We start from the raw sequence: 72,089 nt of genomic DNA, 5'->3' as shown, positions 1-72,089 counted from the left end.
TTCCAGAATCAGTCACTGTTCAGCCTTTTCAGATTGCTTTTTGTCCTTTACTACCATGGATGTATATTTTCTTCACTTCCTTTTCATGTTTGATCTTTATATAAAGTGCCAAGTAATAATCCATTGATGTGCTAATTATAAACTAAATAGCTACTTATATACTCAAAGGCATCTTGGATGTGTCTAGGTTTTGGACACTATAAATAGTTAGTTATCTGAGTGTATGCTTTTGTGCAGATGTGGTCTGTAAATCAGAGTGCACAGGAGGAAGACTGCTAAATATTATATAAGTTGTTAAGTTTTGTATAAAGCTGCCAAATTGTCTTCTCAAGTGGCCACTCCATTCTGGATTCCCATCAGCAAAGGATGAGACCTCCTCTAGTTCCTCATACTCAAGACTATCTTCTATTGTCAGTGTGTTGGAGACTGTCTATTATGAAAGCATGTAATTGTATATCATTTTAATTTAGAATGTGTTGATAGTGTGATTTTGAAATTTTTTCATATGCTTACTTGAGTTTGTATATCTTTTTAAAAACTATTTTAAAGTTATGTGTATGTGTGGATCTAAGTTTATGTATGTGCACCATGTATGTGCAGGTGCTAATGGAGGCCAGAAGTAGGCATTGGGTCCCCTGGAACCGGAATTACATGCAGTTGTGAGAAACCCAACATGGGTACTGGAATTTGAACTCAAATCCTCTGCAATGGCACTTCTTAGCTGATGATACATCCCTCCAACTTCAGAGCTTGTGCATCTTATTTAGTAGGGGTGATGTGCCTGTTCTAGTCTTTTGTTTCTTACTGAGAGGGTGGTAATTTTCTTATTGCTAATTTGTGTCTCTCTGTGTGTATGTATGCAGGTATATGCATGTGTGTGTGCAGTTATATTTGTGTGTGTGTGTGTGTGTGTGTGTGTGTGTGCAGGTATATGCATGTGGGGTGTGCCACATGTGTGTATGCATGCATATGGAGGGCAGAGAATGACCTTGACTGTTGTTCCACAATTGGAATTTGCCTTGTTTTTAAAGTTAAGAAAGTAGGTTAAGGTACTTGGCTACCGAGTCACAGATTCATCCATCTCTGTTAAGCACTGATTACCCAAAATGTGTGCCACTATGGCCCCACCTGCTAAAATGTGTGTTATGGGGAGCAGAACTGAGGACCTCATGATTGTAAGACCACCAGTCTTCCTGAGTACTCCTCAGTCTTATTGGAATGGCTACCATTCCACTTGACCTATTCTTTCTGTCACTGCCTAACTTACTGAAGTCCAAATCTCCTGATTAAACAGTTATATTATTTCAGTGTAATGGGACTACTAATTATTTTTATTTAAGATCAGAAGGGCTGTTTAACTACCATGTTTTTTTGATTACTAGTTTCATAGACTTTTCTTTTTTTTTTTTTTTTTTTTTTTTTTTTGGTTTTTCGAGACAGGGTTTCTCTGTGGTTTTGTAGCCTGTCCTGGAACTAGCTCTTGTAGACCAGGCTGGTCTCGAACTCACAGAGATCCGCCTGCCTCTGCCTCCCGAGTGCTGGGATTAAAGGCGTGCGCCACCACCGCCCGGCTCATAGACTTTTCTATGTTGCTCAATCATTCTCTTTTACACACACATACACACACACACACACACACACACACAGAGAGAGAGAGAGAGAGCAGAGAGAGAGAGAGAGAGAGAGAGAGAGAGAGAGAGAGAGAGAGACTATGTTATATGTAAACCCAAGTTTATAGTTGAGGAGTTGAACTGGAAGAGAGTGAAGGGGAAAAGGCAAATTTGATGTACATGGAAGCAAAATCTAGGAAAATGTCAGCATTTACTGTCTCATCCATCACTCAAAATGTGTAAGCATGTTAAGGCTATCTATTTAGCCATAATACAGAAAAATAATTTTGAACCTAATACATCTTTACTGTGATCACTTAAAAAAAATTCTGGGAGGAAGGAGTTTGAGTGTAAGAATGGAGTGAAACTTGGCAACCTCTTGTTATAATTTTCTTATGATTAATTTAGTCAAGGACATCTAGGTGGATGGAGGCAAGGGCAGTCCATGGCAATAGTTGTTGAAACAGAGTTCATTTGGTGTTAATTTTTATCTATAGGGAATAACACAAATATCGGCCAAGGTTTATCTGTTTATCTTTCTTACTATCATCTATATATGATCTATATATTTTATCTATTGATCTATCTATCATCTATCTACCATCTATCTAGCTACCTATCTATCTGTCTGTCTGTCTGTCTATCATCTATCTATCTATCTATCTATCTATCTATCTATCTATCTATCATCTACCATCTACTACCTAACTGTCTTTTTGTCTGTATTCAGAATTTCCAATCTGGGAACTCCATCCACGCTGAGATAAAATTATATATTCTGGAGAAAATTAAAACAGGATGGTCATAAGGACTCTCTTTGATATGAACCTGCGATAAAACTCCATTAGTCACCTCAACCATAAACTCCATTGTGTAGCAAACAATACCTCCATGCATGCAGTGATGTCACTTCCAGAGATGAAGAGAAAGTCATCAAGGTCCCTTATTTTTCCCTTGCAGAACTTTCATTTATTGATGAAGACTTCTCAAAGAAATGGATCGCCTTAAAGCATTTACCAAATACCGCCTCACCAGATAACCAGGAAAGAGTGCTCTTCAGAGAGAAGACTAATCTTCACCATGACCAGCCAGGATTTCAGCTGTTTTTCTGGGGCATCTGAAAGGGGAACTGGGAGGCTTTATTTGCATCACTCTATACAAAGTGAAGTGCTTGTCCTCCTCTTCTTCCTCCTCCTCTCCTCTCTCTCCAAAGAGAAAGCTATTGAAGTTTTAGTTGTGTAAATCCTTAAGTTTAAATCCACACACAAATGAATAAATGTTAGGCTGTTCTCTTGCTAACCTGTCTGTCCTATAGAGAAACTAGTGTAATCCTTTATGGTCGGTAGGACAGGAGTCACCTCTTTTCCATTTCAAATGCTTTTGTGTGTCCTACAATTACTGTCTGTTCAGAGTCAAGGCTCGATAATTCTCCTTGATGCACCAACACCTTTTTGCATCTGAAAAAAGGCTATGATATTTAGTCTATCAAGCGGTTGTTTGGAATTACACAGGTTTTTAATAATTGCAAATTTGCAATTGTAGGAAAATATACTCTTTCATACCATAGAGTTAGCTTTTCTCGCCATGGGTTTGAAATTCTCCAGAAGCAGAACAAAAGGAGGTGAGAAGTCTGGCAAGAGCTAATAGGTAATGGAGACGCATGTCAGACACCACAGTAAGTTGGTTTACTCATTTCTTCAGGATATATTATTACTTCTCAGAGCTGCTGGGGAACAGCCTATGCAAATGTAACTTGTAGCTATAGGGAAGTCTGCTTTTATCCACTGACATCAAGAATATGGTCAGCAAGGATCTGAGAAGCCAGGGCCTGATGACAAAACTGGCCTTTGCAGGCAGCCACCTCCTCTGTAAGTCATCTGGATACTTCTCAGAGTCAGGCAGAAAAAATAATGTCCTTCTATATTTTCACTGACTTCCTCTTCCCTTGGGAATTCTTCCTCTTCTTTGTAGTCCTCGGCCATTAGTGACTCTCATGGATATCTGGAGAATAGCAATGCAGACAGATGTACCAATGCAGACAGATGTACCAATGCAGATAGATGATGCCCTTGTAAAGGTATAGGCACTTTTGTGAGAGAGCTGACAGTAGGAAAGGCAACACAACTGTTGGAAGTTAACAGAACTATTCACCAACAATTTTCTCCACTTGGCACTCAAGAAATGCAACCACCCAAAGATCCTTAAGTCAAAATCGAACAAATGAATAAAAATTCCAGATGCTAAAACACACCAAGGCCTCATCTTCTTAATTAGACATTGCTTCAGGAAGGAAGCCATTTTGCTTCCTGGAACCCAACATCAGCCAAGTGGACCTGGCACTTTGGCAGCAATCAATACTATGCTGAGTCTTGCTGATTGTAAACAAAGATTGTAAAATTTAAATGTAAGTGACACAGAGAAAAGCTGCCTACCTGTTGTCATGAATCAATAAAATTGTACATTATTTAAAATCTCTATGGTGAGTGCCATAGTAGAGTTGGATTTTTTCCAGATTTCTCCAAATGTATACCCAACATTACATGTCCAGTCTAGCTGATGCAAAACACTTCAGGAGAATGGAACTAAACCTAATAAAACAATTTGCTTTATATTTAGATATTGCCCTAGCCCCCCCCATTTTAGAATGCTTATAATATCTCTTATTTCTTTTGAGAATATTAACCCCTTGTTTTTTGTTTGTTGGATTCCAGATTATAAATTATATCTTTTTCTTAGTTTTTAAAAAGTTATCAGACATACCATTGTATATTCAGTGTAAACCAGAAATTTCTGCCTAATTTTCTGCCAAAGGCCACTGAATAATAGACTTCTGATTTCTGTTGATTATTAAATTGCTTCCAGGATAGATCAAAAATGTAAGCAATTGACCCTTAATGTCAATCATAAAAATTGAGTACAAAATTTGGGGGCAGTTTTATTGTTTGCAGTGTATTTCTGGCAGTGTAATAATAAGCAGTCTGGCTGTTTTATGGATTTTTCTCTCTCCTGAGCAAGCTTTAAAGGAGGCTTGGGAAGACTACATTGGTTTATTGAGTGTATGAAACCCGCCTTCTACTCTTACTTTATTTTGCTAGTAGGAATTCTTTGAGTTTATATATTTGAATAAGATTTTGAAACTGGGAGTTTTTTTTAGCGATATTGAGTGTGTCTTTCTTATCTAACATGCCGTAAGTCAGATAGAAATGAATGGGAATACTTTATTTTCAAAGATCATCCTCTTTCTAATTATATTCCATATCATAAGAAATGCAAAATTGTGTGAATATTATTTATACAAATTAAAAATTCATCATGAAAGGATTACAGATATAACTTGAAAGCTGCTCGCTGGACCATGAAATGTGTAAGTATTTATGCTGCTGTTTTCCCTTCACAAGCAATTGTTCACCATAGTTTTGCCAAGGAGTACTTAGCGAGCATCCTGGCACTAGTCACCACGCTGTATTTAGTAAGGGCAATTGATGCTTCTTCCACAGGTCCTGGACTTAAGACACAACCCCATCATAGAACACTGGAAAGGTTTCCTATGTAATGCCACCTCTCTGAATAAATCTGAAATATTTTGGATGCCAATTTCTGGTCTTTTTAACTTTTTGAAAAATTAATGAAGAAAATCCTCCCTCAGTCAAGGTTCTTTGCTAAATATGTAGCCAGCAGCCACCCACATAACAATTAAATATCATCAAAACAGAAGAAACTGGCATTTGCACAGAATATATTTTGCTATTTTCATGAGATGCGGCCAAACAAATGGGAGCTTTTCGAGAACATAGCTGACAATGTCACCAATGTCAACTCTACTCCTACATTCTTCTATACCAGATTTTAAAAGTCACATACACTGTAGGCAACAGTTTAGTACTGTATGCCATATAGAAAGGCTACCAAAGTGAGCTAAGCATTTTTGAAAATAAATACTTTAATGAAGGTTAATACTGAAAAAAACCCACAGGTGAGAGCTATAAATAACAAAATGAATGTTAAATAGCCAAGAAATAAAGTGAAAAAAATTAACTACAAGAAGCTTAGACTATCATATCATACTACAATTGAACTACATTATTATTAACATATGGCATGAAGCAGAAGTCTTATAAGATATATTGTCCTGATAGAGGTGAGTTATACACTGTTCTCTCTATGAAATGCAATGGTAGAATGATAGGCAGATGATTCAATAGATAAGCACTTGCCTTGCGAGCACCAGAGCATGTTCTGTCCTCAGCTCTCATAGGAAGAGCTGGGCAGGTACCAATGAGAAGGGATGACTCGGATGACGGCTCTCAGAGGTGGAGACAGAAAGTCTCAACCAGTCCAGCCTGATTGGCAAGCCCCAAGCCACTAAGAGATTATGACTCAAAAAAACAAGGTGGATAGTGCCTGGTGAATGACCCTTCCGGTTGACTTCTAGCCTCCATGTGCAGTTGCAGAGATATGTACTCACACACATAAACATGCACACATACAAACACACGCACCATCCCAATACCAGTTCCCAGAGGCTATTATAGCAGATTACTATAGACACTGTAATACGAGACATCATTTCCAGGGTCATGGAATCTGGGTAGCTGACATTTGAATGACAGGATGAAACCTAGCATTTCTTATTTTAAAATTTATTTTATATCCCCCCCTCTCTCTGTGTGTGTGTGCATGTGTGTGTGTGTGTGTGTGTGTGTGTGTGTGAGCATATTAGTACATGCACATCTACTGTGAAGATTCTAGTGATCAAGCTCACTCGTCAGGCTGGGCATCTAGTACTTGTTGAGCCTTCTCCTCAGTCCACATCTGCTTTCTTTTCAGGATTTCTAATTAATGCTTTTTAAGTTGGTTAATGATACCCTCATTATTGTGGCTAAGGAAAGCATAAGCAAGCCTTATAAACATAATGACAACATATATTCCTAGTGCCTCTGAGTGCAAACTTTGTACTGGTGCGTTGGTTGGTTGAGGGATGTGGGTATGATATTAGGAAACATTGTAAATCCATCAATCATAAGTAGCAGTGAAATACAGGGTACACATGGAAAAGTCAATTCAAACATTTAAGAAACCAAAACATGAGACCTGATGTCATTCCAAGAAAATGAAAGAAGGCAACCCAACGTGGCCAGAAGTTAACCTGGAAGCACTGGCTATAGCCTACATAATGAAGACCTTGACAGTCAAGTTATGGGGTCTCAGTTTGATCTGAGAGCAAGAACGGGCTAAGAATTGCTTCAAGCAGAATGATTAGGATTCTCTGTTAAATGCTTGTTGGGGCTCAGTGAAGACAATGGGATAGGCATAGGGGAAGATCACTGCAACAAGGCTACTTCAGGGGCTGCAGACTACATAAGTAGTAAAGTGACAGAGAGGAGTGGACACATTTGAGAGTGGATAACATTATGCTGGGGCAGAGAATACGGAAGCAGAAAATGGAGGAGGAATAATAGCAACGAAGTCCTTAGATGCAACTGTGTCAACAGGAAAGTTGGACGGATGAAGAGCAGACTTCAGAGAGGAAGGGTGTTAGCTTATTTCTTACTGAGTGGGACTGGCCTGAGGCCATTCAAGCACAGATGCTTAGGAAGCCCATGACTGCAGAAGCCTGTGAGGGATCCCGGTTTCTGAGGATGGGATTACATGAGAAACTCACTTCAGATCAGGTCAAAGAAAAGCTCAGTGTAGAATTTTCAGGGATAATAATACACAGGATTAGAAAGGAACACAAGGAAGTGTGAAGAAGACGCAGAATAAATCAATGGAGGGGAGTAGGAAGGAAGAAAAGTCTGCATGGATGAGAGAGGCAAGTGGAGTCACCAACATCACCAGTATCTAATCCTGCAGGGTGCTCAGCAGGTGGGCTGGGAAGACTCATGGGACTCAGTAGTGGGAAGGCTGCTGGAGAGAACAGGACCAGGGTGTGATGGAGCCTGACTGTGATAAATCGGGCAAAGGCAACTAGAGAGTAATTTAAGTTACAATAGTTTTACATTTTTATCCAGACCATAACAATCAAATATGTAAATCTTGAGTAAGTCATTGCCTACTTCTTTTAGAATCTGTCCTCATTTTTTTCCTTCATTGAACTTATTTTTCCTTCTACATGGTGTGTGTGTGCACGCGTGCACATGTGTACGTAGGTCATAAATTGATGAGTGATGACTTCCTTGGTCTCTCTTCACTTTTCTTCCTGAGAAAGAGTCTTCTGCTGCAGCTGGAATTGGCTCATTTGGCTAGTCTAGCTGGACAACCCAGCCTGCCCAGAGAACCCCTCTGTCTGCCTTCCTTGTTCTGGAACTAGGGTTAAGAGTGAGGCTGTTACAACAGGATGGAATTATAGGTGGTGCCAACACATCCTGGTTTTTAAGTGATTGCTGGGGAACCAACCTCAGGCCACCTCTCTACAGTAGTCTTGGATGACAGCTATTTCTGATTGGTTAAAAGAACAGAATCTGCAGTTGACCTTGGCAGAAAAAATGGAATCCCTTTTCTTAAAAGCTAGTCCAGTTGGGCCTGTCAATTTACCTGGCCAAAAGATCACAGCCAAGAAAGGCTGGTTCAATTTAAGCCATGCTATAGAGATGAGAATAAGTTACCCTTTTAAAGGGACAGTGTACTTTTCCTTCTCAGAAACCCTGCCCTTGGTGCAGTTTGTACTTTGTGCTTGCAGAGTCTCTGCCATGTGGATGAGCGTGGCCTTCCCTTTCCTCCTTCTGAAAAAAAAATCTCCTTTTCCTTTCTTTCCAACACTAACAAGAGCCTACATCAGTGGTTCTCAATCTTCCTAATGCCATGACCTTTTAATACAGTTCCTCCGGTTTATGGTGACCCCCAAACATAAAATTATTTTATTTCTTCTTCATAACTGTAATTTTGTTGCCATTATGGATCATAACATAAATGTTTGTGTTATCCAATGGTCTTGAGTGATCCCTGTGAAAGGGTCATTTGACCCACAAGGGGTCATAACCCACAGACTGAGAACTGCTGGCCTCCATGTTTTCCCAGACTGTCTGGGGGCTTTCTCACTCGTTTGCTCTGAGGCTGCCTGCCCTCCACCACTTTCTGTCATATGGCAGCATACGAGCCGCATGGGTTTCCTCCTCCTCCTTCTCTTCCTCCTCCAGACAGCTGCCTATATTTACAGCTTGCCTGCCCTAGAGTGTTTCTTCTGAGCACCAATGAAATTGTCCTTGAGCTTCCTCTGCGTCCGTTCTGAAATTGTTTTTAATGAAAACAATAACTTTTGGCAGGACCCTGATTTACCTGCTGACATGTGGCAACCCCAATGTGGCTCCCAGGGTTTCCAGTGACAAGGCTTCCATAGAATGTGCTTTATCCACTGAGCCATCTTCCCAGCCACTGACCTGGAGTTTTTAAAGGGACACCTCCTGTGTTCCCCCTTGGGGAGCTGCTATAAAGGAGCAGGCACACAGGGAAGCAAGTGTTTATAGCCCAGTCTGCCTCACTCAATAAGACATGCAGCTAAGAGGTTAGGAAATGCCAGGTAAGAGACTGGTGATCCGCTGGCTTCAAAATAAAATTTACTTCTATATATAAAGTAAAATAAAACTTTCAGTGCTCTGTGACTGGGGAAAAATAACAGACAGAAAACATCTTTAAAATTAAACTTAAATATGTTTTGATCATATTCTTCCCCTCCCCCAAGTCTTTCTAGATCATCCTCCTTCTCCCTACTCATGAAAATTTAAGTTCTTTCTAAAAAAATCAAATATGTAATATAACAAAAATACCCCTCAAACAATTAAAAATAAAATAACAATGGAAAGTTAAATACACACACAGATGCAAACATGTAAAACACTAAACTGTCACCAAATAAAGGCACACAAAAAAACCTGTATGGTGTTGATATACCTACTGTCACTCCATTGGGAAAAATTGCCTATCTCTTTCCCAGAAGGTATAGATCATATTCATTCATTCATGTAAAAAATAACAAAATAAAATAAGATAAAATAAAAACTATCACATCAACATTGTTCAAGATAAACCAATGAGAAAAAAAAAAAGCCCAAGAGCAATCCTAAGAATCAGAGAACACTTGCTCACACCCAGGAATCCCATCAAAACACTAAAATGGAGTCCATAATAAATACACAGAAGCCTGGTGCAGACATGTGCAGGCTCTGTGCATGCTGATTCAGTCTCTGTGAGTTCATATGAGCTTTGTTCATGTTCATTTAGAGGGCCTTGTTTTATTGATGGCCTCCGTTCCCTCTGGTTCCTCTTCCCCAGGGTTCGCTGACCTCTGATTGGAGGGATTTTATGGAGACATCCCATTTAGGGATAAGTTTTCCAAGGTTTTCCATTCTATGTGTAATGTCTGACTGTAGGTCTCTATATTTGTTTCCATCTGTTGTAAGAAGAGGCTTGTCTGATGATGGTTGAAGAAGGCACCGAACTACAAGTATAGCAGAATGACATTAAGGGTAATTTCACTAACTTCAGTTCTCTTTTTCTTTCTTTAGATCAGTATTTAGTTTTATACTAGGACCCTGGGAAATTTAGTTTCTGGTTCTTGTTTGTCCAAGCAATGGTAGGTATGGGTCTTATCTCTTGGAGTGAGTCTTAAGTCAAATCAATTATTGGTTGGTTACTCCCACGAGCCTTGTGCAACAATTGCTCTAACATATCTTGCAGGTGGACTACAATTATAGACCACAGGCTGGTTTGCTGTTTACCTTTTCCCTTTAGGTACCATCAAGAGTACCTTCCTGTTCCAAAGATGCTAGAACACAGGGATGAAAGCTTTATGTAGGCATTGGCTTGACTTCTTCATAGTCAATGAGCTGTGTAGGTGTTGTCAGCAATGGGGCCTTGCTGTTGGTTTCTGGAGAACAACCTTTTGTCTTGGCAACAGAATAGTCTTAAACTCATTGGCACAGGAAAAGACTTCTTGAAGAGAACATCATTAGCACAGGCACTAAGATCAGCAATTAATAAACAGGACCTCATGAAACTGCAAAGGTTTTGTAAGGCAAAGAACACTGTCATTTGGATAAAGTGGCAGCAACCTACAAAATAGGAAAAGATCGATTTTAACCAACTACACATCTGTTAGAAGGCTAATATCCAAAATACATAAAGGATCAAACAAACCAGATATAAAGAAAACAAATAACCCAATTAAAAATGGACTACAGATCTAAAGAGAGAATTCTCAATAGAGAAAAATCAAATGGCTGAGAAACATTTGCAGAATTGTTCAACATGCTTAACCATGAGGGAAATACAAATCAAAAGTACTTTGAGATTCCATCTCACATCTATCAGAATGGCTAAGATCAATAATACAAGCGACAGTTCATGCTGACCAAGATGTGGAGTAAAGAGACACTCATCTATTTTTGGTAGGAATACAAACTCATACAGTCACAATGGAAGTCAGTGTGGTAATTCCTCAGGAAGATGTGAATTTATCTACCTCAAAACCCAGCTGTATCATCACTCTTGGGCATATACCCAAGTGAGGCTACATCCTACTGCATTGACACTTGATCAATTATGTTCATTGCTACTCTATTCATAATAGCCAGAAATGAGACACAACCTTGATATCTGACAGAGTTAAGGGTTTTATTGCTGCAACAAGAAAACTGTGACCAAAAAGCAAGTAAGGGAGAGGAGGGTTGATTTGGCTTACACTTCTATATCACTGTGCATCATTGAAGGAAGTCAGGATAGGAACCCAAACAAAACAAGAACCTAGAGGCAGGAGATGATGCATAAGTCATGGAAGGGAGCTAATTACCAGCTTGCTCATCCTGACTTGCTCAGCCTTTCTTGTCTTTTGTATAGAATCCAGTACCACCAGCTCAGAGATAGAAGCACCCATAATGGACTCTGCCCTCACCAAACAATCACTAATTAAGAAAATGCCTTACAGTTTGTTGATGGAGGGAGTGGGTCTGCTTTTCATCCTGGCCACCCTGACTAGCTTACACCCAAAATAATCACACAGAAACTGTATTCATTTAAACACTGCCTGGCCCATTATCTCTAGCCTCTTATTTGCTAACTCTCACATCTTGATTTAAAGGTTCATGGCTTGCCAGGAAAGATTCAGGATGTCTGACCTGGCAGTTTCATGGCGGCGCTCTCTCTGCCCTTCTTCGCAGCATTCAGTTATGTCTACTCTGCCTACCTAAGTGCTGCCCTATCAAAAGGCCAAGGCAGTTTCTTTATTCAACCAATGAAAGCAACACATAGACAGAAGGACCTTCTACAGCAACAGCTGGATTTTATGGAGGCATTTTCTCAATTTAGCCTCTCTCATTTGTGTTAAGTTAACATAAGACTAGTCCAAGCACAATGTCCCTAAACATAAGGAATGGATGAAAAAAATATGGTACATTTACACAATGGAGTATTACTCAGCCATTAAGAAAAGAACATCATGAAGTTTGCAGGCAAATGGATGGAACTAGGAAAAAAATCATCCTGAGTGAGGCATCTGAGACCCAGAAAGATAATTCTTGTGTGTGTTTGCTTATATGTAGATATTAGATGCTGAGTCAATGATAACCAACTTACAGTCCATAGAACCACAGAGGGTAGATAAAGAGCAAGGGACTAAAATAGATAGATCACTTTAGGAGACAGAAATAAAACAGCTATGAATGGATGGGGGTGGAACTGGAGGGTCAAGTATAGGGAAGAAGGGAAGCACAGGGAGATACAGTTAAAATTAAGGGTCATTTGAGGGATAGTATGGAAAGCCAATACAATAGAAACTTCCTAAAACATATCCATATATGAAAGTGAACCAGCAAATAATGTGGGCAACAGAGTCCCAACTGTCTGTCTCTTTTCACCAAAGGAAGCTTGCAGTACTAGGATTGGGTTACAGCTAATTAAACATTTTTAAGGTTTCTGTGGCCTAGAATCGCAGTAACTTTTTCTCTGAGTAGATACATTGTCTGATAGAAAACGGAAACCATTATTATCCATATTGAAGTATCTTTCTGCTAGGCTGCTTACCGAGATTTTTATCTGAATATATTCCAGACACTAGGGGAAATAAATATTTTTTTAGAGGCTTCTTGGAAATTAAGGGGAAATTAAGCAGGGAAGAATGCAGGAGTGGAAGAACGGAGGGAAAGAAAAATAGGGGAGAGAATAGAGAGAGGAGAAAAGGAGGGAGGAGAGAGAAAAAAGAAATAAATAGAAAGGAGGAGAGGGAAGGGAGGGAGGAAGGCAGAATGAGAAGAGGAGAAGTGGGGAGGAGGAAGAGAGGGGCGGAGGAGTGAACACCTTCTGGCGCAGGTTTGTTATTCACTGGCTCTGCGAAGCTGAGCCTTTCCATTGCTTCTCTGTACAAAGAAGCTTCTGGGACCAGATGATGCTCTGGTATTTGGAAGAGGATTTAATTTTTATTAGGAAAATTAGAGTTTGGACTAGGTGGAATTACAGGCTGAATCAATACTCCCTACAGAACTTAACTTGTCCACTGCCATGAATAATTTAGTCAGTGAGGTCTCTGCACTCATACTCACAGTCCACGCTAATGATTTAGTAATTATTTTAAACGATTTCAATGATCTGTTGACTACATTGTTGGCATACCAATAAACAAAGACAGACTGTGCAGTGCCTGTGTCTCAGACTTACATCTTACCACTGTGCTTCTGAATGGAAACAAATGCACGGAAACCAACATCGCTGTGTGTATTTTACCAGAATTACCACTGAGCATATGAAGTGTCTTACAGAATCCTAATTTGGATTGTAGTGAACAGAGGAAAAGATAATTATGTGACATAAGGAATTGCGGAGTTGCTAGAATTTTAGAGCATATGTAATTCATTCATGTATAGACACTCTCAGTGTCATGAATAGATTATAGCAGTTAAGGAAACGAACTGCAATCTTGCAAAATTATAAATAAATCCCCAGACCTATTGCTAAATGAAAAAAAACACAAGTTGTAAATGTATTTATGCAGATAGATATTTTGCGTATGAGACTATGGATGTGAAAAATGATACACGCTTGAATTAACAGCTATAGACACAAAGGCAAGCATACAGGGATGAACATCCAGTTCAGGATGTTACTGTCTCAATGTCAAAGAGCATGTGAGGACTGGCAGTAAGATTCAGTGGGGTCTACGGGTGTTGATCAGCTGTCTGAGGTCACAATCAGGCTGAACGTCGAGGACTCAAGTTTCAGAGACTTCTTTCCTTAAAATCTTTTAGGTATACAAAGAAGTTTCCCCAAATTCACCAGCATAGAAAACTCTGAAAGACCAAGTTTAGTGATTCATTTTAGCTGTGCTCCTTTGAGACAAGAGTCTCACTCTGTTGCCTAAGATGCCCTAGAACTGTTTATGCATCCAGGTTGGCCTTGAACTTAAGGCCATTCTCCTGCTTCATCCTTTCCAAATGACAGGACCACAAGTATGAGCCACTTACAGCCCCATTTGAATTTTCATTCTCCTTTCCCATATCAATAATTTAGCTTTTGTTAAAAATAAAATTTTAAAAATGGAAAAATAAGCCTTTCTAAGTATTATATTCTAAATTTTGTTATTTTTTATTTATATCAAATTCCTAGGTTATTTTTTCTTTAATTTTATAATTTTACTTTTTTTTTTTTTTGGTTTTTCGAGACAGGGTTTCTCTGTGGTTTTGGAGCCTGTCCTGGAACTAGCTCTTGTAGACCAGGCTGGTCTCGAACTCACAGAGATCCGCCTGCCTCTGCCTCCCGAGTGCTGGGATTAAAGGAGTGCGCCACCACCGCCTGGCAATTTTACTTTTTCTTAATTAAAATGTGCATATTTTGAGGGTACAGTGCAGTGTTTATACAAATATGATACACATATATACATATATATATATACATATATACACACACTGACTGACAGAATCAGTATTTCTCTAACTTTATGTCTTTACATTCATGCCCATTAATATTTTCTCTTAGAGATTTTTTTAACATTTATTTTAATGTTCGATCCATTTTGCCACTGATGGGAAAAATTTCTTCTTTCTATGGTAGAGAAATACTGCTTGTGCATGTATTCCATACTTTCTTTGGATGACACCTTTCTGATCACAGTGGGAACATTTTGATGGTCCACCACACAGCAAGCACTTTCATTTGTGAAAGACGCAGAGGCAAGCACCAGCCTCACTTCCCCCCGTAGGTAGTGGAGCCCTTGTTGGGCATGGATTCACTCATCCATTAATATTTCCTGTATATCAGTACCAAGTACCCTGCTTCTGTATTGTGTTGAATAGGCAGCACCTTGAAGTCTGTGGTATAAGGAGAATGAAAAGCATTGATGGGAGACTCTTCAGTGTCATTTCTTGTTTTTTTTTTATTTTATTTTTAATCTGTCATCAATATGTCCATGATGAGGCCCCTTGGAAATCAGTGGCTCCTCTCAGGAATGATGACAGCTTACTAAGCATGAGAAAAGTGTTTTAAAAGAGCAGAGACACTTTAAGACCTTGGAAGACATAGACCTAAAACACAAGCACCACCCCCACCTCAAGCCCAGTGTCTTTAGCTGTTCTGGTCTCCAGGATAGAAATAATCACGCAATTTTTGACTTTTACATCACATAATTTAGACACTGAGACCCACAATCCAGGTCTTCAAATGAAAGTCCCAAGAAGGGACAACATTTATTGGCCATGCCTGGTCTGTCCTCTCATTCCCTGGACTGTGTCCATCCAGTGGTCAACAGTGCATTGGGAACAATGACAGATGCTGGGCCAAAGGACCATATGATGGGTTACTTTGCAATATGGCGGTTTCTGGTGCATCTCAGAAGGTATTATCAGAGATGAGGAGAGGCCTGCCATGGAGATGGAAGCACAGAGCCAGGCTGCCACAGAAGGGGGAGTGCTGAGCTGAAGGAAGGCCACCACTGCACGCGTGCATTCCCAACGCAGGGGCAGCAAATGAATCCGCTGCACCACTAAATTCCTAAGGATCTTTTAAAAGGTATGAACAGTGCTTATACGAAGATGAAACAGATGTTTTTTTTTTTTTTTTGCCAGATTCCGACAAAATTAGAACCAAAAGTTAACTAAGGAGGAGGCCACATACCTGCGAGTCGCAGAGAAGTAATGTCTGACTGACTTGCCAGATGTTCCATAATCAATCCTCCCTGGTCTACATGTGCCCTCCAAGCCTCGTGAGGCCTCAAAATGACACACTTCCGTGACAAAGTTCATCTCTGATATGTTTTTAAGACTGCAATAATTCCAGTAGGGAGCTCTAAATAAAGCACTTGCACAGAAACACTCCTCCCCTGAGCAGGAGCCAACTGCCTCTAATCTCCATGGCTAAAGGACTGTAGATCTAAGCAGTTTACACCCATTTCCCCTCTCACCAGGAAAAACTTCACTTTGCCTGGACCTTCATGAGTTGCACATTTCGCCATGGAATCACACCCTGAACCTTGCAGGTTCACTTTGTTACTCATTGGAAAGTCCCTATAGACTTGGTTTAATGAAGCGTTTTCCTGTTATGAAGATGGCTGTTGAACATTAATCAGCCTCGAAAGGCTTGAAACTACTTGAAAGTGAGGGCTCTTTCATTTCCAGCAAACGAAGCAAAAGGAGGAAACATCACTCAGTCACATGGGAGACTTAGGACACAGCACACAAGGCCATCAAATTACCCAGCCCTGGGTGATTGAGAATTCATATTCCATTTGAAAGATGAAATTGGTGCATGGCAAGGGAAGGCAACAGGTAGATGCGTCACCAAGTACAAGGCCTCCTCCTTTGGAAAGCCTGTATGTTATCAGAAAACATGATCATATATAAGCACACACACACACACACACACACACACACTGATACAATCACCATGAACTGAATTTCCGAACAGAATAGGTATGGGAGAGGAAAGTTCACGAACACATACTTTAGGATGTATAGTTACACTCAAGCTGCACACTACACTAGAGTCTAATGGAAAACTCAGTCATGCAAACAGCTAAGGAACTGTGTTCTAGGAAGAGGAGAAAAGGAGCAGAGGACAGAATAGCCCTGGATGAGCAAGCATGGCAGTGTCCAGGTGAAGACAGCAGGGGTGAGCATCTATTTGATTTTTAAAAAGTTGGCCACACTAAACTAAATCGGGGAAACAATTTAAATGAGAGACTTTTTTTTTTTTTAACAAAAAGCAACTTTAGTCCCAGAAACGATGATTGACAATAAATCCGATGCCCTTCCATGACGACATCGGCTTTGCTATGGTTCTGGCGTACAAAGAGAAAGACATACTGGGGGAGGGGGAGGGAAATGGGAGGCAGTGGAAGGGAGGAGGCAGAAATCTTTAATAAATAAATAAAAATAAAAAATAATTAATAATTAATATAACAGATGAAAGCAGCAGAAATAAGTAAGACAGAATTGCTGGCTAAAATGCAATATGATTTTTGGTTTAATTTTTTGTAATAAAATACAGAAAAAAACAGAGAAGCAAATATAAAAAAACATTCTCTGACCTGGTAGAGGCACATAATCCAAACCATTTGTTCAATAAACAAATCTTCATAAAAAGATTTCACAGCACCATTCTCAGGATAGGCAGGTTAATTTTGGAGGCAAAAACCACACTCTTTCATCAGAGAGACTCGGGAGAAATGATATCAATCCAATCTAGAAGGAAACCTTTGGAGGCTAAAACTAAGAGAAAAAGTTTGAAAGAGAAAGCAGACTCTCCAGAGTTCACAGGAAGAGACTGTGAAAACCCAAATCGGCTTCCAAAGAAAAACAGCGAGGTGATCGTCTTCTGCCTCATGTGTCGGAGGGTTGTCTTTTGCTTTCATACTGAAAAACTCAAGAGAAATAACTTGAAATTGGTGTCTTTTGAGCTTTGGGAAAGAAAATGTCTCCATCTTTCTTTGTTTATCTTGATATGGGACATAGGATATGAACAGGACTTGACATACAGAAAACTATATCACCAGCGTCCCACAGAAACAGACAGCAAGCATTGTTTTCTTTTGAAATAGTCTTTCACTATATAGTTCAGACTAGTTTTGGACTCATTATGTACGTAAGGCCAACATCAAACTTAAAGTCCTACTGCCTGAGCCTCCCGAGTGCTGGGATTATTAGGCCTGTAGTACCATGTCTGAAAGTGACAGTAAGTTTTGATGAGGTGAGACTGTAACTATTTGCTCCGTTAGTGTCATAGTTAGTTTTTGTCAACTTGAAACAAACCTCAACACACTTGGGAAGAGGGACTCTCGTCTGAATAACTGTCTCCACCAGGCTGGCTGGGGTGGTGTGGTATGTCTATGGAACAGTTATAGTTTACCAATTAATAATTGATGGGAGTTGACTCTTCATGATGGACCTAAACCTTTATTAAAACCCTTTCCCCCTTTTCTTTTCCACAGAAGGCAAGCTAAACCAGTTAGTTTGTTAGTTTACCTCCTTCCTTAGGTAAGGTTGCTGGGGCTAACTGACGACCTCATACATATTTAACATAGGCTGTCATCACTCTAAATCTAAATCTAAATCTAGCCTAGGCAAGAATTTAGTTATATGAATCTTTTGTAGATATTTATTATAACATATTATAATATTTTTGATATATATATATATATATATATATATATATAATTGATGTTGGGTTTTAATAATGCTAACTCCTAAACTAAGTACAGATATTAATATTTGTTTGGTGAAAATAAAAAAAAACTGGTAGAAGGCTGAGAAAATACGTATATTTAAAGATATAAAATCAGAATTAGTATCTTTATAATATACATATTAAAAAAAGCATCATGCAGGAGCTAAAATGATTGGTCTTGAATATAAATGCTTAGAGGAGGTTTACAAAGGCGTTCATAATTGATGTCTTAGGAAATTCAATTTGAAAAGGTTGAAACTAAGCTTCATAGTGGAATATTTGAGAAAACTAAATAATGAAAGTTGTCTGGTGAGATTCCACTTAGGTTCACCTATTTTGAATTTACAATATATGTGTGACCACTTCAGTACTTGACAGTGAATCTCATCCATGTGTGTCTTAGGCAAGCTGCACACTTGTACTGTAAAAGGAACATGGACAGAAGTTATTATTTCTGAGAATACCCGGATCATCTCTTTAAAGAAGTTATTATTTCTGAGAGTACCTGCATCATCTCTTTCACGAAATGCTTTAAACATCTGAGGCTTCGCGCTCTATGTGAAAGGTCATACTGTGTGACAGAAGGGTCAGAGATTTGGGAAGAGGGAGGCATTACAGGTCAGGGTCCCAGTTCCTACTAACTAATACAGGGAACTCATGAAGGACACTGTCACAAACCAATGGATGTTTCAGGAGTGTGGAACATGGTCCCTAGCGACACTGAAACAAGTCCAAGGGAACCTTTGGCTAGGGTACTGGAAAACCAACATACACGTTCTTTATTCCCCTCCATGGCAAGGCAGTGGAGCACCTGCCACACAGTAGGCTCTGTGCTATTGGAAGGGTGTGCTGGAGAAATTAGTCAGGGTGATTGATCTGCAGAGTGATCGAAGAAAACGAAGTTAGAGCTGAGCTCTGAAGGTAAGGCGTGGGGTGTAGGACACAGGTCTGGGTTCTGAAGCTCTGAGCATGGAGCCAGCAAGGGGATTGGTCTGGTAGATTTACCAAACTCATGGCTTCCACAGATGAGGAAGTTCAAGTCTAGACAGCTAGAAGTAGTGAGGAATTTTTCTTTCCTGGTGGAGAATCTTTAGACGTATTCTCTTGGTCCCAACTTATTATTTTGTCCTGTAATGGAGGGCCCTTTTGCTGTTTGTCACAATAGATTGTTCTTGTATACCAATGTGTTGGCTAGGCACACTGGACCACTTTTTCCTCGTATTATCTATGAGGTTTAGCATCCTCAAGAAAAGGGATTATCCCCCTGGGTCACTGTAATAGCCTTGCATTTACCACATTGTGTGGCACCTGCGGTTGTGAGGTCCTCAGGACATACTGCTGACCGAAGTAACACCTGACCTCAGGGGTGACTTCTGGAGGCTGGAGATGTGGCCAAACCATGATCCTCCCTGCAAACCATCCTGTCATTCCCTTTCCAAATTTCACATAAGCAGCCAGACTGGCCTGACATTGAATAGATTCTACCAGCCATTCCCAGAGCCAGGACTGAGGATTTTATTTTTACATTCTACGTTTTTTTTCTTAATCAGTTAAGGTACAATGTTGGGTAGCATCCAATCTCCTGAGCTGTAACTGAGTTAGAACACTCAGAACAGGTTAGTCTGTGGATGCCTGGCTTCATTGCCCTAAGGATAACAGGCTGCAGCTATGAACTGCTGCTTCCTGGCACCGTGCTGGGTGCCTTGCAAACACTGGTTTCTCTCAGCTTCACTAAGACCTTCTAAGCAGGTTTCTCATTTTCCTATAAAGGTAGGGTCTTATTGGAATGGCATCTCATCCTATGGCCTCATTATTCCCTAATTAATTTTTTCCAGCAGTTCTTCTGAACAGCATAGATTAAGTTTTTATCCACTTTATTACTAACTCTGTGGAAAATGCTATCCCCATTTTATAGGTGACAAAACTGAGTCTCAGAAAAGCTAAGAAATATGCTCAGGTCACGGCTAAAGAGAAGGGCATAAGTCAGGCAGCTGAACTCCTCAAAACCTTTCTGAATGGAAAATGTGTGCTTTTAACTGCAAAAAAGGTTTAAAAATAAATTCATAATAACACCAGCAAAACACACAAATGAATGTTTTAAATTAGATATTAAAAATGAGGCTGTGAGAATGGCTGAGTGGATAAAACATTTGCTGAAGATGGAGCTTGAAGATGGAGGTGAGATTCCCGGAACCCACATAAAAAGCCAAGTGGAATGGTGGCTGAAACCGTAATCCCAGCATTTGGGAGGTGGAGTAGGGATGCTTTTGGCAAGCTGGCTAACCAGACTAGCCAATCCAGGAACTACAGGGTCAGCGAGAATGCTGCCAGCCATAGAAGAAGACATCTGTGTTCTATCCCTGGCCTTCACAGGCATACACACACCACGCACATGAACCTACACATACACTTGTACCCACATACACAAGAACGTGTCTATGCACCCACATGCACACTACACAACCTTCACAGACACTTTTACCTACATACATGTAAACATGCATATGAACACACATGTACACTACATACACCTTCACAGACACTGTAAGCACATATACGTGAACATGTATATGCACATCGCACATGCACACTACACACACCTTCACAGACACTTGTACATATATACATGTGAACATATATATGCACACACGTACACTACATACACCTTCACAAACACAAGAATGTGTCTATGCACACAAATGCACACTACACAACCTTTACAGACACTTGTACCTACATACATGTAATCATGCATATGCACGCACATGCACACTACATACACATATAGACATGCAAATTAAATGTTTGAAGGAAGGAAAACAAGGGCACGATAAGACTGTCTATCATATGAGACAAGTTTTCATTTCTCTGTCACCCGACTTCCCCTTCATTTCTAGAAGACTATCCAACATGTCAGAGTATTTGAAAAAGATTTAGTTTGAGATTCTAGAGTATTTTATCTCATTAGGAAAAACACCCAGGAAAATCAAGGAAGTATAGAAATCTGTCTATAGTTTCCATTTCAAATGCCTCAAGCAAACGTGTGAAGAGAAGCTGGGCATTCTCTGATAAAATTGAAGTGCAAATGAGGCCCAAGCATATGCATTCCTAAACACCTGCTTCACCTGTGAAGAGCTTCAACAGCTGGGGCCAGCTCCTCCTGTAAGGTGTGTGTGTGAGTGTGTGTGTGAGAGAGAGACAGAGACACAGAAACAATGACAGAAAGAGAGATTTAAGTGTCCAAAAGACAGATAGTTTTTCAAGTTTTGTTTTATCAAAGCATGTATTTAGATTTTTTAGGTTTAAAAATGATTGCATTTAAAATATCTGATGTCCCCAATGTTATTTAACATGGATACCAAATATGTAGGTACCTACCCATGTAGAAAGCTACATACTATATGGGGACAGCTTCAGCATGAAAACACCACCCCACAAGGTGAATATTTTAGTGTGTAGCAGAGTTCAGGAATATATGCCTTCCATGTTGCTGCATTTACTGGTGTCTAGGACTCTGAAGCATTTTACAGATGTGGTGCACTGTTCACACATGCACCTGATTACTCCAGCACTGCTGAAGGATAACAGGACTGGTGTATGGGTCGCACTTTGGGAACGCATTGTTTCTACCTCACTTTGTCTGCTAACTGGGGCAACAGGAATCCACCCTTTCACAAAAGTATCCTGCTTTTGTGATAATCAGGCATAATCAGGGTACAGGCCTAGGCTTTCCCTCCATACAAATGCTTTAAAACAAGAGCTTTTGGATAAGTGGTTCATCTTCTGAAGCCTCGCTTCCCTTCTACAATAACCCATCTACTCAGATATTAGGAGGACTGGAGAAAGTTTGTATCAACATATGACGCTTTTTAAGCTCTCAACTAAATAAAGGCTATGGGCACATGTTGTGACATGCACTTTAATTTTTAATTTTTAATTAATTAGTGTGTGTGTGTGTGTGTGTGTATACGCAGACACATATGCCATAACATGTATGTGGAGGTCAGAAAATAATGCTGTAGAGTTGGTTCTCTCCTTCCATCTTTATGTGGGTTCTGGGCATTGAATACAGGTCCCTGGCTCTGAGATATATTTTGTTTGTACGTTGTTGCCACATGACTGTCTCTTAGTACATCTTGTTCTTTCCGACAGACTAAGCTAATTTATGTCATACAGTAATCTCTCTAAATGAATATATTTCCTTTATTACTAGAGACTGGTGAAGCTCTCCACAAGTTGTAGGCAGTCATGATGTTTGCAGGTCGATAAGAACGATATCTTCTTAAGTTTTCCTCCTTTGCTGCATTCCAGTCCACAGAGCTCCAATCTCGGCTTGCATTCAGTACCCACCTCGGGAGGCCTCCTCATGTAAGGAAACTGACACCGGGAACTAGTTTTCAAAGAGATTCGCTTACATATTTTATCACATGTGGCTTCATTAGATATTATACATGTGCAGAATTATTCAGTAATATGATATCTCACAGTCATAGTTTTTACAACCCAGAGGATAAAGGATATGTGCTGGGTATATATCATAGACTCTAGAAACAATCATAAACAACCTCTTGTTTATATCCACCGCACAAATTAAACAGATCTAAACTGTTGGCAAAGGTAAAGCGAGGAAGGTATTTAAAATGGAAATAACTTTTAAACTTGTCACCCTGGTTACTCCATGCTGCTGTTCAGTGTTGCTTAGCAGATGTTTCAAGGGCTTTTTTTTATAGAATATTTTTAAATAGGTCACAAATGAAAACAAGAAATCTCTTTGCTTTTACTTCATTTTTCTTAACAGTCAGAAAACAAAGTTCATTTTTCCCAAAGGAGAGAAGTGAATTTCATTAACATTTATACATTTCTGAGATGTTCTCTAACATTTCCCTTAATAATATCATTTTAATTATAAATACAGCACTTTTTAACAGTCACTGAATGCCTTCTTGGTAGAGGCATTTTAAACTGAATGAAGAATATACAAGATGAACTTATACATGATCTATGAACCAGATATGGCCTGTCATCTCTTTTTGTAAAGTTTTATTGAAACAAGGGCTCATCTATTTGTTCACTTAGTATCAGTGGTCACTGTTTTCATATATTGTCAGTGTAAAACAGTTATGATAGAAGTATTATGGCCTGCTAAGTCAAAACCTGCTTGCTATTAGGGCTTTGTAAGAAGTTGTTTCAACCTCCACTTAGCAGCAAATGTATGAAGAATTTTCATGTTGATACTGAGGATAAACATAAAAATTAGGAAAGATCCCCATATATTTTCCTCCTATTTAGGCTTGGTGCCAATTGGTGGGCAGATCAGAGAGGGAATAAGTTCTAAACTCCTATGGGCAGTTCGTGAAAAAGACACTGATGCTGCACTAACAAAACCAGGAGGGGCCCCTTTGAAATGACACAAACTGCAGAATAAGCACAAAGCAAAGGGCCATTGGACTGTAAAATATTTAAAATATTTACTCCTTTTCAGAACCGGGCATTTGAGTTGTGGATGTTGGAAAGTTTCTGGCTTACCATATAACTGTCACTACCACCACATACTTAAAAACAAGTTCCCATTGTGGTTCTCATTCAAAGGGAGATCATAGGTCTGCACATTACCTGTGTGCTGTTCTTCAATCCAGACTTGCAAATACATGAAGAGCAGCAGCCCTGCTGCCCCAAACAGCAGGACAGAAAGGAAGACTTGTTTGGGGTTCATGACCACTTCAGACGGATGTGTTTCTCTTCATGTCCGAATTCAAAGGCTGCATGATTTATTTCTCCATGAAGATTCAGTATTTTCTTGATCTCTTAGGGCATATTCCTCAAAGTGACCTAGAATTCCAAACAATTCACATTGTAAGTGTCTGGATTTATGCTCAAATATGACAAAAAAAGTAAGCATATGAACAGCACTGAAGTCTCATATATGTGATAATGCACGGAAAGACGATTCTGTATTAAATACTCCTAGGAAGGAACATGGTATCCGATCTGTGGAATATTGTACACTCTTGTCCCACCCATAATAAAACACAGCTTAACACTGAATCATTAGAAAAGTTTGGCCGGATTTAAGCAGTTTCATGTTATAAAAGGTCAAGGTTTGGGTTGCTTCAACATAATGGTAGGGGGCAAAAAGAAAACAGAATGGATTGTGGAAGTGTGGAGAATGAGGTTTAGGATGTGCTTGTAGGGTTTGGAGGAAACCCTTCAAATCACTAGTATCTGAGGACAGCGGGATGCAGGAACCACTTGGGAGAAAAGGATGCAGTATCCTCAGGTATCCACTCCCCTCCTCTCAGATACTTTAGGCATCGCTAGGCTATTCACCCTTTACCCCAACACTGTGCAAATGTCATGTGGATGCCTACAGCACTCTACTATCCAGGGAACTACAGGGGAAATGGCTTCAGGCTCTGCATTAATGGAATTGTTTGTTTTTTAATATTTTGATATGTAGTTGGTGGAATCTGTGGATGAAGTCTGTACACGCACAGTACAGATGCTTGTTTTTGCCAAGTATTTTCAATCACACATTTGATAAATCTGTAGATAAGGAAGACTGACTTTATATAAAATTCAAAACTGGAAAGTTTAATCTAGCATTTCTCATTTAAACAAAATAACATATTTATAAAATTTAAATGGTGAATTAACAGTCTTTGTGGGGCACAAAAAATAGAAAATGCCTAGTTCTAAAAGTCTCCTCCCACAAGAACATAATTAATGAAATCTACCAGAGAGCGTAAAAGTTCACCTTGGCAATGAAAGATTACTTAAATATGAAACAAAAGAAAACCAATTCAAATCAGCTTTTTCTTTGAACAAACTTTTTAAATTTAGTCTTGATTTTATATTATATCATACCCTCTTCTGAGGATCTAAATGAAATGTGAACATTCTCCTTAGAAAAAGATAAACACTCATAAGAGCTGCCATCAGATGCTGGAGTTTGTGTGACTTCCTTGAAACTCAAGTGGGGACCATGGCTACCACTGAACCAGACCAGCAGCATGGGACCTCGGCTGGTGAACAGCCTGGCAGTCAGTCTATGATATCCAGAGAGCCTTGATGGACACACACCACATTTTCTCTCTGGAAGAGTTGCATGAATGCTTCTTTAGTGTGAAGATATTGTATATACAGCTGTGTCTATAACTCATCTCTTATTCCAAATATGACTCAGATCTTTGAGGAGAATACTGATGTGTCTTCGTTAGTTTTGTTGCTGTGACAAAACACCCCAGCAAAAAGTGACTTGGTGGGGAAGCATTTATTTCATCTTACATCTGACAGTCTGCTCCTGATGGAAGCCAGGATAGGAGCCTGAGGAGGGATCTGGAGGCAGGGGCTGAAGGAGACACTGCTGAGGACTGGTGCTTCCTGGCTTGCTTTCCTTGGTGCCTTGCTCACCTTGCATTCTTTTTCCCACCATTCTGCATTTTTTATTAAAATACCATCACATCATTTCACCATTCCCTTTCCTAAGCCCAACTCCCTCCATGCCTCCCTCAATTCCTGGCCTCTTTTTCTTTGTTATTATTACATATTTATATGCATGAATATTTAAATATAGGCTTCCGAGCCCATCTATCCTTTTAGTCATTTGGAAGTGCGCCTTTTAATCCTGCTGCAGTCACACAGTTGTGGGGTAAATTCCCAGCATTCCTTTTCCTTGGCAACAATGAGACCATGAACATTGACTGGCACCTTCCCAGCACCCTGCTGTCAGCCTCTGAAGCTATCTTTCTACTTTCTAGTTCCTTCGCTAAATGGAATCAACAGTAACTAGTTGTTTTTGTTAAAGATTTACATATTTTTATTTTGTGTGTGCAAGTGTTTGTCTACATATACATCTGAGCATATGTACATGTCTGGTGCACACAGACGCCAGAAGAGGGCTTGGATAACCTGAAATTGGAGTTAAAGACAATTGTTAGCCTCTGTGTGGGTGCTGGGAACCAAACCCATGTCCTGCAAGTACTTTAACCTCTGAACCATCTCTCCAGCCTCAACACTGATCTCTCTTTCCTTCCTTTTTTCCTTCCTTCCTTCCTTCCTTCCTTCTTTTCTCCATCCCTCCATTTCTCTCTCTTTCCTTTGTGATAGGTTTGTGTCACTTAGCACAATGTTGCTAAGATGTGTTCAGATGGTAGTTGGTGACAAAGTTTCCTTCTAGATAAGGACAAATAGAGCATTTTATAACTGTGTCACCACCGTCTTACCCACTTATCTGTCACTGGACACTTGGGAGGTCCCTCGGCATGGCTGCTGTGAACAGCGCTGCTGTGAAGGTGAGACACATGCATCCTGTTGAGAGCCCCCTTGCAGTGCCATGTCTCAGCACATTTCCAGAGATTCCACTCCTGGCCCCCATGTTAGTCTGTTTCTAAGTTTTGAGGAAGTCATGGTGGCTATTCTACTTTCTGTTCCTACTAACAGTGTGCCAAGCTTCAGTTTCTTTAAGTTTTCTTTTTAGGTCTGTTTTTTGTTTGTTGTTGTTTTTAGTTTTATTTAGTTAGTCTCTCATTATGTAGGTCAGGCTGACTTTGAATTCATGATCTTCCTGCTCCAGTCTCCCAAGTATGAGAATCACAGATGTGTGCTACCATATCCTGCTCATATTCTTTACGTTCTTGCTAATGTTTCTTTATTTGTCTTTAATTTTACTTGTTTTTTTTATTAATTGTCAGCCTAGTGAATATGAAGTGGTATGGGTCTAACTTTCATTTTCTTAATGAGTTGGGATTTGAGCATTTTTGTGTACTTTTTGACCATTTGCATGAATAAAAGTCTATAAAAATTCTTTGCCCATTTTATTTTATTTATGTTTCAATGACTCTTCCTTATCAACAACCACTTGCATTCTCACACATCTCAGGATCACCTGCCCTCGAATGGAATTACCAATAGTTGTCTGGGCCCTCTCACATCAATCATCAATCAAGAAAATGCCTTATAGACTTACCTACAGGCCAATCTGATGGAGGCCTCAAATGAAGTTCCTTCTTCCCAGGTAACTCCAGCTTATCTCATGCTAAAAGTTAAAGACTGCTCTGAGTAATTGCAAGACCAGTTAAATGAGAGTGTCTAGATATTTTTATTCTCTCTTCCTTTCCTTCTAAGAGTATTTCATTTTACAGTCCAGGCTAGCATCGAAGCCTGGTTGCTCCTGTGCCTACCTTCCAAGTACTGAGATTAGAGTGTGTTTCACCGCATGCAGCTTAGTTAGCCATTGTTAGGAAACCAGTTTTTATACAGAGCTTGGCTTCAAAGATACTATGAAGTCAGATTTCATGGGGATGTATAAAGTACTTAGGATGATCATTTGACTAGGAAAAAAATACAACCAAATACTCCAAAGCATTTAAGCAGAAGCAGAAAAAAAATCCATCATAAGCACTCATTTTCTTTACATTTAAATTGTAACATGGAGGGGGCCAGAATGAAACAGTCATGGTTGTTAGCATCTGAGGTCCCTTGTTCAAACCACTTTTCTTAGTCCCCTAAGGAAGTAGCAACTCTTAGTGGTTAACACTTGGGGGGACTTTCAGTGTTTTTATTGCGACAAGAAAGCAGGGTTTTTTTTTTTTTTTTTGAAAGCAGGTTTTAATGATGTTGAAAATCTGCTAATTTGAATGGTTATATTTTGCACCTATATTGAGTGAAAAATAAATATATATGAGTGTTTCAGCCATCTGCAGCAAAGAACACCTCGCAAGGGAAGCTAGAAAAGAAGCTAGCTTTCTCTTCCTTTGACAACTGCAGTTAAACAATAACCTGACACATTTCTGCGTGTATAAGAAGATTCAGATACGAGGAAAACAGTTAAACAAAATCTAGTACTAACAAAGAAATAGTTGTTTATAAGAAGAAACAGACGTTTACAACCTGTCTACATAATTAAAACTTATCTCTGAAGAGTAAAGGTAGAAGAAAACTTAGAAATCACAGTGGTGTCACAAACCTACAGGATGGTGGGTGTGCGAGCCCACAGAAACACCCTTTGGGGGATTGCAGAGGAAAATTATTACCTACAATGCTGGAAATAGATTAAGAATTTGCCCTGATTTTTTCCGGAGGTGTTGCCATCCTCTCTCCTATCCTCCTGGGTGAGGAGCCAGCAGAGGAGCCATAATTGTTATTATGGCAGATGTGGGAGGACCGAGTGATTAAAGCCACAAGGCAGAAAGGCAATCTGGTGGAAAACGGAGATATCCGTTTGTTTTTCCTGCATCTCAGTCCATTAACCCAACACTGGCATGGGGAAACAGCCTCATTAAACACAGGTGAGATGGCAAGAGCAACTGTTTTGCTTTAAGCAAACCCGAAGGTCAGTCATGATGGGAACATGCACCTATTTGGAGATCATATATCTACCTCCAAGCCTGCCAGGGAAAGTGTAGGCTGTTGGAAACTGAAATTACAAAGAATTGTGCTGGTTTATGTACAAGCTCTCTGTGACATTTATAAAGCTTAAGGTTTTCTGGGCTTTTCACAGTCCCCTCTATTCTCACTCGTGGACACAATGCCTCAATTTAATTATACTTATAACTTGTTGCTTTGAATTCAACTTGGAGGAGGGAAAACAGAATAAAAGCAATTACTGTATTTTACAGTTTATTAGTAAATCCATGGTTCAAACTTGTGCGTGGTGAAGAGAGGAATGTTAACATACAGAAAAATAGTTTTTATGTCTTTGTTACTTGTTTTCTTAGAGAGATGGTGTTTCCACAATCATGAAAAGAAGTTCTGATATAATCACTTCATGCTATTATGATCCAAATACATGAAGCTTATTCTTTTCAAACATGGAGGCCATCAACAAACATATTTTTTGCAACTTAAGAATAATAAAAATTATTTATTAGAGGTGATTTGTATATGAGAAAATTGTAAGTTGCTAAGTTTGGCAGACGTTTATGATCTTAGCAAGAGAACACTAAATTATCCGGGCAGTTTAGTGTAGAAGGAACCCAGACATGGGTGCTTGTCTCTTGTTCTAACCTAGTACTGGACCTTAGCAGTCATGTTTCCTCATCTTATCCATAGTGGCTGGATCATCCCTATCTCTTCCATCCTCTGTGTAAGCAGACCCACAATGACGGAATATATCCAGAACTTCCTACGCTTCGACATCTTTTGTGCCTGTCCACACATTTGGGTTTTGTCTCTGCAGAATCAGTGTCCTCACTCTCCCTCCTTCTTCTCCAGATTCCTGTGAAGCGTGACTCCACCAACCCATCTTTAAACTATGTACTCAGAGACTCCTTTCTCTGTGCCCTCTTCCAGAAACACTTGTTATCCCTATACAGTTTCCAGTAAGATATCTTAGGTCTGTATCTCAGACCGAGAAGCCCTGCTGATGGAGATGATGTTGCATGGCATAACTTATGAAAGGATAAATCATTTTCAATTTTCTACCTTGTTTTTGGTTAGTTTTTATTTTCCCTATTCTCCCTGCCATTTGAGTTTCTTGTTCATAGTTCCTCCCTACCTTGCTTATTTGTGTGTGTGTGTGTGTGTGTGTGTGTGTGTGTGTGTGGTTCTTGGGATTGAACCTGAAATCTGGCACACTAAAGACAAACATTCTTTCACTGCGCCCCACTTCCAGTAACTTCCATTTTAATACTGGTTTTTTTGTTTTAAAAAAGATTCTGGCTAGTAATTTTTGTTTGTATTGGCATAACAAAAACCTTCCTGCTCGTGTCTTTTTTTGCCTTGTATATAGAGCTGAGTTTAACTATTGTTAGCTTGGTGTTCTTCACCAAGGGTGAGATTGGCACCGTGGCAGAACAGAGATCTCCCAAAGATCACTGGGTTCCAGGTTTGTATGTTTCTGTCTCCCTCTTTCTCTAAACGTACATTGGGAACCGCACAGCTTTGGGGCTTCATGGGAAACTGCCAGTACTTATTTCTTCATTCATATTCATATCTTTCTTCTTCTTCTTCTTCTTCTTCTTCTTCTTCTTCTTCTTCTTCTTCCTCCTCCTCCTCCTCCTCCTCCTCTTCCTCTTTTTTTTCTTCTTCCTCCTCCTCCTCCCTTTTCTCCTCCTCCTCCTCTTATTCTTCTTCTTCCTCTTCTTCCTCTTTTTCTTCCTCTTCCTCCTCCCACTCCTCTTCTTCTTATTCCTTCGTTGTCATTGTTGTCATTGTCATCTCCTCCTCCTCCTTCTTTGTCATCTTCTTCATATCTTTATTTTGAGGTAGCTGTGTATTTCCCTTCTTATCTCCAGCTACCAGAACACCGGCAATGATGTACCAGATCTGTCAACAGTTTGCCAACTTATAACCTAACAGGCCCACAATTTCTATCCATTTCATGGATGTTTATTTGCTTCTGTTCCTGGTTTTGAGTCTGATTATACCCTAATGCTCTCTCTTTTCCAAATTCCATTTATTATTGTTTAGTCCTGGGACTAGATTAGGGGAATAAAACATAAGCACACATTCATCTCTTTACCAGAAATCTCCATCTCATTGTTCGGGTATAATTTACTTTTTCTATAAAATCCAGATGACAGCATCTATTCTATGTATCACATAATATTAAAAAATATCAAATCAAACAGAATGTGATGGTGTTTCAAGAAATAAGCATTAATCTTACCCTAAGACATTTTAGTAGCATCACTTAACGTTCTTCTTGGTAAGTATGGTAAACATGCTAAAAATAAAACAAAACATAAACATTGTGAAAATCTATTGCTGCTATAAGCCATATTGAGGTTAAGCTGTGATATATTTCTAATAATATTCAGTTCATTGTGGACAGGGTTATAATTAAATGGATGGAAATTAAAATCATTTTCATTGAATAGATCCTTGTGCTAACAACAAAAACCAGCAAATTTTGAATGAATAACTTAATTAAATGAAACATGTGACCTTAATGTTAATTTTAGATGAGATTGGGTGTAGTTCATGTGATACCACAGTAGGCTTAATTTATTATTTAAAAACGATCTTTTATATATACATTTTCAGTCTAGGGATTGAACCCACATATTCCTACACACTGAGCATGTATGCCACTTAGTGACACTCCATTCCATTTTTTGATTTATTATTTATTACTTTGTTGATGATTTTAGAGGCTGATTAATACTGACTTGGTCCATTTTCCTAATATGAATTCTGTATGCTTTTCTACATTTTCACCAAATTCTTTCCCCCTTGACAAGTGTTATTTTAAAATAACTAGTGGTCATAAAACTTGTCGAATCTCATGTGTCCTGTCTGCAGCTTCCTGCAATGATAACATCTTACGTTTGCAAAGCATCATTGCCAAAATGGAAAAGTTAGGAGTGTTACTTTGGGCGAGCTACAAGTGTTTCCAGAAGAGGTCCACTTTTCATTTACAAAAGCTGGCAAACACACTATCTCCATGCTAGTAAATAATTTTGATCACAAAATGAATGTGAGTTGACAGTCAGGTAACCTTAAAAAAAGGAGATCCTTCTTAGTTGTCTGGTTGAGTACTGTCTAGCTCATCACAAATTTTCTGTACAGTGGAAGAGGAAAAAAGAAGTGGTAGCCACAGTCAGGCAGTGAGAAAGGACTATATCGACCTGTGTTAGCTCTAGAGGAGGAAGAAGGCAACTTTATTGGTTCTAGAAGCAGAAAATCTAAAGAAACAGATTGGAAAGGAAATAGTCCAGCTGACACCTTGATTTTAGCCTGTTTCTGATTTCAAATCCATAGAAATATTACATACTTGTGTTGTTTCAAGGCACTAAATTTATTATATTTTTTGTAGCAGAAATAACAACAAAACTAGCTAAGTAAAGCACCATTCAAACACCATTTTGAAAGAATCCAGTTGGTGAGATTGCTATGAATCAGTGGAATGACACTGATAGCTTTCAAATATTTTTCAGAGGGTTCCTCAAGTTTTGTATTTTACGGCTTATTGTGTGATTGCTCAACCATCCAGTGATTATGTCCCCTCTTCCTTCACCAGACACTAATTTCTAGGTGTTTCTTTATTCGTATTGTTTCTGTGACTTCCCATACAATTTATTTAACAGGTACTTTCTACTTTTAGCTGTGGTAATTTAGATTTAATTATATAAAGTCTTTAACAAGACAAGGCTTTGCCTTTATATTCTTTGTTTTAAAGGGAAAAGTTGTGAAGTCTTACATTCTATTATTTAATATAGTAGTTTTACCATTTAAGCAATATAACCTTTCTTTAAAGACCGCATAAGGCTAAATCCAAATGCCCTTGGAAGCATTTGTTTGTATTAGATGAGGCAAAACACTCAAACGGGTTATTGCTAAATGAACCATTCATTCCATACTTCAGTTTTACTTGGCATCCACACCTGGTCTAGATGTTTAGAGCATCAAATATTTTTTAAATGTTAAGCATATATAAAGTAAAACTACTGTGGGGTTTTACATTTTTTTTTAACTGTAAGAATGTGTAATGCATAGCCAAATGTCAGTGAAGACTCTTCAAGACCACCACTAACTTTAGTGTGCAGAATCACAAAAATCCCATTAATCAACATACAGAATCAATTCCAGTTTACTAAGGGCACACATGAAGAAGTTCTAGACTTTGGCCACAAGAGAATGAAAAATGGCAATTTGGGTAGCCATCATTAAATAACCTGACAGGGTTATCAACGAGAAACATGTCAAACCAGCTAAGAGAAAACTGTGGATTGTTAAGGGACTTAGAAAGTCAAATGAATGATCTTGTTTTGTTGTTGAAATCAATAGAATTACCTCAGAAAAGGTAAATAAAAAAATGGCTCAAACTGTAAGCATGTGATTCACAGTGGCCTAAGAACCAAAAATTACAAGTGCAAAGTAGAGTTGAAGAATACGGAAGTGACTGCTGTGTTGCTACTTTATGTAGAAGTTCTGTAGTTTAGGATAGATTGTCCCCACCCCTAGCTCTGTACATGGACTTATAAGAGTATAATCTTGGCAGTGGGCACCTGTGTTCCTTGAAAAAAAAGTAGGCTCAAAAACGGCCTGTATATTCATTTCCTGTGAATTTGAGGCCAGCCTGGCCTGTGTGAGAACCTATCTCAAGAGACCAAAAACCAAAACACAAAAACAATAGTAACATATTCTCCCCTGGTCTTGGAAGCTGGAAATCTGACGTCAAGGTAGAATCAGAGCTACACAGCTTAGACGCAAAGGGAAGAGTGCTTGTTTGCCTCCCGGGCTTCCGGCAAGTCCAGGCATAGGACGGCTTCTTAGATCTGGTCGCTGCTTTGACTTCACGTGGCCCTTTCTGCTGAGTTCCTCTTCTCTTTAGAAAAGCATCAGCACGCATAGCAGCAGACTCAAAGCCCACTCACATACTGCAGTATTATTTTACCTAGATATTTTAAAGCTAATTACAACAACGGAGGCCCTTTCTCAAGATAAGCTTCTGGGTGTTAGGATATAGGCATAACTTTTAGGGTCATCAGTTAATCCTTTACCCCAGCTGACTCTTGGCTACCCCAGTGACAGTGATCATGTAACAGAGGATCTATTCAAAGTGAAGAGCCCAGGCTCAACGACAATGGAAAATGATATTTACAGTCTTACTGAATACGAATATAAAAGGCTTACATAGTTCTTGCTATGCTGGAAGCCCTCTGGCTGCCCTGATGAAGGCCAGCCTCATCATAAGCTATCCCGGAGGAAGGCCAGGCTGTGCAGTCTGAAGACCAGGGGAGTAACTCTGCCTGGACTCCGCTTGTGCTTGCTCTGCCTCTGAGTTTGTTAATTGGGAGAGCCAATACTTCCCCTTTATTTCTCAACCTATTACAAAGCAATTGCCAGTGGAATGAGGAGACTAAGGGCTAAATTATATGGAGCACACAGCAGTTTTGTCAGGATCATCAGAAGTAGATGGAAATAAATATGCTAACATTTCTTGAGCACTTATTACACGCAAGGCACTGCTCTGAACATTTCATATTGATAGTTTCATTCCCACAACAACCCTGTTTCCTTGCCAGACAAGGTCTACATGACAGAGCCATTTAGTTACATTGTTTGCACAGTGTTGGGAGAGATGAGGTAAGGTGGACAGGCAGAGACAGATACTAGGAGGCCTTGCTGTCCAAAAGGCAGTGGTAGCTGTGTCCTGCAGACATCATGAGCTAACGAAAGATTTGAAGGAAGTAGAATGATTGCATTTGCTTTTGAGATGATCACTCAGAGACAATGTGAAGACTAGCCTGACAGGAGGGGAGGCCACAGACATTTGGGGAGAGATGGAATAGAGTCCCAGAAGGAAGGCTGGATTGGATCACCTCCTGTCCTCGGGTGTTTTCATACTTTGGTATGCTTTTGTCCTTCATTATTGTCAGTTTTTATCACGGTAGTTATGGACGTAAATCAGTGAGTCTGACTGCCTGGGTTAAAATCTAATTTGAACTCTAACCAGCTTTTCAAAACTGGCCAGTCTAAAACTTCCATATAGCCTAGTTTCTTCAAGTCTACAGTGTAAATAATGAAAGTACCTAGCATATGAGGTTGATATGAACTTATCAAATTCAAGAAAACTTTTAGAAGTGTTCTTGCCCACAGAAGCCATCCACAACATCACGATGTTGGTAGTTTTATATCCTGTGAGCTAAGAACAGAATCAGCTGTTTCATAGACAGTTGATAAAGATTTGTTGAAAGGCATGATATTTTTACTTTAAAAAGCACTCTAGTTTACTGGGAGGTTTGTTCTTTCAATCATATTGATTAAATCCAGTCAATAAATATTCATTAGTTCCCAGTATAAATAAAACTCTGTGCTAAGAAAAACCAAGAGGAATAAGGTTTAATCACTGATCATTATAAGAGAATATTGTAATAGCTCTGCTCATACTTTGTCCAAGGTGATTTTAGTAGAGCTTTCTAGAACAACTCATAACAAATCTGTTCCCTCCTTTACATGACAGACTTTCCAATTACTGAAAACAATTATTCTGTCTGCCCTCAATCTTTTTTACTCCAGGATAAACAATAAATATACACAATTCCTTCAGCCATTCCTCATGGGACATGGTTTAGGAGACTTCAATCAATTTAATCATCCCTCCAAACACATTTGAGTTTGCTAATGCCTTCCTTTAAATGCAGGGCTCAGACTAAGATACAATAATCCAAGCATGATTAAATGGACAAACAGGGCTATAAAAATCAGCACCATGACAAACGACAGCTGAACTTGAGTGTGTCTGTACAGGAAATGGGAGAATAAAACAGGTTACAGGTTAGAGCCCAAGGGTTTCCTTCAGTTCAAATAAGAAGGAAATAAAAAACCTAGTGGGAATCTTAAAGGATATTGAAATATGAAACATATAGAACTGTGATTAAGAAACTAAGGCAAGACATCATCACTGTATGCTATTTATTTGATAAATAGACATTTTTTACATTCTTTTTATTGATTTTATTGAGCTATACATTTTTTTCTGCTCTCCTCCCTGCCTCTTCCCTCACCTTCAACCCTCTCTCATGGTTCCCATGCTTCCAATTTACTCAGGAGATCTTGCCATTTTCTAATTCATATGTAGATTAGATCCATGTGTGTCTCTCTTGGGGTCCTCATTGTTATCTAGGTTCTCTGGAATTGTGATTTGTATGCTCGTTTTTTTTTTTTTTTGCTTTATGTTTAAAAACCACTTATGAGTGAGTACATGTGATAGCTGTCTTTCTGAGTCTGGGTTACCTCACTCAGTATGATGTTTTCTAGCTCCATCCAATAAATAGACATTTAATATAACCTAAAACTGTGAAGATGGGATTAAAGAAGAGCAGAAACAACAACTAACTATGGGTTGGCCGAGAAGAAAAAATCAACAAAAAAATGTAAGATCACAAAATGTGACTTAGTTAGGTGGAAAGTCTTTCAGTGTGGGAACTGAACTTGGGTTCTCTGTGAGAGCTGCAAATATTCCTAACTACAAAGTTATCTCTCCAAGCCCAAAGGTTGAATGAGATTAAACTTTCATAAATGAAAGCAAACAAAACACAGTGGCATTCAGAAGGTAACAGCAATGGAATATTAGGAAGCCATTCTTATCTGTCTGCTGGCTTCTTCTGCGAAAAGACCTATTCATGTAAGAGCCTGACACAGAATGGGTCAAGCTGGTGTTGGAATGGCAATTTTTTTTTTTTACAGCAAAATAACATCTACACTTAATGTCAAATATTTAATATGATTTCAATGAAACAAATTCTCAGAATAAATACTTAATACTAAAATTCTCATATTTCCTTAAATTAAAAAAGTTGTCCGTATATGTTTTAGAATAAATTTTAAAACAGTGACTCACTAAAGTTTAAATACAAATGTTACTGATTATCATCTAGATAAAATAAGTTTTATGTTTTTTTTTATCTGTATACAACATTATTTTTAAATTTCCTTCTCTGCTACTTTCAGAAAGAACAAGATTCTGAAGAAGTATTATGTTTATAGAGAATCGGGTTTACTTAGACCATATATGGTAGATACTTAATTCTGTTAATGTTTGGATACACACTATATATTTGGGAGATTCTTTATTCTTCTTTGTATATTATCCAGGCATTACATTGACTGTTATTATATAATGTCTCTTATAAAATTATAATATTGCTTTCTAAACAGTAGTAAAATTCTATGACTAACATAAACCACTGTAAGACTCAAGTATGTGTGTATTCTGACATGAATATGATTTCCTTCTTATACATTGTAAGGTGTGTGAGCCATGCACTCAATAGTTTAGCAATCATATGCAGATATTTATTAGGTTCTGCTGTGCACCATTGTTTTCCCTCTTGCTTTGTATCTTAAACTCCATGCAGTTTATCTTCATCTATTTCATACAGAAGCAACATGAAGTACATTAGCAAAGGAATCGTGACTTTAAAATGGATAAATGAAATAACTAAACACTGGCAAAAATTGTACAGTAAACATCTTTTGGGATACTCTAATAGCACACCACAAAATCACGATCATGTTAAAATGTCAAAGATGTCTCCTAAGATAGTTAGTGGGAAACTATACACAGAAACATTTGATGCTGCCGGGCGGTAGTGGCGCACGCCTTTAATCCCAGCACTCGGTGGTGGAGGCAGGCGGATCTCTGTGAGTTCGAGACCAGCTTGGTCTACAAGAGCTAGTTCCAGGACAGGCTCCAAAACCACAGAGAAACCCTGTCTCGAAAAACCAAAAAAAAAAAAAAAATTGATGCTGAAAAACGGAAGAAAGAACAATACAAGATCAGCACTCCAGGGAAGACCAGAAATATCTAAAACCATATAAAGGGAATAAAATACTGAGAAACACTAAAAATGCTATAAAGTGCACAAACATGATATTTTCAATGTTAATAATGTATTACTTTAGTTAATTCTGCTAAGTAGCCAATGAAGAGTATCTGTAGATAAATGAGGGCAGACCAAACATTTTCTTTTGTTTCTCTTCCCTCCTCAAATGCCTTTAAAACAAAAATCAAGGAATTGGGGAGAAAAGGAGTTACAGAAACATAGATAAGGTAGGAAGAAATGCTTATATAGAGAGAGTTATACATTTTAGAACACGGGTTACTGAAAGAGGAGTGAAAACTAACTTAAAATGCTGTAAAATGTTAGCCACACTCTACGAGAGATAACAAGAAGATGCAAGATGCTGTCTGCAACCAGGGAATTGTGCACCGGGCTTCTCAGGACTCTGTATTTAACAGAAAGAAATCAGATACCAACAAAAAGCTCTTGTAAATGAAAAATGAAACCAAATGTAAAAGAAAAGTCATCAGAAAGGTTAGGCGATAAAGGGATTACTCAGAAAACAGAGTTAAGGGACAAACAGATATAATTGTCAAATGAAAAGGGAACACAATGAGACTGATGTAAGAGAGTCAACATCTAAGAACAGGAATTCCAGATAGTGAGGGCCGAGAAGGGAAAAGGAGAGATTATTAGATACATCATGCGATGAAACTGCAGAGAAGTGGTGGTCACAAGTCTCCCAATTTACAGAGGCCACTCTCAGGCGTAACACAAGGGATGACAAATGAATGTATCAAGGGAGCAATACCTTGTTAATTCAGAGCACTGGGAGTAAGGAAATCTCACATCGCAGAGAATAATCAGAACGGCAGCAGTGAGATTCGTTAACAGCAGCAGTGTCAGAGTCTAGACAAAGGTGGTGGAGCACAGACACATTCAAAATTCCCAACAAAAAATGCACTTCACGACATGTTAAATGTTAGCACATGTTATCAAACTCTCAGTCAAGAGTATACGCAAAATAATTATTATCAGACAAGTTTTCAAAAAAAAATGCCTCCCTATAATCTACACGACTGCCTCAAGGTGCAAAAGGGCTAAGAGCAGCAGAAAAAATAGGATGCAGAAAAGTACTGATCTAGAGGTGGGGAGTGGAGAGAGGTCAGAAATAGTTGTGGATGCTATGATGGTTAGTGTGATCTGCCAACTTGATCAAACTTGTCAGACAGGGAAGTCAAAGTTTTTGGTGTTGAGTTGGGGCAAAAGAGCTAGCCCACTATAGGCAACACTGTTCCCTGAGTCTCAGTCCTGGGCTGTAAGGGTTGAAAAGAAAGCTGAGTAGTAAGCAAGTGTGTTTTCACTTCTCTCTGCTCTTGACTGCGGATGTGACGTGACAGCTGTTTGACGTTCCTGCCTCCTTGGCTTCCCCACAGGGATGGACTATGACCTGGAACCGTGAGCTAAAATAAACACTTTCTCCCCTAGGCTGCTTTTTGCAAGGGTGTTTTATCACAGCGAGAGAAATGAAACTAGGCCAACCCAAAATGAAAGGATGGCTGTTGGCAGGCTTAGAGGATATGTCTTTCAAACTGGAAAAGACAAGAGATCAGAGAGGTTGCTGAGAATAAAACTGGCCATGTTCTATTTTTCCTGGACACCTAGATAGAATATTTAGTTAATGATGAAGAGTTCTCTTGAGTCAATGATAGAGACTTAGAATCTTAAGAAAGTGTTAAAGCAAGACATTTCTAACTTCGCAGGGGGAAAGTTTAAAAAAAGAAATATATATATATATATATATATATATATATATATATATATATATCACAGCTGCAAAATAAAGAACATAATAACTGGTCTCTCTACCTTAAATCCCGGCAGAGTTATCTCTAAGGGTTTAGAATGAAAAAAAAATGAATAAGCAAAGAAAATGACAAACACATTGATTAATCAAAATTATTTACTGATTAAAATAACAAGTGTCTAATTTGTTGGAACAAAGGCATAGTCTAGGGGTTGAGTTCAATCTTTGAGAACACACTCACCCAACACATATATGTATATATAAATGTATGTATGTATGGATGGATGCATGGATGTATTATACATGCATGTATATGTGTGTGTATGTATGTATGTATGTATGTATGTATGTATGTATATGATGTGACCATATCATTTTGTTAAGACATGTTCTTACTGCATAACTGTGGTTTTCCTGGAACTTATGTAGATCAGGCTGGCCTCTAACCCACAGAGATCATCCTGCCTCTGTTGTTTAGGGATTAAAGGTGTGAGCCCCCATGTCTGGCAACGGTAAACCCTTGTAATCCCAAATCAGAAAAGGCAAGGACAGAGGCATCTCAGGAATTCAGACATCTCTGCCTTCTTGGGAGTTCTAAACTAGTGAGAGATTTGTCTCAATAAAAAGAAGGCTAGCACCTGAGGAATGACACCCAAGACTGAACTCTAGCCTACACACACATGTACACATACCTGCCCCCATGCCTGCACTCATAGGAGCTGCACATGTAAACATGCGTGCTTCTCTGTACACAAATATACAATATGGGAAAGTAAAACCCTAGATTAATCATAAGTAAAGATATCAAAATGTAATAAATATTCCTCTAGATTTTTTTTTCAAGACAGGGTTGCTCTATTGCTTTGAAGCCTGTCCTGGAACTAGCTCTTGTAGACCAGGCTGGCCTCGAACTCACAGAGATCCACCTGCCTCTGCCTCCCGAGTGCTGGGATTAAAGGCGTGTGCACCACCACCGCCCTAGGTATTTAAAGCTAGCAAAGTTATCTTTTCAGATTTAGAACACGAAGATGAAATTGGAAGTAAACAAATAGAAAATGTACCAAGATTAGCCAAATAAATGTAAATCAACTGAAAGCTGGAATGGCTGCCAAAGGTCAGACAAAACAAGTGTTAAGATTAAATGCAATATAAGGATAGAGTGTATATTTTAACACAGAGTAAAATTCACTAGAAACATATATGTTTGCAACTATAGAAGTTTTAAAAATGTAAGGTAGAAATAAGTTACAAGAAGATATAGATGAATTCATCGTTGGATTGGCACACTTTTGAATGCGAGCCTTTCCAGAGCTCAAAGAATTTCCAGTCACAATTAGAATGAGTATAAAATTGAGTAGTAGTGTCAAAAACTTTATGCAATGAAAACAAGCATATTTTTTCACATAAACACATATTCTTTTCAAATGGCAATACTAAGCCCCACATTTCTAACATACATCTGTTTCTATAGACTGTAAGTCAGAGCAACACTGAAGGACTGCACTTGAGGTGTGGAAAGAAGGGAAAGGAGACTGTTGAGATGTGATTCCTGAAGTGGGCCAGTTCTTTGAATGAGCAAATGTGCAGAGCACACAGAAGGTGCTGAGGGACCAGGCCCATGTTCTCCTTGCTCTGGTTCCTGAACTCACTGCCAGGCTTTTTGTTTTGGTCCCTCTTACTATACAATCCAATCTGGACAGAAGCAGTCACGTTTCTCACTATCTAGCATCTAAAACATCCTTCACAATTCTCCACACTCTCTATTATCCACAGATGAAACAGTACAGAAACAAAAGGACGGCAGAACTGAGGAGCTGGAGCAAGCTGGATGCCCGAGTTACTCCCTGAAGCAGAAGTTCTCCACTGATTATCAATGAGTGGAGTGAGAAGGGATCTTAACTGTATATATAGTAAGCAGCTAAGATACAGGCAGTAGGATCTCCTGACAAAAACAAGACACTTTAGCTTGACCATGGGCACATGTGCATTCATTTCTTGTTATTATTCTTTAAATTGCCTTTATATCATTTTACTTGGGTATTAAATAAAATATTTGATGTCAAAAAATAGTGAGTAGAGCTCTGAGACATGAGTTTATGGTGAAGCAAAGATCTTGTGACACATGATGAAACTATTAAATGTGCAAAAGAGTGAGAAAAATAACTAGATTTTCAATTAAGCAAGGAAAGCTCAATCCATAAACAAGTGGTCATAATACATGCCTGCTAAATTTTCTAAAATCCAGATAAAAACAACATAAGGGTAACAACTGACAGATGAATTATTGAGCCTTTAGTTGAACATGAATTATTTTTAATAGAAACAAGAAAATAGAATTGAGATATCTATTCTCTGGGTGCTCTCCTGGGGACTATCTGTGTGGTAGGGCAAGGAACTGGTGGGCAGTGAAAGAATTTACCTTTAGACTGTGCAACAAGGAGAAAGTTTATTAATGCAATGGAAGGGACATCTGGGTGGCTCCTTACCAGACATATGTCTGCCTTGGGACATGGAGTTCTATAAAATTCATATTGTAGTTTCAAAGGGCTGTCCATTGAGATTGGATCAATGCGAGCTTAGAAAAAAGTGCATGGTGGAAAACTATATGTTTTCCTGTTGAAACTCAGCATAACTGGGGCTGTGAGGTTGAGGAAAATAACATCCATAGGAACCATTTTTATTGACTATTAGGATGGTCTCCCTGTTGAGGGTGCTGTGAAGGGAAATAATAAAAGGAATAGCCTCTAAATCACAACATAGTTGCAGGTTTTTGAATGTCGCAACAGGAGTCAGGGGCGTAAGCTTGTGAGGGTGCTTTAAAGGAGACCAGTACTGGAGCTGCAGACAGACAGTGCACCACCTCCTTTGTTCACCATCCTTGCTTTAAGAGTGGAAAGTAATCAGAAAATGGCGTGTGGAGTAGAGACAAGGGGCCAGGCTGTGCGAGGGCAAAAGGGAAAGAAGGATAAGCCCAAAAACATTGAGGAAGTAGAATGTGTGGTATGTCACCCCAGAATAAACTCCCTGACCATGGAACCTAGCAGTACCAACTAAAAGAATTAAGCATGGAAAACAGCAGTGAAATGCTCCCACGTGAGCTCTGGTTCTATTTGAATGGGAAAATACGAAATTGACATAGCACAAATATAACCAAAATCTAAAGTGAAGACAGGGAGTGGGTGGACCCTATCTCTTTAATTTACTTGTTTAATATGTAATGCAGCTGATCTGAGGTGAGAGCCGTGTATAGTCCCATGCAGTGTCATGGGGGTTTAGGGCTCATGGAGTGTAGATGCTTTGGAATTCATTTCACTGTGGGTGCTTGTTCTAAGCGGTGAACACACGACAAAGACAAAATCCAATTGGTAGTAATTTCCGTATGTAATGATAAGAGTAGTTCCAAGGTCAAGATCAAAGGTTTATGTTTACTTACAATAACTGTGATTTTGAGTGTAGTTTAGCTTACTGTTGGTGAAAGATTCACAGTGCTACTTTGCAAATTCTCCTGTGGTTGCACACTTTACTATGTGTACAAGCAGCAAAGTACATTCTCCACTGCTTGTTTTATTCATTCTTTCGGAGACTTTAGGTACAATGACCTATTAAACATCATGAATGAAATATAGTCACATACTTGGCCTAGAAGTCTGCACTCTGGTTGCAGGCAATTCAAATACATTTATACCATCTAGAATTATTTCCTCAGGCATGATCATTTACATGGATTTATTATCAAAAGTTTCCATTTGTGCAAAGTCTTATTATCATATGTGTATATGCAATAATTTAGAGTACAAATAGCTTCTAGCTAATAATTACCTACACAAATTGTTTGCAGAGCAGTTTTCTTTTAATAGCAAATTCTATATGGAAGTCGGCCTTCCTATAACTATAAATTCATACAACTTTTAACTTATTCATGGTCTTGAAACTTTAGAAAAATGAAATAAAATATTAACAGTTTAATAAGACCACTAAATTCAATTTCATACAGTTCTCTTAAGTCTTAGAATTCTCTCAATAGCACTAAGGGTATCATTTATTTTACTACAGATATAAATATGAGTGGAGGGAGGAGAAAAGGGGGCAGGAGAACAAAGTTACCATTACTTTTGTTTGAAGATCAAGACTCCATAAAAACAGGTTCCACCTTATAACAATTTGTTGCTCTTTTCCCCTTATCAGAACAATATCAACATTAGACTGATCACTGATATTTGAGATCATAAAGCCTGAAGATCAGCTATAAATTTTTAGTATGAAGATCTTACTATAGTGAAAATTAAAACAGTATGTATGGGTTATGCATATCAAGGGAACCGTTCTCACACATCTCTCAGAAACCTTTTCTCTTTGCTACTATTATAGTAATGTAGTATAGCATAATTTATGAATTATGCTATAAAATCTGGCACAAAATAGCTATCAATAGTCTTATTTTGCATACTAAGATGTAAGTTGTGTACCGTGACATACGGTAGATGATGAATGTTTTCATTCATAGAGGATCACTCCATTTTTTCTGATTATATGAAGATGCCATCTGAAGGAATCCTAAAAAATATGTAAGCACCAGGGAGTATTCCTAGAGAGTCCAGTCCAGGACTATAGTATAAACTTCAACAGTAGGAGGAAGTGTTTACATAATTATTTTAAAATTGACATTTTCCTCAAGAAGTAAATTAATTAAATTAATTACTTCTTTTATATATGCATATATGTACACATATGTATATATGTAATTTGAAATTAACTTACTTATGTTTATATGTATACACACATACATAAAGGGACATATATGTATTAGTTTGATGTTGAACTGGTCCTCAAGTTTTTGTCAAATGAATGGAGAGTTGATCTTTATAATTATTATATTTTATTTATTTTGTTGTGGCATGTATGTGTATGTATGAGGGAGCATGTGCTATAGCATGCATGTAGAAGTCAGAGGAAACCTTTTAGGAATCAGTTCAACTTCTCCATTTTCTGGCTATTGTCCTGAACTCAGGTTATCTGGCAAAGCAGCAGGCGCCCCCGACTGACCTTTCTGGTTTGAGTGCTTTGATGAACTAATGTTATTGGTTTAGTGTCTCTTCTGATATCTAAACATTAACACCATTGCCAGCTTTTAACAATGTGCTATGTGAACCTCTCTGGATCTTTAGTACCGTAGAGCCCTAGCCAAAGGTGAATGGTGTTCATACTGCGGTCTACTTTGTTCTACACATAAGCACCCATGTTTAGGAAGATGTAAGAAGAAGAAGAACAAGAAAATCATATTCCCATCAAAGTCTCATTCCAGTCAGTATTTCTCATGCTAAAATGTTTTCAAGTATAACTGGAACATGGGAAATATTATACCTTTTGATACTGTCACCATGCATGGTCTCCTATATTGGCTAAAGTATTGCCTGAAGCATATTATTTTAAGGGACCACTTTTTCCTGATATTCTTTTAAATTTTCTTTTTGAGACAATGTCTCACTGGCCTCCAAGTAGTAAAAGACCTTTTATCTCTTATGTTGAATGAATTTATCAGATACTTTCAGAAATGTTACTAATTGACTAAAGCACTTTTCTACACAATAGCTCACTGCGCTATGGAAAAACAATCTTTTTTTTTTTTTTTGATTTTTCGAGACAGGGTTTCTCCGTAGCTTTTGGTTCCTGTCCTGGAATTAGCTCTTGTAGACCAGGCTGGCCTCGAACTCACAGAGATCCGCCTGCCTCTGCCTCCCAAGTGCTGGGATTAAAGGCGTGCGCCACCACCGCCCGGCAGGAAAAACAATCTTATTTGCAAAGTTGGTTGAGAACTGTGGAGTATCTCCCTTGGTTTTTCCTTTGGCAGGTGTTTAAATCACGAATATAGCCATAATATGAAGAAGACTATGCAAATCTCACCTAGATTCAATGGTTGCAAACATTTTGCCGTATTAAGTTATTTCCTTTCCCCACATTTGTTTTTCACTTTAAAGCAAGAGGAAGACACCAAATGATTTCATCTCCAATTATATCCAATATTGGAATGCCTCTCAAAGATATATTCTCCTATAAAGTCCCATAATGGTTGTCACTCAACAAATTTAATAATAGGTACAATACTGTTATAGGTCCTACAACTCAAGTTCATGTCCCACAATTATCCCAACATTCTTCATTAAAACTTTTCTCATATCCAGAGTCTAATCAAGAAGGACGGCGCACAGGTAGTCACCAGGTCCCCTTTAGTTCTGTAGTCTCCTTCAGGCTTCTTGTTTTTGAAAAATGGCACTCACATTTTTTAAGTACTAGGTTGTACTGACAAATTTCTATCAATTTGTGTTTGTCCAAGTATTTGTGATAGTTGGATCCTGAATAACTCTTGTGTTTAGACAGTACTCTGAAGAAGGGAGTTTGTTCCTCCACTGGAGATAACGAGTTTGAGCACATGGTTAAGCTGATGCCTGTCTGAAGGAGCTTTCTCTTTTCAAGAGGTCAGTCGAGGAGCTGTCTGAGATAGTGGGGATCTTCTGTCCAGGAAACATTTCCCCAGCAAAGGGATACTTGATAATATCCTTACAGTAGCAGTTACAGAACTCGGCATTTAAGGATGGGTTTGACCACTCAGTTAAGTGGAGACTGCTCACTCTGCCTTCCCCCAATCTGCACAAGCACACTGCAGGCTCATGGTATCCTGGATTTTTTCCCTTCAGTAATGTTCTCTAATTCTTTATACACATTGCTACTTCTCATGCTCAGAAGATCCTAGATTTACCTGGTGAGAGGTCATTATTGCTCTTATGTCCCTTTGATGTGCTCTCATCAGTTTTGAGCAATTTCTTTCTCAAGTGACTCCCAACACACTGAGAGTGAAGAGAGAAAGAAGACAGGAATGCGCAGCTTGGGGAGGTTATAAAGGAAATGAGCGAGGCCTCTTAGACCACAAGCATTTGTCTATCTCTTTACTCGATTATGAAGGAGGTATGTGTGTGCAGAATGCCCCATAGGCTCATATATTTGAATGCATCAGTGAGTTGCACTACCTGAGAGGGATTAGGAGTGTGTCCTTGTGGGAGTAAGTGTGGTCTTGTCGAGGGAAGTATGTCACTTTGGGGTTTCCAAAGACCAAGCCAGCCCGAGTGTCTCTCTCTTCCTGCTGCCTTCAGAGCTGGAAGTAGAAGTCTCGGCTACCATGTCTGCCCGAGGACCACCATGCTCCCTACCGTGAGTGTTACTAGAACTCTGAAACTGTAAGCCAGCCCCAGTTAAATGCTTTCCTTTAGAAGAGTTGTTGTGGTCATGATGTCTCTTCACAGCAACAGAATACTGGCTGGCTCAGGCATATAGCGTATGTGCAAGAATGGCCACTTCTTATTAAATAAATAAATAAATAAATAAATAAATAAATAAATAAATGCTCAGTCAGCATTTATTCTGCAAATATTTACTTCACCCGATTCTGAGGCAAGCACTCTACTGTGTCAGTTTTCTAGGAATACAACAACCATCAAATTAGATGAGTCCATACCTTAGTGACCAATAAGTCACTCTAAAGAAGGGATACTGAAGGATATGGATACATTACTATTGAATATTTATGCATACAAATATATGTATTTGTGTGTTTGCGTATAAATGTACCTGATGAGGGATTTGAGACTCACTTGAGGAACTGATATGTGAGTTGCTATATTGAAAACATCAACTAATAATGAATCAGGCACTCTTTGGGCATGGTGCTTAGATTGTATGGGCATGATAAAGAGCCTGGTGAGTTGGAACTAGTGGAAGCCAGTCAGACAGCTGGGGCTGAGGGAAGAGGGTGACTGGTGAAGAGACGGAACTTCAGGAGAGATGGGACTCGCTGGGCTTTAAGAAATCGGGTGCACAGTTTTGGTCCTTGCCATGGACCAAAATAATGATGATCTATGCAAGAGCTGTGTGCAACCAAAGGAGTGATAACTATCTTTGCAATGGGGAGAGGTTTGTCTTCCTGTGTTAGAGGTGGGGCAATGCCAAACCATTTCTGAAACCTTGTCTAATGTCCTGAAGCCTATGAGACTGACAAGAGTTACAGCTTATACTTCAGTGGTGACAGAGGCATGCTAGTAGTGACTTAGGGAGCAATTCTCAAGACACAATGAACTTGATGGTGGCTGGGGGGAACTGTCAAGGTTGGAACTCTGACTTGAATTTTGGAGGTTTATGCAGAGGACAAGAGGGAAGATGTCCCATGTTTGATTTGGGAAACTTATAGAGGTGATCTGAGCCTTGCCTTTGTTTTCCAGAGTATTATATATTAAATATACACTGATAGTTCAAGAAATTCTTATTGAACAGTACTTAATATCTATGTGTGGGGAACCTCAAAAAGAGCCCAATTTCTGCATTTTTAAATTGATGATCTTTGATCCTCGGGAGCTAGTTGATGTCCAAGCTCATTTCTTCTTTGAATGTTGCTGTAATTTTCCAATAATCAATGTCAAAAATTAACTCTGCCAGACTTTCATCAAGTGATATATTTGTAGGCTCAAGTTATACAGTATAATGTAAGTACAGATGGCTACTTAACTATTTAATAATTGTGCATCTTGAGCTCCAGATTCACGGAGCAGGAGAAACCCCAGCAGTTCGTTCAACTGACTCCAGCCTTGCAGAGCTGGTCTCAGAACAACAATCCCCGACAAGTAAGCTTCTAGCTGGAAAGAAAAGTGCATATGGCATAAGGAACAACATAATAGGATATAGGTGGTACACTTTCAGTCCAAAAACAGCACTAACAGGTAGGTTTTATTATTTTTTATTTTATTTTAGGAGTGTTTTGCCTACATGTATTTCTGCATTCCAGAACTGTGTCTGGTGCCATATGGGTACTGGAAATCAAACCCAGGTCCTCTAAAAGAGCTTTTAATTTCTGAGCCATCTTCCTAGACCCTAGGTTTTAATTTTAATACTCAATAAGTTGATCTTTGCAGAAATAAATAAATTCCCTACATTTTGAGTTCCTATTTAAAGAATTCTGTAGGGTAACCCAAAACTAAATTTATTTAGAAATGTTTCTAAAATTCACTATCTTTATTTCTATTTTGAACTTAACTTTTAAGGTATGAAGATCATTTTTTCTAAGAATTCATAGATGATGTTTACTTAAAATAAGCTGACACCACTTTAATTCCTCGTGGAGTCAAAATGAAGAAATAAAAATGACAGAAATGAGTCCTGGGCTAAGTGGACTTAGGGACTTCCTGTAAAACTATTGGAAAAGTAAGTATCACATTCTTGGATGAACAGTGTTGTCTCATTTCACTAACATCAGCAGAAGATTCTGAGATGTCCTCACCATGCAGGACAGGCTTTTTCCTTTTCTTAATTTATGTTTTGTACAATTCAGCTAAGAGTGACACCACATGTCTACAGTAAACAGAGCTCATGTGAATGGAGTGGCAGGTTGCCTTGGGTCTGTTCATTCTTGTTTGGTTGGAAGTGTCACCCCAGTTGCTGGCATCCATCTACCCAAAAAGTCTGGAATGGTTGGGTTAAGACCACACTACAGCCCCTGGCATCCATATATCCAAAGAGTCTGGAATGTTCAGGTGGAAGTTCCATCCCAAGGTCCCTCCCCTGGGATTGTCTCAGTCCATATCTTTCCCCCAGAGATGCTCACAACCACTCCCACAGGGTATTTAAACAGTATTCCAGAGAACAAACATGGTTTTCTGTGTATTCCTTCCCTGTCTCCTCTCTGGAGGGCTAGAGATCCACCTGGGTGCATTGGTATCCATTAAATCTGGGCTTTTTCTAATTTTGTTTTATTTGGTCTGATTTGGATTATTGTATCAATGCAGAGGTTTATCAGGGTGCAAAAAACATTTTCAATTTTGACAAAGATTGTTCTCTTGAATCATAAAATTAAGAGGAGAGGAGAGGGAGTACTGACTTTCATAATCTTTGCCTTTATTCTTTCCATGAATAAAGGAACAGAACAAGAAATAGAAGATACTCCAATAAATTTCACTGCCTCTATAGTTCTTCATGGAATGATAGAAGGGCCTCTTCCACTTAGCTCCCCGCAATCCCACAACACAACCTCACCTTTCTTCAACTCCCGGCACTGCTGTACCCACATTAGAAACTGTAACAAAATTAGAGCAATGTCAGGGCTCAGAGGTTGAATTTGGGCCATTCAATTGACCATGAATTAGGCTTCCAGTACCAATGAACTAAACACAGCAAAACAGTCACAGGACAAACTGTGTTCTTTACCATGGTTGAATCTCTTTTACAGGAAAAGATGTGGGACCCATGGCTTTCAGTATAGAGAATCTAGGGCTCTGTCAGAGTAACTGGTTACCCACATACACAGAAAGACACACCATCAAAGTGCCTCTGCCTTAAAGAGTATGATACACATGTTCTGAAAGACACATCATATTGGGAAATATCTATGGAAACAAATATCTCATAGTATGGTCATTTAATTAAAGTTGCTTGCTTACCTGTAATACTGAAATTCCATATTAAGTCCTCATTCTCACATGTGGGCATATATGGCCATAGAGAAAATGTATTCTTTGCTTCTATCTGTGATCTTACAAAGCTCTGTATTATATGTATATCTGCACACACACACACACACACACACACACACACACACACTTCAAAACTATCTCACCTCATTGTAAATACTACATTTTTGCCACGATACGATAAGTTGGTATGTTTCCAGGTTGTAAACATTGCAAAGTTTAAATATCTAAGGCAGACAATGAAATTCTATGATCTCTCAACTCCTATATTCTAGCAAGGACACATTTATTCCAAGCAGTATAACTAAAGTCTAATTCAATAGTTTACTTCGGTTGGCAGTAGATTTTGTCCTCTGCTATAAGCATTCTTCAAAGCATTATATATTATGTGTGACTTCTATTATTGGATTAGTGCAATTTCTTGTTTGCATAAGCATATTTCAAGAACATTAAAAAATTCAACTTTAATAACATTTCTTTTCCTGTTTCTGCTGTCTAAAATTATATCTACATATATACAAATATAATATAAACACACATACACAAAATACATGTGTATAAATTAATATACATATAGTTCATATTAAATATGTATTTAATATATATGGAAACCTTAAATGCTTTGTAGAGACATTCATTTAAGCAAAGCTAATGATTAAGAGAATTAATATATTAATCCACTTATACACTAGTAGTCACCACTCAAAGTTAAATACAAATAAATAGATTCCTAAGAGAAGTAAGTGCCAGAGACCTTTTACAAATGTGACAAACAACAGGAGCAAAGCAGAACACAAGCCTGAGTCAGAGGACAATGGAGTTCATGGCTCTGGGACACTGAGGACAGGACACCAGTCGGTCAGTGGGTTGGTAAAAGGAAGTGTGAACAGACAGGAGCATCACGAGAAATACCTCAGCCTACAGGAAGACCCTGTTTCCCTAGCTCTATGGCAGGGCCAGTATCACCTCTTGGGATAATCTTAGGAGGGAGTCACAGTGCAAGTCCTTCGGGCAGTGGTTTCTGCCTCTCAGTAGGAGGTCATGGGGGCCCACAGAATAAAATGCCCCAAATATTTCATACAATTGCACTGTTTCTCCAAACTGGACTTCTGAGTATCAAATCATAGAATAGTGGCCGTCATACTTACAAATTTGTTAAGAGTTTCAACCAAAGCCTAGTAACTTCCAGTAGGGTTGCAGGGGTTCGTAGCCATTCTGGTACTCTGTCTCCTCACTCTGGATTAGACAGTACGACATAATAGAAATGAAATGGAATAACAGAACGAAAGCTGTTACTAAATCGTTTCCACTGCAGCGAAGTCTCATTTATCACCAGCCCCATGGAGGTAGTGGCGGAGCCCTTAAAGTAGAGAAACACAGTGAAATGCTCCATGGAGCAGTCAGAATTTTGGAGACAATGGGTTAAGAGTGCTCACTTTCTTCTTTGCAAAACACCTCCAGAATTTTTCTGCCCCAACTGTCTGTATTTGACTTGGCAAATGTTCCCTATGTGACAATAAAAACTATTTCCTTCTTCCTGCTCCATACAGGTAACTGTGCTGTGGTTAATCTACCTTTATGTCAGTCTACCCTCATTGTCTCATCTTCCTGGCTTTCCCACACTCCATTTCTTCTAATATTGTTATTTGTCTTAAATTCAAACTTGTTATGTGCGTATCTACAATAGCGCCCATGAATGCACATGGTTCTGGTTCCACTCGGTGTCCGAGCAAACTCATCCCTAAGCAACACAGAGAAATGCAAATCACAGACCACTGTTGTCTTTGATTCCTTTTCATTATTGATACTTTCACTGACTGTATTAGTACAAATTACATTTCAGAATACTAATAAAGTAACATAAAATATTTGTGTTTATAAGAAGGTCGAGACTAAGGACTGAGGACCAAGTCCAATGCAGTTGATTGCTTAGGGTTTGACGTGAGACAGCCAAGCAGACCTCTGCATTCACCCACAGCTCTGCACCGTTTCACTTCGTAACTAGTGCAGCCCAGTGATCCTGTCCCACCCGTCCATAACTCTGTGATTTGCTATGCAGTGCCTGACTGGAGTGAGTCAGAGTAGCTGTCCAGTTTCTCCTCAGCTACTCACTACCGGTGTGGCCTTCATCAACTCACCACAATCCCTCTGGGCCACCATCATCATTTCCTTAACTATTAAATTAGAAAAAATTATTTCCGAGGTCTTTTCAGCTCTGTGAAAAATGTATAATTTTCATTCTAACACTTCAGCATTGACCAGGAGAAATTGATTCCCATAATAAATTTATTTTAAAACATATCCTATAGGTTTCAATTTTTATATTTCCAACCACAATGTTTCCTTTAAAATACTCATTCTAGTCTAGTTTTTTTTTAAAAAAATAATACCATGCCTTATAAAACCCAAAATGTATCCCCCACATTTAACAGAAAGTACATTTATTCTGAGGACATAGTCTCCATTCTGAAGGCTACATCCTTCTCTATTGCCATTCTCTCCACGTCTATAAAAGCGACAATTTGGCTGTGAATTCTTGCAATAAAAATGATCGTATCTGCTTTTCCAATCATATAGCTTTGGCATTTCCAACCTTTGACACAGCAGTTTTCTGGTCCTTTTGAGTCCACAGGGTCAGTGACTCTACAGTCTACATACAACTAAACACTGACTATAAACAAAGCATTTAACTGCAACTGCTGTGTGCGAATCAGCTTCTTGTTCAGGAAACTATTTTATCCACAACCAATTTTGCCCTAGAGCTTTTGAAAAACACAATAGAAATCTGTTAAATTGGCAGCCTTGCTGAACTTCAACTATTTTATCTAACTGGGTCCACATAACAGTGGATACTTGAAAGCAGCCCATTGACGAAATGTAGTTTTGATTTGGAACATAGGTACAGAGATCAAACGTGCAAAATCCCTTATTCAGATGGCTTCTTGCTGCTGTTGCTTTTGCAAATTCATCCACGAGGCTTGGGGATGTCACTCAACACCAGACACAGGTGTGGGCTTTCAGAAATACTAGAAAATTCCACTTTATAAGGCCTATAAATTAATCTGTTTCTATTTAGCTTCCATAAACACACAAACATATTACTTAGATGTTAAGTGAGAATAAAGTTTTCAAATTGTGACTAAACCACTCTTACCTGGGGGCTAGGGAGATGACTAAGTGGCTAAGGTGCAGGGTTCAAGCATTGAGTGCTGGGAGTAAAAAACTGGGAGGGAAGTTCCTGCCTACAATCCCAGCTTTGGGAGGTGAGTCAGGAAGGTGAGTCCCTGGAGACCACTGACCAGGTAACAGAGCCAGTCAGTGGGCTGCAGATTCAATTATTAACTCAGAAAGTAAAGTAAAGAGCAATAGAGGCCAGCTTTGGCCTCTTATGCGCACACAAACATAACACACACACACACACACACCAAACACACACCAAACACACATCAAACACACACCAACAACCACAAAAATAACCTCTCGTTTTTCCAGGAATATATCCAATACTTAATGTGTCCATTAAATGACATACAATACAATCTTGATTATCTTGTGAATTATACATAATTCACTGGAAAGTTATTGTTCCAGATTTGCTTATTTCTGTCATCCAGCTTGTTTCTGGGCAAGGTGCCCACCTACCCCACCTCCTTAGAAACCGGTTTTGGTGTTTGAGGCATGTAAGCTCATTTTAAAAATTAACCTAAACAAAAACAAAATTAGAAAGGCAACTTGCCCACAATAACAATGGAAATCTTTTTTAAGCTAAACACGTAACATATTCTAAAGACAAACACAAATGACTTTTTAAGTAACCATGATTTTAGATTATCTTTCCCTGTATTCCTCTCATTACAATGAATAATTCAGAGTACCTACTATCCATGGTAAAACAGTTTCCCTCAATAATTCATTTTTAGTACACCAAAAAAGAAGAGGTAACACATTCTTGTGTTAGAAACAAAGATTTAAATTAGACCATATTTTAAGGGCAACTTTATGTTCAGAATTATCTATAGTTTGGGTTTATTCTCTTCAGTGCAGTGTTCCTTCTAAGCTAAAGCCCTCAGATCTTCAAAATAAGCATAGTCCATAGTGCTATGGCAACAAGAAGCCCTGTTCCAGGTTTTCATTACTGCTTGGGTATCAAATATTTGCAATCTGACAAAATCACTATTACCTTTTTCCTAAAAGCCATGAAAATCAGTTTGGAGTACTGCACCCAAATGTGATGAAAAGAAATAAACCTAACATTCTGTCTATCCTGAGGACTTAATTTTGGGTGATAAATAGTCCCAAAGGTTTGGAGGGATAGGGTAACTACTGAAGTGTCTGAAGTGTTTGAACATGCACACACACACACACACACACACACACACACACCATACAGCCTCGATTTGGCAATTTTTACTTTCTAATGACTTATAAATAAACATGGGGATGATGAGATGACTTACAGTAAAATTTCATTCTGTGCAAAACGTAGTCCACAGTGGTGCAACCCTGTAATCTCAGAGCCAGAGGGTGTAAACAGACAAACATGGGGCTCACTGGCAAATCAGCCCAGTCTAACAGAGAGCTCCGAATCAATGAGAGACCTCATCTCAAAAGACACAGTAGATGAAACCTCAGGAGGAAGAAGCTCCAAGATTGTTTCCTGTCCTACACATGGGTAGGTGCTCATGCACAAACACTCGCACAAGGAGCACGTACATGTATACAAAACTCTTTCTATTATCTGTGTTAGAGAAAAATTGCTCCAAATGGGCAATTGAAATGGGGGGGGATTAAAAACCTCAAACCTCTCTCAAATGATAACACATACAAAACAGAAATTTTTGGTTCATTTGTCAATTTCAGGCTTGCTGACTTACTCACAACAAATACAAAAATGTCAACTACTATATCCATAAACCATCTTTGGTAAACTAACCTATATTATTCATGCATGATAATATTTGTGGGAGAAGTGCTATGCATAATTTAAGTCTAACTAAGGGATGTGTGTGTGTGTGTGTGCGTGTGTGTGTGTGTGTGTGTGTGTGTGTGTGTGTGTTGGGGAACTATTTGGGAAGGATCAGGATGTGTAGACTTTTTAGAGAAGGTGTGTCGCTCAGGGTGGGCTTTGAGGTTTCAAAAGACTGGAGCCATTCCCAGTAAGCACTCTGCTTCCTCATTCTGGATTGAGGTGTGAGCTCTCAGTTGTTCTTACTGCCAGCCCCTTTGCTCCACCATCATGGACTTTAACCCTCTTAAACCATAAGCTAACATAGCCTTGCTTTTATAATTTGCTTTGGTCATGGTGTTTTATCACATCAATAGAAAACTAAGTATGCGTGTGTGTTGTGAATGCGCAAGGGGAAGGTCAGGAGATGGCTCGACGGAGTCTGTTGACTCCTGTATGTCGGTCCTGGTATATGACCTCAGGTCATCAAGCTTGGCAGCAAGCTCCTTCACCTCAGGGAGCCATTCCTCTTTCCTTATGCGTATTTAGTTAAATGCCTAGAATATTAACATTAGTCTTCTGTTTTGCAATTTTTTCTCCAGGAAGATGGCACACCCAAGAGGCAACCACAATCACTCTTAGAGATCAAGACATGTTTCACGTAAGTCTTCAGAGCACCAAATGATGCCCATTGTAACTATGAAGCATTAATACCACCAGAAGGCTCTTGTAGCTGCGTTAATGTCCAGGTTCTCTCTAGTAGCAAAAGATGGGAGTACAAAGAGTTAGATTCTCCTGGAATCTATGCTACCCTTCCCAGATGACTCAAGACTTTTGGTTTCTTCCTTGGTTGAAACCAAAGGTTTATGGGAGAAAAGTAGCAGCCTGACAGCTTGGGTCAAACTTGACACCAGTGTCAGCTTTACAGGGATGCTCAGGCAGAGGTGTGCTATGAGTAAGCATGCCTGAATACTCGTGAGAACAAAATATTGCACTGTAAGGGAGTGGGAGAGAGCAGATGGTTGGGGATGATTTAAACCACTCGTTTTTGGACTGTCACCAAGCCCCTCTATCACACAATATGATGTTCAGTTAGTAAATACCAAATCCATATGCAAGGTACTCATTTCTGAAGGAGGCTACCACCCCATGAAGATGATAAAAAGCGAAGGAAATAAGAAAAATTCTTCTCATTTTTTCTAGGTGTTTGATAGATATCATTTCTTATTGATTGTATTCAGTCAAAATGTTTCCCATTTGATGATAGTTTAATTTTCCCTCAATTACTAAGCAAGTCCAAGTGTTCAGGTATTGTGTTTGAAAATAACAATTTTCAAGCTTTGGGTAGAATTAGGAATTTGTCATGTCTTAAATCAATTCATCTTGACTTGAGCACCTTATCTAATAAGCAACAGTAAAATCCGATAGTTGGGTACTTTTGACCATAGAAAACAATGATATTCTTCTTTTCCTCGATTTGGTAGACAGGCATATGGTGTTATGATTACGCTGGGGAAGCGGCAGGTGGCAGGGCCATTGAATCAGGGAGACAGATAAATATTAAATATGGTCACACTGTGTTTTGTGTGAGTCTACAAGTCCATGTTCTTTAAGCCAGCAGGAAGAGGACTAGTAAAGATAAAATTGCATAGATCTAGAACAATGTAATGTTAAGGGTTAAAGAAGAAAAATAGACACTGATTAATCTAATCATTCTGCCTTAATTACTAGATAGGAAAAGCCAAGAAACAAACAAAAACCAAAGAACAAAACCCCATCAAAAGGGGGAGTTTCCTACTAAATACCCACAATATTTTTGTTTGCACCCCTTAATCCTATGGGATGGAGGTGGGGTTGCTTACAGAATCACACTCTATTCCTTTTCCCTCTATTCCTTCCCAAACCTTCGGACTGCTTTAAGCACAATTTGCCCATGGGAGGCTTGGGGCCATGTGACTACGATCTGAGGAAGAGGGGCAGCATCTGTAGACTCCACACTTGGGAACTTAGTTGGAAATAATCCCTGACAGGCATCAAACATAGCTACTTTTTAGCACTTCTCGAGAAACATGCTGGCGGGCAGGATATTCAAACCTGGCAGAAGAGCGGTAGGAAATGGTGCAAAAGAAGCACCGCCCCCCCCAACAGTGTAGAAAGCACTGCACCCCCCCCCCCCCACACACACACCTGATTCACACCTGAGGTTCACTTGGTCCTCTCCAGCCCTCTGCTCAGTCACCATCCAGCCCGGGCTAGGAATTTCCTTCCCACCTGGCTGGAAGTCTCTGCAGAGTTGCTGGAGTTTGGGGCCAGGGCAAAGGAGGCATCAGGGCAGGGACGCTCAACTTCCAACCAAACAAGCCAGAGGACTGGACAGACCGGTGTTAGGAAACTCGACACTCTTCCCTCGGGTGTCCTGTCCCCACGAGGGCGCGTCTCCAGAAACCTGGAGTTCATGGTACCTCTCCGGGGGCGCTGGGGCTGGGGTGGTGAGCAGGATCCATTCCAGGTAGCTACTAAGTTACCCCAGAGTGCGTGCAGCAGTCTTCTTTCCCTCCCTTTGCCCGTCCAACAAAGTGGATCGAAGTGGTCTGCAGTGCCCCAAGATACCACCTTCTGCCCCTGGGGTAATGAAGCCACAAAAGTGCCATACACGTCTCGCCCACCCAATGCCGCACCCACCGCAGTGCCCAAAGGCGCACGGAACCCGGGTACCTCGCATCCGCTACCCCCAGTGCGGTTACCTTGGCATCCGTCCCTGGCGCCTTGCAGGTTCCGCTCCCGGAGAGCGGGTAGAGGAAGAAACTTGCCGGCGTTCCCAGGCAAACTCTCCGGGACGTCTCCGCGCGGCCGGCCGCTCGGTGCGGTGCGGGAACGGAGCACCAGGGGAGCAGGGCAGCGTGGGCACCACAGATCGCTGAGCCGGGAGGGCTGGGGCTGCGGCGCCACCTACGAGCCCGCCTGCTCCCGCCGCCGCCAGCCGCGCCCCCGCCCCCGCCGCCCCGCAGCTCCGCCTCCCGCCTTTTATCTCCCTCCCTTTAGCCTTGCGGGCTCCTGCTCAGCCTGAGCCCCCCTGTCCGCCCGCCCCAGGTGCGTCCCGTGACTTAAGTGACTTCAGGCTCCCTGGCGACAGGAGTCCTTGGCTGTCCTTTCCAAAGGTATCTTTGCTCTTCTCGCGGTTCCTTCTGTCTCTAGGGTCTGTCCTGAAGGACAAGTCAATAGGTTATCTCAAAACAAAGCTTGCAAAGTCTTCAGAATTTCGCTAGCTTGAGCGGAGGTGTGTTTCCTTGCTCCTATGTTCAGGAGCAGGGCAGCTGAGTGCTCTTAAGTATAGGATGTGCTTTGAGGGACTTCAGCAGGATGTTTGTGTGAAGTTGTCACTGGGAATATCTGAGTAACTCTCAGGACATGCCTGTCAAAAAAAAAAAAAAAAACTGGAGCGGGCAACTGGGCAACTTGTCAAGCGCTTTGGAAGAAACAAGACTAAGGAAGGTATTCTTTACTTTATCAGAGTAAGTATATTGAGGTTTAAAAATTAGCTCCAAATATCATGTTAGCAATTATTTTAACCAAACTAGGGCAAAATAAAGTCAAGTGACTCCACAATTGTTTAGTTTGCCTTCAAACAGTTTCTATAGATTAACAAAAAGAAATAAAAATAAAAATACAGTAAGAAAAAAAACTTTCTTTACAAGCACTTCACAGTGAGACTGTGACTTTGAGTGCTGTTTGCCTGCTGTCCTCTGCTCTGCCTGCAGGTTGTTCCTAATGGTGATGAACTTTGGGGCTGTTACAACACTGGCCTTAGGAGGATCATTTTTATTTTAATTCCTAGTTTACTTTTCTCTCTCAATACTCCTTTTACTCATTTAAAAAAAATTGCAGCAGAACATGTGCTGTGAAATTTGCTGTTTATGAGCTCTCAGTTGTAAAACAGATCTCTAAACTTTTCCATGTTCTGAAATAGAACCTCTCCATCCATCAGACAATGACCTTCCCCACTTTCACTTCCTCCTGTCCCTATTAGGTACCCTTGCACTTTCTGCTTTTGCTAATTTGGTTGCTTTAGATTCTGCTTGGATTAGTATCCCTAATACACAAAGAGCTCCTGCCTCTCAACAACAAAAAGTCCAGTAACCAGACGACAAATTGGGCAATGTGGTCGAATAGACATCTGAGCCGTGCTTTGTGCCTTTGCTTCTTGCCGACCCTCAGGGAAGCCTTTCCCCAGCAGTCACTTCAGAGCCTGGTTAGTGATCTCGGGTCTCTTCTTCACTGGTATTTCTTGTGGACAATCAGTGATTGCTCTTGAATAAATTGACTGGAACCTGTATGCCCCCCTGTGTTCATGAACCCTTGTAGTTGTCACCATGCAGGGCAACTTCTGGTTAAAACTAGCTGCGGGAGACTAAGCATTTGAACTCTGACATGTTCTGGTTTTCATATTTTACCTCATTCACGGGCCTGCCACACAGAACACAGAAGACTTAGAACAACTATGAACCCTCTTCCCTTTGTGGAGCTGTGTTCAGAAGCCCGAGAATTGTTTCCAATGGATGAACGGAGTTGAAAGCTAAGTTATGTTAATATCTAACGTTAGCTCAATCAAATGCACGCCTCAGTGTCTGATGCTACGGCTTCTGCATTTATTTAGAGTTGCTGTGAACGGAAAAGACCACCTTTAATTTTACAGCTAAATTAATTTAATTTTTACATCAGGAATTATTTCTAAGCCATGGTTCCAAGCACATCTCTTGGTTTTCCAGGCTGTTAATTGTGCATAGTTACTTACATTTCTTCACATGTTACAGGTTTAACTTGATTGCTTCTGGTAACCTCGAAGCATATGAATCATCCCTCCTTTAATGTGAAGGTGACATTTGTGATCCTAAGAGGTCTCTGCACCGCATCTCCAGGCAAGAGTGCTTCCACAGACCTGTAGTAACTGGTATGTGGAAAATGGACACAAGGCAGATTCATGAGAGGTCTCTGCACCGCATCTCCGGGGTAAGAGTACTTCCACAGACGTGGTCTGGCCACTGGCGTGTGCGAAATGGACACAATACAGACACATAAAAAAATCTGGTCATACCAAAAGTGAAGATGCAGTTATACATAGGGGCGGTGGTCCACATCTGCAATCCCAGCATAGAAAGCCAGTCCTGCAAGCAAGCACTGGGGAAGTTAGTGGAAGGAGGTGGAGACCAGATCTCTGAAGTTCACTGGGCCAGCCAATCAGTGTGCGCCTGTTTCAATGAGAGGCCCCCATTTTAGAGAAATTGGGTGAGACATCTTGGTCTCCATAGGCACAGATGCACAGACCCAAAGGAAGGTTTACATACACCACACACACACACACACACACACACACACACACACACTTAAGGAATGAGAATAGCACCATTATGGGATGGCTCTTATTACTTGTGGTTTGTGTTTTCAAACCATGTGGATGTTAGCCATGAGTTGGCTTAATGAGCAGCCAAAGTTAGAACTCAGCAGAACGCATCCTGAACACTAAGCTGGGTCATGTGGGCAAGGCACGTACTTCTGCACCGTGTTATTTCCAGCTCCCACTGCTTTATGGAGGGAACGCAGAGATGTATTGACCTGGAAACAGTTATTTTTACAGGAGTCAACAGAGCATAGTCAGCTAGCTGCAGCCATTTCCTTTATCTTATCTTGCTCTTGCTCTTCAGGTCAGAAAGAAAACAAGACAAAAGATGATAAAAAGCTTTCTGCTCATTCAGGATCAAGAGAACATAACTACTCCACCGAGGCAGAAGAAGAGCAGCAGAAGTCTTGCTACAGATGATACGGCTTTTTCTAGATGTTCCTAGAGAAAAATAAGGATACATAACTTGAAAAGGGAGATTTAAAAATGGTTCTAAGAAAGATTTTTCCTTGATAATATGAAATGGAGAGAGTATTAAAGACCTGGACATTAGTTTCTTTATTCATTTGGGGGGTGTGTGCATGCAGGTCTATATGCTAATGCAGTGTATGTATGTGGGCAAGCACATGTGTGTGAAGGCATGTGACTGCACACTTGCAGAAGACAGAAAGACTGTGAGCATCTTGTTTTGTCTTCCTTCATCTTGTCCCTTTGAAGCAGAGTCAGAGGAGTGGTCAACAAGCTTCAGTAATCTTACTGCTTCTGACTTTCCACAGTACTGGGGTCACAGGAAAATGTGTTCATACCCAGCTTTTTACAAAGGTGAATGGAGTTCAAACTAAGGTCCTCATGCTCACGAAGCAGCCCTCTTATCCACTGAGCCATCTCTGTACTCTCAAGAACTATATATTTCCACATGAAATTGATCGACCCCACCATGTAGCTCTACACTGCACCTGCAGGCATGAAGTCAGTGAACTTCACATCACTAAATGACCTTTCAACTTTGAGCTTTTGTAATGTCTGCCCAAGGTCATTTACCTTGGCAAATCCCCTTGGACTATCATCTCCTTCAATAACTTATCTATTCACATAGTGACATCCAATGTGAATTCTAATCAGAAAGTAAAATTTGGATGAGGACTTTTCCTCAGTAGAATAAATTCAAATAAAAATTCTGACTACTGCTGAGGAGCATAGGCCAAGTGAGCAGAAGTTATCTATGCCATGCAGAATGGGGACTATACAAAGTACCAGGCCAACTTGTTCTTTGCAAATTATGACAACATTTTAATCCCAGAAATAAAAAGAACAAAAGGCAAGGCATTACACATTTGCAGTCAAAGGGTTTTTTTTAAAAACACAATGACTTAGTTCTATTATAACAAGTATAGCACAACAATTTTATAATTTTTGGAAGATAGAAGTTATTATATAGTATGGAAATAAAGGAAAAATATGTCTGCTTTCACTTGTTTTAGAATCACACACTTCTCTTAAAGATTAAGATATGGAGGACTGGATTATTATATATAACTTGCATATATAAATATAAATATTAAAGCATAAATAAGTATCAGAAGACTATTGAAGAAAGGGAGGAAGCAATGAGAAAAATCAATTATGCAAAGATATAGGATTCATAGAATATGAGAAAGAACCCTCATCTTTAAACAACTGAACACTTTAAATTATAAATAATCACATTGGTCAAACAGAAAACTGTAAGATAATTATTAGTAAATGACAAAGATACAAGATGGATTGCCCTTATTCTTGTGTATCTGTTTCCTAAATGAGGGAGTCAGGCACAGTAAGTTACAATAGTCAGTACCCAACAGTTTCAGTAAATAGAGCCGCTCAATAATATGTATTGATTGCTTGGCTGAATAAAAACTGCTTGCAGTTATTTTAGGAAAATCAAAGTCATTTGGAAAGTTATGTGTCTATTTTCTTTAAACAAATTTGAGTTTTCACTTAAAATTAAATAAAATTTTGTGAAAGGTAGTGTAGCCATGTAACAAAACATAAGATAGGAATAGACAAAACCATGGCCTGCAGCTATGCTGCTGTATAAGGAAATTTTATTTCAAATGTTAATTGGTTTAGATATATTAAAGTTGAACCATTATGTTTTCAATAATCTGGAATAGGAAAAATTCCATCTGAACAGTTTACAAAAATTTCAACTAATATAAAGTAGCATTGAATGTGAAATTTTCTTTCCAAGATATATTGAGACTCTTTATATAGACAATCAAATAAATTGATAAATGACTTCAAGACTTAAAGCCAAAATAAAGTTAATTTGAAATAGTCTACATTGATGAGACCCTTTAATACTGAAGTTACTATACTAGCACATCAAGGAAGAATTAATGACAAATCATTTTTGCCAAATATTTTCTCAATTCATTTATCAAGCATGTCACATTTAGTAAGTATCACTATTGTGTGTTGGTGCTTTAGTTACAAAAATTAGTAAACCATGGTCCCTTTTAGATGATGATAACTGATTAACTCAAATGATGTATTAATAAATTTAGAAGTGGTAAGGTTTCAGGAGAAATACACACAGAAGGAGAGAAGACAGGAACAGAGAAAGGGCAGAACAAAGGGAGGGCTTGATTTTCTGGGAGTCAGTAAAAGAAGCAGACCAAAAACAGCTTTACAATAGTCTTCAGGTGTATAGCTGTGGTGTGTGTTTGTGTGTGTGTTCAAAAGAGACAGCAAGACAGCCACACCCTTCCAAAAAATGATGAAAGAGAGAGAGATTGTCAGTGGTGTGTCCTCAGATAAAATACAGCATAGAGAGCACAGAGCAGTTCTATACGCTCCCCTCCCATGCAGTGAAATATTCCCTGGCCCAGCATTGGGAGTGCCTGTGATATATAGTTCACCTCACCAAACCTAATATCATTTCAGCCGACAGAGACACAGACCAGGGTGACCCTCCCACCCTTTTCGAGAAAGGGATTTTATTGACTGTTCATTCAATATGTGCTATCCCTAATAAAAAGGTGAGTTTTTCAAATGATGGAAAACAAGGAGCTTAGCAAACTAACGTATAAGTAAAAAATAATGTGAATGTCGCAAAACATCATATTTGGTAGGATCGCACGGCTAACTTCTAAGATGAGGAATGTGTAACAGATGTTAATTCTAGCGTTCATCCACACAGCAGGTGGACAGAGGACCAGCTCAGGTTAGTGTCACCGATTTAGCACAGGCGAATTGTTTGTTTCTAGCTCAGTTTATGTCAGCACGCTGTCACTCTTCCTCACTGCTGCGCATTTGCCCATTTTGCTTTTCTCCTTCTGTTACAATGAAAAGGGAGTTTTAGAAATTCGCCCTAGTGTTTAGAAAAGAGGCAAAAGAAACTTAATGACCATTAGATATTTACTTTCCTGCTTTGTATCTGTGAGAGGTGAATGGGAAGGTTGCCTGACTTCACAGAGGAAAAAGATGCTATTCTTGGCTTATACCTGTTGATTTTACAATTGAAATTTAAATACTGAGGTCAAGTAAATGAATTCGATAATCTCTCACTCAAATCCCTCTGTCCATCTTTCCTTCCCCTTTCCCTCTTTTCTGTTCTCCTTCTCTTCCCTTCCTTCCTCCCCATTCTCAGTTCCCTACCATTGCTTCCTCCCTTCCCCTCCATCTTCCCCCTCTCCTGCTCTCCTCACTTTCCAGACCCCATTTCTCCCTTGTCTTTCATTCTCACCTCCTTGCCCTGGTTCTGAGAGAGTCTTCCAGTGTTGCTCATACTGGCCTCACTTCCTGGACAGCCCTGACGCCTCTCTCCCAGGAACTATCTCTAAAGACACATGCTGAGAAATGGCTTCAAATAGGACAATCTCTTGTGACAGCCATCACAGAACTTACACCTAGTTTGATTTTTAGATTAAATCATGTCCAGGTGATAGAATATCACCTATGCCATTAGAGGCCTCACCTTCTCCTCACCCATCCCCTCTGTTTTATAGACTATCTACAGTTATGTGCACTTTAATATTTGATATATAATACCAATCTTATTTGGTAAAAGTTCTTAGGTAATGGCATTCTGGTGGTGTCACAGACAGTGATAATATGGAAATTTCGACAAAGAGGCCACAACTTTATAAGCTCTCAGAACATAACAACTGATAGAACTATGATTTCTCTCATTTTGATCAGAGCGATTGGATAAGCAGTCTCTATCTGTGTCCAGGCTCATCTGAGTAGCACCAGGTCATTTCCCTCACACTCACTGTCCACAAACTAGAGAGCTGCTCTAAGATTTTTTTTTTTTTTGAGCTGCTGCTAAAAGCAAAGAAATAAAGCACCCAAATGGCACAGTGTGTACACTGCTGGTAACTCTGGTCTGAAGGTGCAAAGATCATCTCAGGCCTAGTTTACCTGAGCCTGTTGCAAGCCGACAGAAAACATTAGCAGAGAGAAAGCTTCTAGAAGGACATAGGCTTCCCTAAAACTACAGTGTGCCTGTTGTCTATTTTATGTCTACACTTAAATATCAGGGATTAAAACAGGAAAATGCCAAGAGATCATCTATGGCCATGTGGAAACTTTAATGTAACTCATTAAAGGTAATAAAATGGTATAACATTTTGCCATAAAAAATTTCATGGATGCGTTGAACCTCACTGGCTCTCATATTATAATCCAAAAAGGCACAAGGCAATAGTCTTACAAGCAACGAAAAAGTGTCATTTAGGAGGCATAGAACTTGCCCAGGGTAGGTTCTTCCTACCTCACTTGAGCATTTCCATGGTGTAGGAGGTTCTTCTGTCTATGTGTTGCTTTCATTGGTTGAATAAAGAAACTGCCTTGGCATTTTGATAGGGCAACACTTAGGTAGGCAGAATAGACAGAACTGAAGAAGTTCTGGGAAGAAGAGAGAGAGAACCGCCATGGAGCTGCCAGGTCAGACATGCTGAATCTTTCCCGGTAAGCCAAGACCTTGTGGTGAAATACAGATTATTAAAAATGGGTTGAATCAAGATGTGAGTTAGCCAATAAGAGGCTAGAGCTAATGGGCCAAGCAATATTGAAATGAATACAGTTTCTGTGTGATTATTTCAGGTTTAAGATAGCGGGGTAACCCCGGAGCAGAAGCAGGCCCTCTCTCCCCTACAACATTTCCTCAGCATGTCTGTGACTGAGAAGAAGTAAACATTTACAGAACGCATTGCCTACTGTGTATAGTCTCTCATCTAGGCAAGATAAATGCGGACCCTGCCAAACATTGCTTTGCAGTTTAAATTGTAGCTGCATGAGCAAAATTATTTTCACCAAAACATCTTTTCCAGCATATATTTCTTGTCTGCAGGAAAATAAAACACATGACTAAACAAGACTTTTTCAACCATTCAAATGTAAAGTGCTAACAGTGTCCATTAATGAGAATAGAACTATGGTGGCCAAGTTAGAAACATGTAGACTTTTAATACTATATTTAATTTGCAGATTAAGACAAAAGCCAAGTGTGGTGCTGCAAACCTTTAATCCCAGCACTCTGGTAGCAGAGGGAGGTGAGTTTGAGGCCAGCCTTATCTACAGAGCAAGTTCCAGGACAGCCAGCGCCACACATAGAAACCTTGTCTTGAAAACACACACACAAACAAACAAAAACCAAAAAAAAAAAAACAAAAGCAAAAAAAAAAAACCCATAAAATATGAAAATCCTAGAGAAAGTTTCCCATATGCCCTTCTTTATCCTGGGTTCCATAATCAGAGAATTATGGACACAGAAATAGAATTGGAGCAAAGAAATCCGTTTACATCAAAAAACAAGCAGTGCCTGGCATACTATAGGTAAAGAGCACCTAATGTACCATTTTGAATTTAACATAAGATCCACGAGAAAGACTTAATACTCTAACCTTATTTTCATTATCTTCAAGATCAAAAAATGGGTATCCTAACGGGGTCACATAAGACACACATACATGTGTGTATAAACATACACACATACATGTGTGTATAAACATCCCAAACACGTACATGTATGTGTATGCATACCTCCACTACTGATATTGGAACCTTCCTTCACGTGTTTAACATATGTGTATTAACATATTGCAGGTTTTGGGTGGTCTCTGAGGGTTACTAAGAAAAACAGGGTCTTATTTGAGTTCTCAAAGATTATACTTGAGGTGGCTGGAGAGATGGCCCTATGGATAAGAACATTTGCTGCTCTTGCAGAGGACCCGGATTCAATTCCCAGCACCTACACGGAAGCTCACAACAATCTCCAGCTTCAGAGGATTTGATCTTTTTACCCTTTACTGACATCTGCCCTTATGTGTACATACCCCTATACATAAATAAAATAATAAAAATAATCCTTTTAAAATATTATACTTAAGAAGTCAAAGAAGATAATTAAAAACTGTTCAAGAATGTTAAACAAAATAAGCAAAGACAATCAAGATAAGCAAAGACCAAAATTCCCTTGGAAGGAAATGAGCAGAATTGGCCGAGAGTCACTGTGGGAAGGTGAAGCCTGTGGCTGGAGCTCAGGAAGAAGGTCACTTTCAGTTAAGCCTTTCAGAATGAAAAGGAACTGAGTCAGAAGCCTCAGGATCAGTTTCAGACAACATGATCAACTTGTACAAAAGATTTGGCAAAATCTGGCATGGAAGGGAAGTTTGAAAAAAATATGGCAACTGGCTGAGAAAGATGACAGGTTGAAAGTTGGAGAGTTGAGGCAACCAGGAGACATTCATACTTGTGTCCGGATTATGGGGCTCCAGAGGGGTATGCGTAGGGCGAGTCCAATTTGTGTTTCTTCTTTTTTTCTCTTCAGGTGTTTGTGTGTCTACCATATGTGTTTGTGGTATATCTCTCATGTGTATGCAGAAGCATGCAATCTCCTGCTTTGGATGAAGCTCCTTTCCCATAGGAAGTGGGCAGCAGTTCCCTGCTATAATGCATGAGGTCCCATGTTCATCTCCAGTGCTGCTGAAAATTGCACTGGTGTTCTCCCACTCTGGAATCTGCTGGCACTGTGGAGACTTCTCTGTCCCTCGCCTATTCCCCTGGGTGGCCATATGGAAACACAGACCTACTCAGGCAGTTGCCACAGATTTTCTGGCCTTCTGGATTTTGGCTGGTTTCCCATGAAAATCTTGATTTATTTATTTATTAGTTCCTGCTTCTCAAAGTTGCCTGGTAGGCATGAGACTTGCTTCCAAATTCATGTCAGCAAATGCCTCAGCTCTGGGGCCCAGGATGCCTTTCCTTTCTCCCTTCCCAGGTCCTTTGGTACCAACTCTACCCTTTAGTGTTCTACACGATCTCCGAATGATTTCCTTAAAGCCCACATGCATCTTTGTAGACAACACATTTATCATGATTATTTCAGTGTCCCCGGTCTTATTTCGGATCTGGAATCATGTCCTCCACCTGGTAGGAAGAAATCCTACAGACAATCTTTTCAGAGAAAGACACACACATATTTGCATTTCGGTGTCAGCCATGTTCTTTGAAGAAACGCCTCAAGATATAGGGAGGGTACGTAACTCTGGGATAGCTGGTCAGCCAATAGAAGAATCCTTCTAGAAATGAAAATAAACTCCAGACTCACAGAGTGGGAGTAGGAGTGGCGAGACGTGAGGGGGGAAATTCCACTCAGGGCCTGTGGTGAGAAAGGATGTGGTACATTTGGGGAAAGAAACCATCTCAGCACGGCTAAAGCTTAGGTGTGACCGTGTCAAAAATAGGAGTTTTCCGATGTTAGCAGGAGTTCTCGTGCTAGTTTAAGGATGTCAACTCCATTTCACAAGCAGTGGGGAAGGGTGAGCGACTAGACTGTGGAATTGCAGAGAAGTCATGCTGTATGCAAGGCTGGAGATAAGGGAATGAGAGCGAGGACTTTGCACTCGTCTAGCCGAGGGATGATAGTGACATGAGCTAATGTCTCCGCCACGGGGGTGGGAAACATGGAAAGAATAAGGAAGTAGAATCTGAGAAAATTAGCTGCTGCCGGGATAGGTCCCATGTACCAAACATAACCTCAGAACACATGTAGCTCTGCCTAGCAACATGAAGGTGAACTTCAACCTCACAGCCTTTGATGTTCGGTCAGGCAGCTCCATTGTTCAGAGCTTTCAGGGAAGACTCCCTTTCTGTCCTTGCAGTCCTTGGAGCAGGGTCCAGCAGAAGCGTGTACTGGGAATAAGTATTTGCTCAGTGAATGAATTAATCAACTGTCCTTTTTTTTAAAAAAAAACCCTGTTTATAATATAATTGTAATGATAATAAATTTCTATTATGAGTTTTTTACTTTATCTTCCTGAGCAAGAATAAAATCTAGCCTTGAGCAAGAATAAAATCAAGTAACCTAATCCTTAGAAAATAAAAATGAAACTATTTACTCTCTTGGGTTGAAGATATTCCAGCAATAAATTTCAAAAACCTCTTCAGAACTCCTCATTTAAAAAAATTAAAATCTATTGCAAACAATGTTTTTGTGATGCTGAGCAAGAAGACATATCTTCTCTTTTCTAATTTTTTTTAGGCAGTCCAGCATGCACAAATAAACAGACTGTCCTTTCTAGAGAAACACAGACACCATTGTTAACTTACTGGTTTTGCACTGATCGTCATATTTTTCTCTTGAAATAAGTTACTCCAGTTCCCCAGACATATTCAAAGCAGAGTTAATGTAAGGACATCAGAAAACTTTAAATATAAAGCAGGTACTTAGAGAAACAAGCAAACAAACAAAACCAAAACCATGGGCCAGTGATGTGGATCCCAGTAAGGTCATCTGATAACAGGCCTGGGGATATGAACTCTATCCCGGGACCTGCACAGGTAAGGAGGGAACTGACTGCTCTAAGCTGTGTGCTTAGGGTCAGTCTCATGCACACCGAGGCACCGTACACTCGAACACACTCAGATACACACAAGATAAGTGCAACTGTGATGGAAACAGTGAAAAGATAAAGATATCTGAGCTTTCCGCAGCAGCAGACACTTAAATCCACATGTAACTAAGTGTAATTGGAGTCGTACATTTGTGTGGATGACATGGATGTCCATCGTGACGTCATCACACACTCCTCTGCATCTTGTTTTCTCTCCCAAGCAGTTCCTGAGTTGCCTACTGATCCTCTTATGTTTCTAAAGAGTTTAATCAGAGAATAACACTGTGTGTTCCTGGTGACAATTTTCTTCTTACATTTTTTTTTAACCATGAATGTACCAGTGAGACACTGAAACTGGAAATTTCTTTCATGTACTGGAAAAGAAACTTTATTTTTCTTGATTCCTACCATTATATCTTTCCATGAATGTTATGCTTTCAATAGTTCCATCTTGGTAGTACTAAATCTCTATTGTCTTAATTTAGAATAGCAGTTTTCCTTACATATTCTCTTACTTCCACTAATATCTAAAGTGTTTGTAAATGAATTGGTGTCAATAATAAATGGTATCATGTTTTCAGATAATTATTGTTTACATTTTCTTATATGACTACACTAAAGTATATATGTAACAAAATTATAATCAATATTTGATATATTTTAGGAAAGAAAATAAGTAGCTTAAAAATTATCAGTGTGTATAGGAAATATATAATACATATATGTAATCAGGGAAATTGGTCAATATTTTATGTTTTCATAATAGAGACATGATTTTACTTCCCCTAGAAATAAAGTCTTGGACTAGGGTGAGGCCTAGTGTTCAAATCATTGGCCACACAAGACTGGGGTTCATGTTTTGTTATTCAGAACCCTCCTACTGTAATGGGAGCTGCTGGCAGGCCTGCTTTTTGTCCCTCCTGGCTCCCTCACGACTAGCTTTACCCAAAATAATTATATGGAAACTGTATTATTTTAAGCACTGCCTGGCCCATTATCTTTAGCCTCTTACTGGTTAACTCTCACATCTTGATTAACCCATTTCTATTCATGTACGTAGTACCACAAGGTGGTGGTTTACCGGGAAAATTCTAACCTACGTCCATCTTGGGCAGGAGCTTCGTCACATCTGCCTCACCACCTTCTTCCTCCCAGAATACTGTTCTTTCTACTCCACCCACTTAAGGGCTGGCCTATCAAAAGATCAATTTTTTTTATTAACCAATGAAATTAACAAATAGACAGATGACCTTCCTACATCATCCTACAGGTTTAGGGGCTGTCCTACGATTCTGGCCCAAGAAAGCAGTGATAGGGGTCCTCAGAGCAGGCTGGCTAGCTAGACTAGCCATATCTATCAGGGAAATCTGGGTTTGATTGAGAAACCTCACCTCATTGAATGAGGTAGCAAATTGATGGACCACAGTTTCTGATATTAACATTGGAACTCCACACATGCTGACTGCCACACATCTATACATATGCCCATGGATATGTGGACATACATATACATATTATACACAATATGATACTGGATAAAGAAATAAAAGAGAAAGTCTTTAGGTATAATTGTAAAGGCTCTAAGACCTTATGTGTAGCTCTGTAGTTGAATCTGCTGTATGTTTCATCGAAGTGTTTTCCACTGCAGATGTAATTCAATTCTGATTCAAATTCTTAGCAACATTTTTTTAAAAAATAAATTATAAAACAAACTACAGAATGTGCACAATGAATGGGTAGGCAGGAAATAGTCACAACTTGTTTTGTTGCTCCACAAGCAACAAACTCAGTAGCTCACTCAATTTACTTAATTAGTGACAAGTTGGGTGGAAGCCCAAGCACGGCAGTGACTCTATAAGCTAAAATCAAGGTGTTCATCAGGCTGCATTCTCATCTGAAACCCAGAACTCATTTCTATATGCAGAATTCATCTCCCTGTACTTGTAGGACTGACACTCACTCTGTTGGTGGAGGTTTTTGTCCTGCCTGGTCCAACAGCTGTTCAGTCCCAAATAAACACACAGAGGTCTACATTAATGATAAACTGCTTGGCCTAGTAGCTCAGGTTTCTTATTAACTCTTATAACCTATATTAGCCCATAATTCTTGTCTGTGTTAGCCATGTGACTTGGTACCTTTATCGGCAAGGCAGTCATATCTGGCTTGCTCTGTGTCTGGGTGACAACTGCAAACTCAAAACTCTACCCAGAATTCTTGTTGCCCTGCCTCTGCTTCGTGCCTGGTCACCTGCCTCTACTTCCTGCCTGGTTACTGGCCAATGGGTGTCTATTTAAAATAGAGTGACAGGGTGTAGACCATTGTCCACAGCACCCACACTATCTTTAGCTCTCAGTTGGGAGAGATTCAGTTCTGATGACTGCCCCAAGGTTCTCTCCAGCTCCAAAGTTGGCACTGAAGATCCCCCATCTTGACTCCTCCCCATTCATGGCTATCCGACTACCTCCACACCCCCACCCTGCTGACATCTGGACCCACATTTGAAGGGCATATGTAAATGAACATTTTGGGTCTGCCCAGCCAGCTTCCTATTGGCAGGGCAGTGGAATTTGGAGTTTATTGTATCTGCAGATTACCACAGCCTCTGTGTTTCATGAATAACCTGGAAATGACATTCTGGGTACTTAGCAGTCTACCCCTAGAAACAATTGCAAGTGTCTGGGAAAAATGAATTGAAAATGTCCAGATAAATATTTAAGGGACAAAGGAAATTGATTATTATTTTCTGCCATTCCATATCCCACAAAACTACCCTGTATTTTTGAGAAGGTGACGATCAAAATAGGAACTGTGGACACAGAACTCCAAAACAACAGAGAAAGGCAGGGATGAAAAGACAAAGTTCAGAGGATGTTTCTCTCTCTGCCCAGAGCAGGGAGCCTGAGAGGTGGGCTATAAAATCCTGAGGCTGCTCAAGAAGGTTATATGAATACTAAGGATACTTTTCGGACTTGGTATTGAACAAAATGAGGCTTGGTTGAAGTTCAAGATTCGGAAGCAGCAAAATTCAGCATTAATGGTAAGAGCATGGGGGCTAAGATGTGGGTGACTATTAGGCAGAGC

This window comes from Microtus oregoni, unplaced genomic scaffold, assembly GCF_018167655.1.
Source record: "Microtus oregoni isolate MIOR12 unplaced genomic scaffold, Mior012 000101F_ref0000407, whole genome shotgun sequence".
In the NCBI taxonomy this organism is placed as follows: domain Eukaryota; kingdom Metazoa; phylum Chordata; class Mammalia; order Rodentia; family Cricetidae; genus Microtus; species Microtus oregoni.
The sequence above is the reverse complement of the archived record's forward strand: the minus strand, read 5'-3'. Positions refer to the sequence as shown.